The sequence below is a fragment of the Pangasianodon hypophthalmus genome, chromosome 20 (assembly GCF_027358585.1).
Source record: "Pangasianodon hypophthalmus isolate fPanHyp1 chromosome 20, fPanHyp1.pri, whole genome shotgun sequence".
NCBI classification, from domain to species: Eukaryota; Metazoa; Chordata; class Actinopteri; order Siluriformes; family Pangasiidae; genus Pangasianodon; species Pangasianodon hypophthalmus.
In genome coordinates, this window is record NC_069729.1 from 1814843 (window position 1) to 1886931 (window position 72089).

The window sequence follows — 72089 nt, forward strand, 5'->3', positions numbered from 1 at the left end:
ACGTCACGTGCTGATTTGACACCATCCCGAGTTCCCGAGTAGGAATTCTGAACTGAGGGGAGCTTATCTTTGTTTTTTCCTGGTCAGTGTCGGGAATTACGAGTTACAACCTCCAGTCGAATGTATTTTGTAAAAAAATAAATGCAGCTATGAGCCAGCGCTGGATTAAAACATTTTAAAATAATCCACACAGGTTGTATAAGAAGATTAAGAAGCAACATTCAAATGATTTAAATTGTTCCTCTGATAAAAAATGATTTATTGTACAAATAAATTTCACCATTTAAATAGTTTTTCAGCAGATTTCCTTTAGAAAGCAGTTTTAACCGCGTATCATAAAGCTCAGCATAAATATGTGATGTAGAGTTTCTGCTTCAAATGATAAGCATTAATGAGAATCAAATTAATTGTTAGGAATATTTGTGTTATTTAACAAATAATAGTTTACTTAGTTCAGACTTTAAACTGAGACACATGTGACAGAAGAGAAAGGAGAAAGGAGCTGTGTTTCCTCTGAGAGCTGCTGAGAGGAGAGTGTGTACATCACCTCTGTGTAAACCTCATCACCGTCTGCAGGGGAACAGTTTACACACACACACACACACACACATTCAGCCTGAACATTTAGTAAAAAATAAGATTTGTTAAAAACTGCCATCTGAGCATGCTGAGTGCACCAGTGGTGGTTTAATTACACACAGTACAGTTTTATTTATTGTTTAGATTTACTCTAATGTAATTATTCATTACGAATTATGATTAATTATATTATTACTAATCCATGAAGATGGTTAGGGCTCACCTGCAAAACTGTTGAGACGAAACGTCACAGAGCCAATCAACAGAGACATGACAGGATATGTTTTAGCATATTTTCATCATTTAATTTTATTGTTATAGCAGAAATCGTATACAGTACTTAAAAATTTTTTTTATTTCATGTCCTGAGAGCATGAGGTATAAATATCCACCACCATCACATCAACAGCTTCTCTGTAAGAATACAATGTTTTGTATTTTTTTATAGACCAGTACAGAAAGCTCTGGTGACACTCAGGTGACATTTTTCAGCAAGATGTTTATTTATAGATGAACATATTTAAAAAATATACAAAATCACAGACATACATACAATAACACTCATAATTTATACACTGTACAGCTCACAAAGAGGCAAAACTGGAGACTCCTTCCATAAATGTTACATAAATGCCTCGTTACAGAAGACTTCACCGTATCAACAAGTTTTTAAATCCCTGTGGTTACTGTAGACAGTGAACATCCTGGCCTACACTCGGGGCAGTAACAGCTCGATAGTGGTGGTGTTGGTGAATGATGCCACTTTTGCTTAATATAAACCTGATCTACTGTCAGAGCTGTTATAGAAAATTAACCAATACTTTCTAACCAATCAAACCGACAGTGTCTGGAGACCTATGGCTGGAGACATAGACGGTGAGTTCCAGATGTGTCACGTGCACGTCTAGCCTCTACCCCAGTGTCAGTCGAGTGCAGTGGACTCACCAAGGCAAACCTGTTTACTACGGCACCTTGACCACATGGGTCCTCCCTCACAAAGACGACACGTTCCAGAAGACCAGCTAGCTCAGTGTCAAGGGCCTGACCTGTGAAATCGAACGCGTCGACTTTGACGGGAAAATGAGAGCAACCCTGAGTATGTGGCGCTTTTGAAGAATCAGTTCATCCTGTGTATAAAATAGTTGCTGTTGTGGCATGTCTGTGTTTCAGAGGAGAAGCCTGTCCACGTCCTGCTGTCTGTTAATGTAACTGTGGTTGTTTGTTACTGGCTTTGTGTCACCAGTTGACGCAACATCTCAAGAGAAAACAAAATCTGAAACCCCCTGAAGATGCCATTAATGACAGCAGTGATGAGACTCAAACTCCACCGTCTGTAAGCTTAATGCAGATAAACGCAGAGTTGTAAGAGCTTCAGCACAGAGTGTGAGGAGAACACAAACACTTAGGACCCTGAAGACATCTTCCACATCTGGGTCAGCGCTGTTGGATTCTGGATTGTGATTGGTCAGAAGGTGTTGATTAATTTTCTATAAGCGCAGCTCTGATGGTAGTGCAGCTGCAAGTATAGTAACGAAGTACAATTTTGCACTCCTGATTGTTGATGTGGTGACGTTTTCTTTGACATTTTTATTTAATGTTTATGGAAGGAGTCTCCAGTGTCAGTGCTTTGTAACAATCAGCATCTAACACGCTTCGTTTTTTCCTTAAATTTGTCACCCGTGTGTGTGTGTGTGTGTGTGTGTGTGTGTGTGTGTGTGTGAGAGAGAGAGACAGTTTTGTCCACTAGAGGTCAGCACATGTTGCACTAAAAGAGACTCTATAGTGGCTCTGTTTTCTCGATGGCTCTCTCTATTCTTAAACTCAAGACCAGCTTTACCACTGAAGTTATGCTAGCTGACCAGCTAAACCAGCATAACTAGCTTAATCTACACTGATTGATTAAGTAAGCCCAGGTCTCACTGGGTCCACTGTATAAGCTTGTTACTCAGACCTCATTCAGTGAGTGAGATGTCAGTGCGCGTGTGTGTGTGTGTGTGTGTGTGGTTGGGGGTGGTCCACAGCACTTTCCCATGGGAACATGTGCTTTTAGGATTTGAAAGTAATTATAGAAAATAATAGTTTTCATTGTAGCTTTGTGTAAACAAAACGTAAATACTGTTTGTTTGACATCGTATAGTCTTCCATCTTATGGATTACTCATCTATGTTTACAGTATAAGCTGTGTTTTATACATTTTCAAATAAACATCCATGGGAGGGGGACAGTTTGATTTTCCTTACGTTCATAGATCACATACTGATTTCATTCCTCCAGTACGATGAGCCCTGCACATTTTAGTCTTCTAGCTGCTTTTAGAGTGGATGAAATAAAGATTTAACACTTCCTGGATCCTCCTTTTCCTGAGAGCACTACAAGAAGACAGTATATTTCACACACAACATCAAATCTGTTTACGGTTCACAGTTACTTGAAATGTGGGTGCTGCTGCATCACAGCTCCAGGGTTCCCAGTTTGGTCCTTATCATCTGAGCTGAGTTTCGCGTGTTCTCCCCGTATCTGTGTGGGTTTCCTCCGGGTTCTCAGGTTTCCTCCCACCTCCCAACGTGCTAAATATGCTAAATTACCCTATCGGGCCCTTACGACACGCACTTCCAGATTCTTGAACAGTTTTTATCCATATGCCAATATTTCTAATATTTCTCAGCACATAGGATTCAGGGTTGATTGTGCAATAACAAAGGACTTAATGTTTAATTTCTGCTTTAATCTCTGTACATTTCTGCTTACTGCTTTACCCTGACATTTGTTCATATTTGTTGGCATTGTTTGCTGTACATGCCTAGTTTTGCACTATTTGCTGTACATATTCCTTACTTATTGCACTGTTTTGATATGTGTGTGCACATGTTCACTTTTTGTACTGGGAGCCAAAACAAATTTTTGTTGTACATTGTACAATGACAATAAAGGCATTCTAATTCTAAATCAGGTGTGATTATGTGTGTGAGTGTGTTTCTAGACAGGATCCACTGCCCTGACCAGAAGAAATCATTTACTCAAGATGGATGAACTTGGATCCAGTTTGCAAAGCAGCATTAACATCATTTTCAATTAGGACCAAGTGTTTAAACCCTAACATCATTTTTTCACCTAGCTGCTGAGAACCTCACGCTTGCACGTAACGTGTTTAAACGATGAAGTGTCCTGTCCTCTTTTTGGTTTCCGCAGCTATAATCTCTGAACCAAAGATTAAAGCTGTGCTTTTTTCTGCTTGCAGGAATGGTTATGTAAGCTGTGGGGGGAAAGGAATCGAGGATAAACAGGCGAGTGATGCAACGCTGGTGCTGCATACCGGGAAACGTTTTGCGCAATGACTAACAGTTTGGAAGAACTTTGGCTTCAGGAAGCACTTCCGCATATAATATCACTTTATCAAAATGAATACAGAATGTATCTGATGAGCTGCGTGAAATCTCTGCAGAGAGAACTGTCACAGGTTTTTATGTCACCCTCGTCGACCTCTTACAGTTTGGGTGGCTGCATTAGTCATGTGTGCTTCCTCAGGGCTTTCTCTAAAATGCGACACTGGCGATGTGGCGTAATCATACGGCTGATGACTCAAACGTCGCACAGATCCCTGCATGAGTCATTCATGTCTTTGCTTTTTTTTTAGTTTACTTCACTGTTTTGTGTTAATAAGAGCTTCAAAAAAAGTACAAGTGGAGCAATCTAATATGAGTTCACGCTTAAAAAACTTAAGTGTTCTTTGTGTAACACTACAATAAAGTGTGTTCCTGTCAGAAAGGTCTCCAAGTAGAACTTTCTGGAAGCTAAAGATGCTTTACTAATCAGTGAACCCATAAAGAACCCTTGAAGAACCTTTTCTAAGAGTGTTAAATTAAATGAATGGTAATTATTTTCTTCTTAATACCTAGAATCTGACAGGCCTTTAACATTTAGCTGTCTTGGTGCTTGGAACACTCTTTAAGGGTTCTTCAGGGGTTCCCTTAATTTTCTAAAAGTGTCCAAATCAAATGAACCATCGTGACTTCAGTTGTCACGTCACCTTGTGGAACCCTGTAACCAAGTGTCAGAAGGGGTTCCATATAGAACTCTTTCAGGAGCCCAAGAACCCTTAATTATCCAGTGAACGCTTTAAGAACCTAACATTGTACCATGGAGCTAAATATTAAACATCTGACAGGTTCTAAGCACTAAGAAGAACCTAGTGAGCAATAATTTGGAGTTTGTACTACACACCTACTCAGAAAAAAACAACTAATTTAAATTAGCTGTTAGTTATTTAAAGGTTCATTAGATAGTTAAGGGTTCTTGGCTTCCTAAAAAAGGTTCTACATCAGAACTCTTTCTGATAGGACTTTGCTGTAGAGTTCTAGATAAAACATTTAAGGTTTTCACCAGACAAATGCTGAAGAGTTTTAAGTTTTTAAGTGTGCACTCATATTCGAATGCTCCATGTCTGTTGGAAACACTTATAATCATAACACATTCTGAAAAAATTGCAGATTCTGTTGTATGGTTCTACATAGAACCTTTAAAGGACAACTGAAGAATGCTTATATGTTTTAAAGTTTTTAAAAGAGTAGAAGGAGTTATTTTGGCTGAATGCTTCAGCTGTCCTGATTAACCTGGGTGCTGGTCTTCAACTTCGGCCAGGATTCAGAAATAAAGCGCTTTGGGTGTAGAGTTGGCACCAGGCAGTGGAACGTTCCTGTGTGTGTGTGGGTGTGTGTGTGTGTGTGTGAGAGAGAGAGAGATCATCGCTGCCTCAGTGTGTGTTAGTTCAGATTTGGGAACAGCACTATGCTTTACCTGTCTGCTCTTCTGAGCTTGTTGTAATTATCGCTGATTTTCCTTCACACAGATTAAATCTCTATTTTTATTTTCTAATTCATGCTGTGAATTCTTTTAAATTCTCTGTAATTCTCATCCTTCTTGTGTCTGTCTACTTTTATGTGTAGGTCACTGAATAAGAGTTTCAGACAGTGCGCCAGACGTGAGCATATATATAATACAGCACGTTTGGACAGGAACAAAGGAGTAAGACTCTCTGTGTGGTGCTGTTCCAGGAAAATAATCAGTGACAGGGTGGTGTGATGAAGCGGAGTTGTTGGTTATTTTCATGTAACATCATATCTTGAAATGCACCACAGCAATTTCTCAACGATTACAGTTTTAATTTATTAATGAACAACATGCCATACATTTGAATTCTTCTATAGTTACATGTAATGTTGTGGAAAGTCTGCAAACCAGGTTAGTTTCTGTTCTCGCTTACGTTATACGTCTTGTTTTTTCTCTCTCTTGAAGTTAAGACAGAAATGCAGCTTGTCATGATACTGAGGAACTGCAAAGAGTAAACTCCTCTGTCCTGTAGATGTCGTGAAGTTACAGCTTTACCTCTGACTGTTACAAAGCGCTGACACTGGAGACTCCTTCCATAAATGTTACAAAAACGTCACCATATCAATGATTATACTTTTTTTTTCACTATAGAAACAATAACTTATTAGAAGAAGCTGCTGTTATAGAATATTAATCAACACGTTCTGACCAATCAGAATCCAGAATTCAACAGCGCTGTGGTCTGATATAATACATAATATCAGATATAAAATATACAGGTTCACTCGGGTCATACCATTCCACTGGTCATACCACAAATAGACTCATCTGAACTTTATGAACTTTGCATAAACACTCAAATAATTTGTCGGTGATTTAGCGAGGTTTTCAGAGCCTTTTGGAACATGGATGGTTTCAGCGGTTTCTCGGTTTCTCTCTAAATAAACCTTTGGCTGTTTGTTCTCAGCCTGCGTCACGTCTCTGACCTGTACGCTACATTCAGCTTGTTCAGACTCAAAGACTAACCTTTTTTTCCTTCACTGGAACTAAAGCCACAAATGCACACATTTCCCAGATTTATATTACAATCTCTTCAGAAATAAAAAATCAAAGTGTTTTGTAATGGATTATTTCACTGGTACAGGACGCTGATGTGATGTGCATTAGCTGAAAAGGGAGACGGGCGTCTTTAAAACAGCACTCCTGGTTCTCTGAAGCTCTTGTTAGAGCATGCACAGAATATAATTTTTCAGCTTGACGTGTGATGTGCCAGACTGATGATGATGTGCGAAGCTCAGCAGCCCTCATCTGTCTTTTCAGAGCTGCTATTTTGGGTATTAAACCTAAAAATACCACAAGCTTTCCCGAAAACTGATGATTGCTCTGGGAAACCTTGTGCTTGTTACCTACAGAGCTCTTACTAATACCAAACTAAGCATTCCCACAGTATGTGTGTGTGTGTGCTTTTTCTCCACCACAAGCTGACCACACTCAAAATAACTCTCCACCAAACACAGAGTGCTATGTTAAAGACGCTGCACTAAAGATCCAATATTAAACTTTTATTATTTTAGCCAGTAACTCATTTACATATCACTTTACATAATCAGGTGAGGCTATGCTAATGAAATCTAACAGTATGTCAGGTCTGCGCTGTTTAAACCTTTTTTTCCTCAGGCGAGGCCAGGAAGTCCCGATGGCATGTGATTTTGGATTTTTATTGGCTCACATGAGCGAGGTTTATGAATTCAGAGGTCAGAGTTCACTTAGATAACAACAACATGCCTTGAAGCAAAAGTAACCGCTGCCAGAAGCACATGCCTCACATGTCCTTTCCCCTTCGGTGAGTTGACTTTTCTGTCAGGTGAATTGTATTTGTATTCGGTCTTGCTGCTTCTTTAAAACAGATGTAGTTTTCAGTCGTCTCCTGTTTCACTGTAGCAAGGGCTCAAAAATCTTAATTTCTGCGGCTAAGCGTAAATTGACATTAGCAAGCGACAAGTGAATCATGTCATTTGTAGTTTGTCTCTTGTGGATGTGTAGCAGCCTCTACTGTTCTTGTGGGCATGGCATGGCCTGTCCTGCATTTATTAGTTACAAACCAGCAGAGCTTATATATATATATATATATATATATATATATATATATATATATATATATATATATATATATATATATATATATGTGTGTGTGTATATGGAGAGAGAGAGAGAGAGCTTTTAGCGATAACATTGCTTGCTAGCGTGAAGGTAGGGTTAACCGTACATGTTGGCACTGTTGTCAGCGGTTACAGTTCTGTGTTCTGTGATTAGAAATTTATGTTTAAATCCCAGGACAGCTTCAGAGCCACTGTTGCAAAGTCCGTAAACTTTATCTCCTCTGTCTTTGCCTCATTTCTTTATCAAATCGGCAGTGTTTAATCAAACCATTCTCACCCGTTCCTCTAGAATCCTGTTCTTCAGCACAGCTCTGAACTTGCTCAACTCTCCTCACATCTATTCTGGGCTGTGTCAACATTCACAAGCCTCTCTATAGCTTCTCTCTACAGCGTCTGCCAGCTTTTCTCTCTCTTTCTCTCTCTTTCTTTCTCTTTCAAACCTTTCTATGGAACATCTTAAAGAATTCTGAATGTTCTCGTCCACATTTATTTTTTCGTTCACGGAGGCCTTGACAGTTCCTTTGAATTTGGAAGTTATGCAATTTTCATTTGCGTAACCAATCCCTTCGCACACACTCTCTGTCTCTGGAGCTTCCTCGGCGGGTGTAATCCCAGACAGTGGAGCACCTGGGCCGCTTGTGGAATTCCTCTCGCAGGGTGGAACAATGCTCAGAGACCCGTTGTTCAGGAAACACTGTGGAGTGCCCCGGGTGAGAGTTCGGAAATGGGCCAAGAAGTGTGTGTGTATGTGTGTTTGAGAGAGATGGAGAAAAAAAAAGATAGTGTATGTGTACAGCTGCATATATGAGTGTGAGAGATTGAGAAAGGAATTTTTGTGTATGTGTGTGTGTGAGTGTGTGTGTTTGTCGTCCTGACAGTTCCGGAGGGGTCTCTGAACCGAGGGTCGCTCTCTGAACTCTTTCTGTGAAAGTGTTTTCTGGTGCCGAATGTGTGGTGAAGAACAACAAACAGGAGCCGTGTGCTGTGACAGATGTCCCACGCTGATAAACCCATCAAAGATCTTCCTCACGTGCAGTTATGTAATATTTCCCACAACCGCACGTTCTCCTGCTACCTCTACTCATTTCCCCACAGTACTAACACCACTTACACCACAGCGCTACTGAGTTCTGCGTTCTGATTGGTCGGATTTTCTACAACAGCAGCTCTGACAGTAGTGCAGCTGCAAATCACAGGTTTGAAATACGTTTCTAAATCATTTCTATAGTAGCAGCTCATTCACGGGGACTTGTACAGGGACACTGCACATAAACGGATTAAACGTGTGTAATCGTTGATATGGTGAAGTTTTGTGTAAGAAGATGTTTATTTATCATTTATGGAAGGAGTCTCCAGTGTCACTGCTTCGTGTGAAGTAAAGCTATAACTTCAGGAGTTTACGCTTTGTAGTTTCTCTGTAACATGACAAGCTGTTTGCGTTTTTCTGTCTTATTAAGTTCAAGAGAGAAACGTGAGATAAACGATAATACTTAATAAATAAAACATTGTAATCGTTGGCAAGTTGTTGTGGTATAAGAGGAATAAAACACTTCAGGACGTGCTGTTATTGGAAAATAATTCAATTCAATTCAATTTTATTTGTATAGCGCTTTTAACAACGGACATTGTCACAAAGCAGCTTTACAGAAATAAATACATTCAGGATATAAATTTTAAGTGTATGAATTTATACCTAATGAGCGAGCCAGAGGCGACGGTGGTGAAGAAAAAACTCCCTGAGACGTCATGAGGAAGAAAACTTGAGAGGAACCAGACTCAAAAGGGAACCCATCCTTATAAATAATTCCCGTCTTTAACTGTGTACTACATGGTCAAAAAGTGCAACTGTGTAACCAGGAAATTCATTATAGTTTTTACATTAAGTCTGTTTGTTGAACTTATCCACTGTTCACTGATGGAGACTTGAGTGCAAAACTGTTCATGGGAATTGCAGTCCTAAAGCTATCATAGCAATTGTAGTCCAAACCCATCATAGCATAAGTGTTCATATCAATTGTGGTCCAAAGCCATCTTCATGGTTTTAAGTGGTACCACCCATTTAAGTGGTAATCTCAATGATCTTCAGGCTGTGGGGCCATGTGGGGCCGTCCACAGTGATTTCCAATGAGAACTCCAACCAGAAGATAGATAGATCAGGATAGCCAGGTCCGGAGGTCCGGGTCCGGAGAGCACAAGGGGTCAGGATCACTGAAAATAATCGAGTTTGGGGTTGTAACAGTAACACTACTCTACTGCTACATCACACCGTACTGACATTGATTATTTTCCTATAACAGAACGATTATTATTAATAATAATATTTAAAAAAACTGATGTGAGACACAAACACACACACCCACACACTATCCACTCAGGTAATTATATGTAACGTTCTTTTTTGTGGGAAAAAAAATCTGTGTTTGCGTCATACAGAACTATTATTGGCTCAGCATCAGCGCAATAAAGCCTCGACAGAAATCCGATCAGGCTTTCAGAAGGTTAACCATAATTGAATCTGATTGTTAGATGTTACTACAGGAAGCAGCAGAACATGTTAAATGGAGTTAATTGTCTGTGAGACGTCCTTTGTCTGCCACTGCTCATTAGTGGCTCTATGGGGAAAAAAAGCTGTTGTGGAAGGAGAAACATCAGAGTCAATCCTGACAGAGTGTTAAGGAGTCATGGAGTTGAGCGGCGCTGAGAACGTTCAGTACTTCACTTCTTCTGAACTACACCAATGTTGTGAGTTTTGATTCATTTGAAATAATATTGAGCAGGCTACGCACACCGTCTACCCAATATCCATTCTTTTATTTTAATTCAACAAATAATTTCTATTTATTTTGGTGTGGAATTCCCAAAGATCAGCTTTACTCCTTAATCCTGCAGTAATCGCTGCTCTTTTAACATTAATTACATTTGAAAAAAGGTTTAAGAGATAGCTAACATTATTAGCTAGCTAAAAATGTCTGCTCAAATTGAAGTGTTCTTAAACTTCATATATTAAATATTTAGAAAGTTGATTTAGTGAAGGTGTAAAAGAGACAGATTTATGTAAATGGAAGTAGTTATAATAATAAAGCACCAGCTTGCCTATAGGAGTCAGTTTATATATTCTATAGCTAATGTTATGGCTAGGTAGCTAAAAAGTAGGTCCACAGACACAATGCTAATAGCTAGCTAATGTCTTTCTATCAAGAGAATAATTCCTTTTAACAGTCAATAACAAAGCATAAAACAGAAATGAACAGAAAGTTTTTCTAACTTTTCTAACTATATTAGCTAGCTACTTCCTCTGCATATGTAATTTCTTTTCCTGTCCTCCAGTACACTCCAATAAAATGTAGGGATGTTTCAGCTAGCATGAAAGTTGGTAGAAACATTTTCATACCATCCCTACTTGAATCTATGCTTTTGAAATACATACTTATTTGTTTTAAGCGCTGAAAAAGTCTAGTTTGCTTAGCTAGCTGCATTTTAAAAAATATCAGTTTTGTTTCATCTAGCACATCCTCCATCATTTTTCCCTGTTTTAGATCACAATGCCTTCTGCTGATGATCCCTCCATCATCTAACAATTCAAAGATGGGGAAGTGAGGTGAGAAAGATGATGAGGGCAAGTTAAAAAGAGAACCGGAACCCAGGAGAACCTTCATACTGCTGTGGTTCTAGTCTTAGACCCAGCTATCATGAATTAGGAGATTGCCATCATAAGTCATCAAGTGCTGCCTTATCATCTCTGCAGCATTCAGTTCACTAGAAGAAAATGGTGGAATGAAGAGGAACGAGCTCTTCCTTCCTTCCCCACATGCCGCTGCAGCATCTGTCCAGACCCCAGAGCAGCCCTGAGTTAAACTTTCCCCCAGTGCCTGATTGGTGATGTGGCCTGCTGGGTTGGACGCAGCTGCAGAGAGACACCCGTGGGCCCTCGGGCGGGAGACGGAGGCCTGCTCTTTTAAAAAAACGCAGACTCCTCACGCGTACGACGGCATGCGATATCTCAAACATGCTTTGATGTCCGGTACATTCCGTGGGTGTCGTGTGTCGTGGTGCTCAGGCTGACAGGAAGATCAGTCATCATATATTTTGTATTACAGTAATGATAAAAGCAAAATACGAATCCTAGCGTGCGAGGACCAGGTGTGCTAGCGCAGGTGTTCGAACAGCAGAAATAATAAAAGAACAGTTCCGCCAGAAGTTTGCTTCTTTAATTTTCTATCAAGTACATTCCCTTATAGTCTTCTAGTTAGAAGTGTCTACTGCTGGTGTTCATCACTGGAAATATCTCCTGTGATAAACCAGTCCTGTTTGCCAGCTAGCGTTAGCAGTATAGCGCTTACATCAATCGTACTGGTAACGGAACTAGATCATTTTTTACCTTTAGAAAAATACAACTCTGGATAAGCATGTCTGTGTGGAATGCAGCGTAGTCAGTGTAACGAATTTTCACAAAATCGACCTCCTAAATGGAAAACTGTCAGGTCAGTGTTGACAATGTACAAATTTCGATTGTGTCTGTGTGTTCAGCTTTGCTACTTATGAACACACTGGAGCAGGAGTGTTGCTAGCCAACCTATTAGCTAACCTATCTTACTAGCGACATTCTCCTGTGCTGAGGTGGTCGTGTTGCTACTTTTTAAATCAAACCCATCAGTAGAGTTTACATACGCCTTGCAGAATCTGCAAAATATAGTCCACAAGATACATTAATAAACGAATTACACAAATGAACCAGTTCAGAAGTTTCCATACGCTTGATTCGTAATACTGTGTGCTGTTACCTGGATGATCAGCGACTGCTTTTATGTTTTGTGATTTTTTTTGTTTAAAGATCTTATTTTTTTCATTTAGTACTGCCCTTCAGAAGCTACATAAGACAGTTACATGTTTCCCAGAATACAAAATAATAACATTCTACACCAATCATCCTGTTCAAAAGTTTACACCCCCTGGCTCTTAATGTATCGTGTTGCCTTCTTGAGGATCAGTGAATGTTTGCACCTTTTGTAATAGTTGTGTTCAAGTCCCTCAGCTGTCCTCAGTGTGAAAAGATGGATCTCTAAATCATATAGCTGCTGTTGGAAAGGGGTCAAATATGCAGAAGATGCTGGAAAAGTAAAGAATGTGCAGGACCTGGAGGATTTTTCTGAAGAACAGTGGGCGGTTTAACTGCTCAGGACAAACAAGAGACTCATAAACAGCTATCACAAAACATAAAAACAGTCACTGATCATCCAGGTAACACACACAGCACTAAGAATCAAGCGTATGGAAACTTTTGAACTGGTTCATTTGTGTAAATTCAGTTATTATTGTGTCTTGTGGACTATATGTAAACATCTGCTATGTGATAATAGCTTATTCAGGGCAGAACTAAATAAAAACAAAATACAATTTTTATGATCCCTCTTATTTTTTTAAAAAATTATTAACATTTTGCAGATTCTGCAAGGCGTATGTAAACTTATGACCCCAACTCTAAATGCTATATTTTATTTTCTTGACGTATAAAACATATTCTGAATCTTTCAGGTTGTTTAGCAGCTTTTTATTTGCTAGCTTCCTTTGATTAGCTTTGATGAAACTACATTTGCCATGTAGTTATTAGTGTACCTTTAGCTAACTGCCTTAAATGAAACCTTTTTCAATAAAATGTAAGGTATTCCTTTGTTCATTCCTTAATTTGATCTCTTTAAATGCAACATAAATTGTGTTTTGAATATTAGAGTTCCTTTTTTTCAAAGGAGAAGCACCGTTCTTGTTTTGGAAATATAACTCAGAGACTGTAGGAAATACAAGTGACATACTTGTGCAATGCATTTTCCATCAGCGTTGGGTCACTGGGTTTTGTGATGAGGGAACGTTAACAGAAATAAATTCAATAACAATATGAGGTCTTGAACTTGAACTTGATCAACATGCTGAGACTAAGAGCTGCGATACTACATAGAAGAATATATAACAAGACAGATTACATATATATAAAACACATATATCACAAGACAGTGTACAATTTTAAGACAGAGTTAGTTGTCAAAGACAAAAAATCCCCATTGGAAAAAAATTCTTTGGTCGTGAGTTGAGATCGGCGGTCTCATAACGCGTAACGTGATGATTCAGTGTCGGGGCGATCAAAGACAGACGACAAACTTCTGTCAGTGTGAGAGATTGTTGATTACAGTTGATAAGAGCGTGAGTGCTCCTGCTATGACGCCCGTCTAAAAACCACCAACGGGATGACGTCAAACTCACGGGACTGCTTCAGATACGGTAGCGGCGATGAAGCAACGTAGACGTGATCATCTTATGTCTCAGTGTCGCTGATGTACCACAGTGTGTGTGTTCAGCGCACAGCAGAAGTGTGGACTCAACACCTGCGGTGCTGAAGTCTGGAAGAGTTAGAGCCAGAACTGTGTGAGACTGCACTGACTGCTCTAAAACTGAGCTCTGTATCCATGCGCGTGCACGGTGAGAGCAGGTGAGTGCGCGTGCACGCGCCAGAGACACGACACCCTGAGGTGGCGTGACGTCACGCCCTGCCTTCGTCACGAGGAGCGTCAAACGACCCAGAAACCAGTGTTGCCAGATTTATTTATTATTTTTTTTTTTTTACATCTTCAGTGAATTCAATCTGTTCATGCTGGCAGCTCTTTTCATTTTCATTCCCCCTCTCTCTTCTCTCGCGCGCGCTCTCTCTCTCCCTCAGGGTTGCCAGATTGCACAGAATTGAATTCACAGTACAATATTAAAACCCTCATATAAAACCATAACACAAATTATATAAAGAGCCAGATGGGAGATTTTTCTCCACTGTAGTAATTACAATTTTAACAGGATGTATATGTGCGCAATCTGGCAACAGTTACACAAGTGTAATTAAATGAAAAACATCATGAAGCATTACTGTTAAATCTCTTCCAATTTATCAGCACCTCAGACTCTAGGCTAATTAATTAACGACATGGAAGTGAAAATAATCAACAAAGCTATCTACAAGCGCAGTGTTATGATTTTCATATTTAAAAAATATCACAGTCGAGTGATAAACGCACCAATCTGGCAACTCTGGGGCAAGAGTTTCATAAAATAACACAGATTCAGTGTCTATTAATATAATATCACTGTTAATTAGATTGGAAGCTGATTTTTTTTTCCTCCATCGGCGCGTGCGTTGCGGTGAGATGCACGCGCATCACGGAGTGCCGGGTGAACGGACCGGAGTGGGCGGAGAAGAAAAACGGGGTCTCGTTACAGCCCACTTTAAAACCCTCCGCCACTTTGTGATCGGACAGTCTGACAGGAGGGGATTAGACCAGGACGGAGCGTTGCATCACCAGCTCTGCGTTTATTACCCACTGAGGAAGGCACGCGGGCAGCGGAGGAGAGAGCAGCGCGTGAGGATCTGTCTCAGCTCTTCGTTGTAACGGATCGCTCGGCTCGGTAAGAGTGAGCTGAACACTTTATTCCGGCATGGTGTCACTGATAGCTCAGTCACATGTCGTTTATTTTCCCTACCGAGTCTTCTGCGCACGAGTGTGACCTCGATTCTGCTCAGCAAGATTACCGACCTCCGTTATACCGACTGGTATATCCAGCATCAGATTCATGTGACAGAGTTCCAAATTATACCGACCACAATTTTTTTGAGTAGCCAGCAACCCCCGTTACAGGGCACTGTCCCCTTTTACAGGGCATTTTACCCCGTTACAGTTTACTGATCCCCGTTACAGGTCACTGACACCCGTTACAGGGTACACTCATTGTAGTGTATCATCTCCTGTTACAGTGTATCGACTCCTGTTATAGTGTATCATCTCCTTTTACAGTGAATCGTCTCCTGTTACAGTGAATCGACTCCTGTTACAGTGTATCGACTCCTTTTATAGTGTATCGTCTCCTTTTAGTGTATCGACTCCTGTTACAGTGTATCGACTCCTGTTACAGTGAATCGACTCCTTTTATAGTGTATCGACTCCTGTTACAGTGTATCGACTCCTTTTAGTGTATCGACTCCTGTTACAGTGAATTGACTCCTGTTACAGTGTATCGACTCCTGTTACAGTGAATCGACTCCTGTTACAGTGAATCGACTCCTTTTATAGTGTATCGACTCCTGTTACAGTGTATCGACTCCTGTTATAGTGTATCATCTCCTGTTACAGTGAATCGACTCCTGTTACAGTGAGTCGACTCCTGTTATAGTGTATCATCTCCTGTTACAGTGAATTGACTCCTGTTATAGTGTATCATCTCCTGTTACAGTGAATCGACTCCTGTTACAGTGAGTCGACTCCTGTTATAGTGTATCATCTCCTGTTACAGTGAATTGACTCCTGTTATAGTGTATCGACTCCTTTTATAGTGTATCGACTCCTGTTATAGTGTATTGACTCCTGTTACAGTGTATCGACTCCTGTTACAGTGAATTGACTCCTGTTACAGTGTATCGACTCCTGTTACAGTGAATTGACTCCTGTTACAGTGTATCGACTCCTTTTATAGTGTATCGACTACTTTTATAGTGTATCGACTCCTGTTACAGTGTATCGACTCCTTTTATAGTGTATCGCCTCCTTTTATAGTGTATCATCTCCTTTTATAGTGTATCGACTCCTGTTATAGTGTATCATCTCCTTTTACAGTGAATCGTCTCCTGTTACAGTGAATCGACTCCTGTTATAGTGTATCGACTCCTTTTATAGTGTATCGACTCCTGTTACAGTGTATCGACTCCTGTTACAGTGTATCAACTCCTTTTATAGTGTATCGTCTCCTTTTAGTGTATCGACTCCTGTTACAGTGAATCGACTCCTTTTATAGTGTATCGACTCCTGTTACAGTGTATCGACTCCTTTTAGTGTATCGACTCCTGTTACAGTGAATTGACTCCTGTTACAGTGTATCGACTCCTGTTACAGTGAATCGACTCCTGTTACAGTGAATCGACTCCTTTTATAGTGTATCGACTCCTGTTACAGTGTATCGACTCCTGTTATAGTGTATCATCTCCTGTTACAGTGAATCGACTCCTGTTACAGTGAGTCGACTCCTGTTATAGTGTATCATCTCCTGTTACAGTGAATTGACTCCTGTTACAGTGAATCGACTCCTGTTACAGTGAATCGACTCCTTTTATAGTGTATCGACTCCTGTTACAGTGTATCGACTCCTGTTATAGTGTATCATCTCCTGTTACAGTGAATCGACTCCTGTTACAGTGAGTCGACTCCTGTTATAGTGTATCATCTCCTTTTACAGTGTATCGACTCCTGTTACAGTGTATCGACTCCTGTTACAGTGTATCGACTCCTTTTATAGTGTATCGTCTCCTTTTAGTGTATTGACTCCTGTTATAGTGTATCGACTCCTGTTACAGTGTATCGACTCCTGTTACAGTGAATTGACTCCTGTTACAGTGTATCGACTCCTGTTACAGTGAATTGACTCCTGTTACAGTGTATCGACTCCTTTTATAGTGTATCGACTACTTTTATAGTGTATCGACTCCTGTTACAGTGTATCGACTCCTTTTATAGTGTATCGACTCCTGTTACAGTGTATCGACTCCTTTTATAGTGTATCGACTCCTTTTATAGTGTATCGTCTCCTTATAGTGTATTGACTCCTTTTATAGTGTATTGACTCCTGTTACAGTGTATCGACTCCTTTTATAGTGTATCGTCTCCTTTTAGTGTATCGACTCCTGTTACAATGAATCGACTCCTGTTACAGTGAATCGACTCCTTTTATAGTGTATCGACTCCTGTTACAGTGAATCGACTCCTTTTATAGTGTATCGACTCCTGTTACAGTGAATCGACTCCTGTTATAGTGTATCGACTCCTATTACAGTGAATCGACTCCTTTTATAGTGTATCGACTCCTGTTACAGTGAATCGACTCCTTTTATAGTGTATCGACTCCTTTTATAGTGTATCGTCTCCTTTTATAGTGTATCGACTCCTGTTACAGTGTATCGACTCCTTTTATAGTGTATCGCCTCCTTTTATAGTGTATCGACTCCTGTTACAATGAATCGACTCCTGTTACAGTGAATCGACTCCTTTTATAGTGTATCGACTCCTGTTACAGTGAATCGACTCCTTTTATAGTGTATCGACTCCTTTTATAGTGTATCGTCTCCTTTTATAGTGTATCGACTCCTGTTACAGTGTATCGACTCCTTTTATAGTGTATCGCCTCCTTTTATAGTGTATCGTCTCCTTTTATAGTGTATCATCTCCTTTTACAGTGAATCGACTCCTGTTACAGTGTATCGACTCCTTTTATAGTGTATCGTCTCCTTTTATAGTGTATCGACTCCTGTTACAGTGAATCGACTCCTGTTACAGTGAATCGACTCCTTTTATAGTGTATCGACTCCTGTTACAGTGAATCGACTCCTGTTATTGCCTACCAAAAGCGGTTTAAAGACTGTAAGGATGCAAGGATTAATTTAAGACTAAAAAATTCGAGATAAAACACCTTTATTTAGAAAGAATGTAGAGTACATAAATGTTTTGACCCCGATGTGATTTTGGTATAAAAGATCACAATGATCATTAACTTTATTAGACCTGACTGATATCGGAAGTCATATTTAATATAGCGTATATATCCACTTAATTGGTTACTTAATTTCCCGCCGATTTTCGAAGTCCAGCAGTTAACAAACTCGCCACACTCAATGTTGCATGTGACACTTAGGAGTAAAATTCAGCTTGTGCTTTAGCTTTATCCTGCACTGCTAATGAAATGAAGGGTGAGTGTTGTGAAATCATTTCATACCTGAACTAAGTTAAAGCAAAAAAAAGTTGTGGGTGTGTAAGGTGTGTTAGTTAGCTAAATGCTGCTAAGAGTAAATGATCTTACAGATCTATAACAGAAATGACTCAATTTAAAATGAGACTGCTGTAAATATGGCTCAATGGGAATCTGTTTCATACATTTTTATAAAAATATTCCTTCAAAAAAAGAAAACAAAAGGCATCATTTGTCTTATACTCCACTGAGATCTGTTCCTGTGACCTGTGACTGTTTTTCCTCACCTGGCTTGCAGGTGAGACACAGACACATGGCCTGGTTAAACAAAATGATGATTTAATGTTGTGTGAGTCACAGTTTTAGCTGATCTGCCGTTACCTGGCACTTAAATCAGTTGTCTCAGTGCACTTTTACTCCAATAGTGACACTTCGATTTTTGTCTCCACTCACAATAATAAACATGAAAATAAATACTTAATGATAGATGGTGCTGCTGGGTTTTCCCCTCTTAATCAAGTTTATTGCCTTTAAGACGGTCTGAGCTTCATTTTGCTGAATTGAATTTCACGACAGCATGTGAAAGTACATGCGGATTTATTGCGTGAAAGATTTCATGAGTGCGTATCATATTTGCTGCCTGAAGGTTATACCTTGTATGACAAAAAAAAAGAAATGAAAAGCAAACAATTGTTCCATGCATGGGTTTAGAATGATTGAAAGGGAAATTATGGTGTTGTTCCGTGTAGGAGAAAAAAGCTGTGCTTGGTTTGTTATTTTGGCAGAAAAAAAACGGGGAGTGACACTGGGATTTGGGTCGTCCTGGTTTTTGAAGATGTTTAAAATGAACAGGAATGCAGGGTGTTAGTGTGGGACGTGGGATATCAGAATATCTTCTTGATGGAAACTATTATAAAACTAGGAATTAAAAAGTATAACCACTGAACCCACTCATAATTACAGCTATTTCTTTAAAAAAAAAATGTCTGAACTGCTGCTGATGAATTTTCTCTCAGTTAAAGGTATTGCACACAAGATGTGTGAAAAATAGGTCTCTACTAATGGTTAAGAGTTGAATTAGATTTGAATTTTTTTTTTTATTCATTGAGTCTGCCCCTATTTCCACCTGTGTGCACAAAGCTCCGCCCCCAAAACTCATGGTGGTTCAACTAGAGCCATGTAATATGTAAAGTGTACTGATTTTTTAAAAATCCTTTCTACGTAATTTTCCACATTATTTGTACTAGTCAGAAATAAAAACATATTGCCTATTGCACCTTTAAGTTTATAACTGAATTCCTAAAATTAAAAGTCATTTAAAAATGTATCAACTACATGCAAGCTCTGAAAACTTAGAGCTGCTGCTATAGAAAATTAGAAAATCAACACCTTCTGACCAATCAGAATTAAGAATCAAGCAGCACTGTGGTCTAAATAATGATATAGACTCGTGTTTTGAGGCCTTAATGTAGTTCTGTAAGTTAATCAAGCCATGCGAATGAGCCCATATTCTCATTTTACAAAAGAAAAGACACGATATATATTCAGGATGTATGAAATGTGTATCAGCACCTTTTTTTAAAACTGTTTGTTCAGCAGAAAACAAGGACATAAACCTGACTTTCTCCAATTTACCTCAACATGATTGTGTTTTTCTTTCGAAAAAGGACTGACAAGCCCTTTTTTTTTTTTTTTGGAATAATCACGCAGAGAGACTTCATGCTGAATTAATATTTGGGTTTAGTTGGCGTCAGTAGGAGGAGGTTGTGTCCGCGTGACACGGGGTTATCATGACACAACTGAAAGGCCACTAGCCTGATGTCATGACTCTCCACATTTCATTCATCACGAGCCATTTTAAACATTCATATATCGAACTGTCTGTCGATCAGCTTTGCTTACCGCCATAGTGACGTGCTGTATTTACTCAAACGAGGAACAGAGGCATGCGCACCCCTGTGATACCAGGAGAAAAAAACAGGATTGATATAAGGCAAATAATATGGTGTATAATCAAAACCAGTAGCCAAGTTAGCTCCTATGAGGCGTACTGGAGGTGGGGATGAGTAGATGCAGATCTACTTTTAAAAAAGAAATAATTCATACAAAGTAGTTTCACATTTTACATTTCATTTAGAATTGCTCATTTTTCTGCATGTTTAAAATTATTATTTAATACATTTTGACACATTTGTGGAATATATTTGAATGTTTTTTTTTTTTACTTTAATTTGTGCTTTCATTTAATTGTACTTTCATTTAATTTATTTGTATATTTATTTTATTAATTTATGCAATAAAACTCATTTTACAACTATTGAAATTTTTACAAGCAATAAAACTTTTTTGGACTCCTCAAATTGTTAGCAAAACATGTGAGTGTGTGTCCACGGTGGTGTGTATTGCCCCAGTCAGGTTACTCAGGGTCATGAAGTGGGCAGTGGGTAATGCTTGGATGGAAATTTTGCCCACTCGAGGATTTTTATTTTGTCTTTTCATTCACACACTATAAATAGTCTCTAGTAGGAGTATGGATTCCTGCAGTCAGAGAGATCCAAAGCTATGGTTTAAAGGAAAGCTACACATCTTCTAGGTTTCAGGTGAGTTTGCCACTTTATGGCACTGTGGTGATGAATTGCACTTCTGGAAACCACTGGAGTAAGGGGAAAAAAATAAACGGGTAGATGGTTACAGATGGAAATGCACTTTAATCTGTATTTTGGAAAAAATCAATGGTGAGATAGCGTCCGATCATATGCCATGACTAAACACGGAGCCATGACGCTGTTACAGCCATACTTGTGACCAAAGTCTGTTTTGGAATCAAGACCAGCATGTTGGAAAGACCCATGAGTGTGTCACAAGTTAAGTCACTAGTCTAACGTGTGTGTGTGTGTTTTTTTAGCCTAGTGGCGGAAAATCTCACAGCCATGCATGCCGCAGTCTCATGAGCAAAGGGAAGCCGGTGTGTGTGTGTGTGTGTGTGTGTGTGTGTGTAGAGGTCACATTGGACGTACAGGTCTGTATTTGACAGAACTCTGCACACTCCTCAGCAGAATTAGGCCAAAGACACAGGTGTAGATGTGTGTTCTGGGATATTTATTGTGAAAGTGTAAAGTGTGTTTTTTTTTTTTCGTTGTTCAGCAAGCAGAACAGGAAATATAGGTTTCACTGTAACTAGATTAAGCTAAAAATGTTTTAATGTCATTATATTTAACCACAGATCAGGATCTCACATATTATGTGAAATAAATTTAATTATTATTAAACATGCAATATGAAATGCTGATACAAACCTGGAAGGCCAGGATGAACCAGTTTCAAGTCGGCAGGTTCAACGATCAGATTAAAAAACCCTTCTCCTTACTGACATTCTCAAGGTGTGTAGCTGTGTTTAAACTTAAACCACTTCACAGTGGTCTGATGCATTTCAGTGTTGTAACTGTAGCGTGCACTACTTGTTCCGAATCCCTCCACCTGCTGCACTACACGCATTGCCCAAGGTGTGATCTGGTTGTAGGTAATAATTAGTGTACACAGAAGACAAGCAATCTGCATAAAGTCTCCTGCTAGCACAACACACAGTTCCCTCACGGTTAAACATGAGGCGCTCCTTTTTCAATGAAGTATTCCTCAATGAAGGAGGCGTGGCCTATGGACCTGTCAGTCCCAATGAAGGAGGCGTGGCCTATGGACCTGTCAGTTCCAATGAAGGAGGCGTGGCCTATGGACCTGTCAGTCCCAATGAAGGAGGCGTGGCCTGTGTAACTGTAAGTCTCAGGGAAAGAGGCGTGGCCTTTGGATCTGTCAGTCCCAATGAAGGAGGCGTGGCCTGTGTAACTGTAAGTCTCAGGGAAGGAGGCGTGTCCTCAGGGTCTGTCAGTCCCAATGAAGGAGGCGTGGCCTGTGTAACTGTAAGTCTCAGGGAAGGAGGCGTGTCCTCAGGGTCTGTCAGTCCCAATGAAGGAGGCGTGACCTGTGTAACTGTTTTTTTTTTTTTTTTCATTTTGTTAGTCATCTTTCTGATTTCTCCTTTCCAAAAACATAAGAACAGCTATTCTGGATGTCACACAGCAAGAGCTGGCTCAATATCTTTATGCATTTTATGCATTTAATTAGGATTATAGAATTATTTCTGGAATTATATACAGAAAGCACTTTGGCAGTACATTATAGTGAGAACTTTAATTAATTAGAGACGCTTTAAATGAGTTGCTGTGTGATTAACATTTCGAAACTCAGTGGAACGGTGTTTCATCAAACATGATTGTTGAAGAGGGAAAGAATCCTTCTTATCACTTCTGCCTTACGACTTCTGTGAATTTTAATTGACTAATCTCTCCATGTCGCTGACTGCATCCCGGCCCGTGATTGGTTGAACAGGCAAAATTGGTTGTTGCCAGGATGCCCTGCTTTACCCGTGTGACTTTGTGAACACTGGGGCAGAGGACACGGGAGAGGTCGGCTCTTTGTTTATATCTCGTGATCAGAGTTGGCCGATGGTGGGAAGTGGCACGGAGTGGCGTTGAAGGGGTTCGAAAATGGCACAGAGGCGTTTGTTAGGCTGGAGAGTTTACACACACTGCTATTGTTCTCATCGAGCGTTCCAGCATCCGTAGGCTTTTCCTCCTTCATCATCAGCACGGCACCTGACCAGCGCCGCTCCTGACATCAATATCTGCCTTTATACTGGAACACAAGCCGAGGTCTCTCGCTCGCGTGGAGAGAGGAAAGATGAGCGGGGTTCTTCGGCCCTCTAAAGTCACGTCTTGGTTCTCTTTTTTTCCCCCAAACGCAGTGCTGATTTACAGAAGCATGTGAAGGCATGAGCGTTTCCTAATGTTCAGCGTAAAATGTTCTAATGTTCTGGCTTTAAGATCAGACTATTCTGAGTCTATACACTGTTACATCGCAGCTGTTGCATCACACGTGACCATCGATAGCCTTGAAGGTGACCACTGCCTGCGATTTCTCCTTCAACAGCTGATGCAATTTCCTCCAAGGTCATGTGGCTCTTTCTTCTAAATAATTTCTTGCTCAGTCATACTATTAAGAGTTCTATGATAATAATAATGCACCTGATTTCTTTATTTGTGATTTATTTATTTCTTAATTTATTATTTTTGTTGCTCCGATGTGCAATCTGTCATAGTATCACAACTTTATTCTCAAAACTATGTTACTACATTTTTCTCAAAATATTAAGACTCGAAGTTGTATTTTTACTTTTTACAGTCATAATGGCCTTTGGATCTGTCACTCCCAATGAAGGAGGCGTGGCCTGTGTAACTGTAAGTCTCAGGGAAGGAGGCGTGGCCTCAGGGTCTGTCAGTCCCAATGAAGGAGGCGTGGCCTGTGTAACTGTTTTTTTTAATTATTTTGTTAGTCATCTTTCTGATTTCTCCTTTCCAAAAACATAAGAACAACTATGCTGGATGTCACACAGCAAGAGCTGGCTCAATATCTTTGTGCATTTTATGCATTTAATTAGGATTATAGAATTATTTCTGGAATTATATACAGAAAGCAAGAATCCTCCTTATCACTTCTGCCTTACGACTTCTGTGAATTTTAATTGGCTAGTCTCTCCATGTCGCTGACTGCATCCCGGCCCGTAATATGCTAACATGCATCGACCAATGAAATGATCGGCATGTGGAGTACTCGGCCCTGACTTCAGCTTTTCTGCTGTAACTCAGAACTCAACGCTGACATGTTCAGCTCGCATCCATCCTTCACTGAGATCATTTACTCTCCGTTATTCCTTTCTACTGACCTTGATGTTTTAACCTGTACAAGGCTGGGGTTTGAAGAGGCATGGGCAGTGTGTGTGTGTGTGTGTGTGTGTTTGTGTGAATGCTGCTACCTGTGATGCTCATTGTTTGGCTGAGGAGACTGGGAGCGGGGTGCTATAAATAAATCCAATAACCCCTGACTGATTCCACACACCACTCCCTGAATGGTTATACAGTTGTGTGCAAAAGTATATGCACCCTTGCTTCAAAATGAGGATTCCAACATGACATTTAATTTTCTTTAAATAGATAACAAAGTGTATGAATATTTTTAACCAGTTTTTAATGTCAAAACACTTTAAGATAAATTTTACACAAACTTTACACAAACTTTTGGACTTAACAGAGCAATATGTAAGGTATAACACACTGTGAGACATGCTACTATAGAAAAGTAATCAGCTACGTGGTGGTGTGATGTAGCAGAGTTACTGTTACCACCCTGTAGTTGATTACTTTCCCATAACAGCTCCTTCCCAAGTGTTTTATTCCTCTTATACCAGAGCAATTTACCAACAATTACAATTTTTATTTATTTAAGAGCGACACATCATACAACCTTACAATATTACAGCTTTACCTCTGACTGTTACAAAGCGCTGACACTGGAGACTCCTTCAATAAGTTTTACATAAACATAAATCTCCTTACACAAAACTGCAATATATCAACAATAACACAAAGTTTTTGTCAAATAATAGCCCTTTTTAAAATCTGATTATTATTAGGATTATATTATTTGGCGTGCCAGGGAGAAGCTAGGCTAGGATATAAGTGTTCATATTATTACTACGTTATATCAGAGTCTTTTGTCCGATCCATGCATCAGTGCAACCTTCAGATTCTTATTTTTAGTTCTGCCAGCACAAACCTCGCCACTAATCCCCAGTGCTCAGTGCTGCAGGAACACGACGGCTGCACGCTGCTCTCTTTTTTGGACCCGGTGTGCTGCTTCGTTCAGCATTTACGGATTGGACAGGCGAGCATCCGACGTCTTTATCTGGATAAACCCTTCTCTTTCACGTGTACTAGAAGAACAGATGGAGGCCCGCGGTGTCCTTGCAGTTTTCCGGTACGTGATGTATAGATCGTCTCTGCACGTCATCGTCATGTGACCGAGTCTCATGCACTGGGGCTATTTTTAGAAGCAGTGAACGTGTTGGACATGCTGATGTGTGAATTGTTCTTTACCTCTCCTCCAAACCTCTCTGCTTTCAGTGTGTGTGTGTGAGTGTGTGTGTGAGTGTTTGTGTGTGGGATAAATATGATCTCTTGGAAAGATATCACTGCTTGTTCAGGGTTTTTCCTCAACAGAGAATTCGCATTGTGTGATATACGAACAAATTTAGTCGTAAAATGTTTGCAGGAGCATTTACACAAGAAATGTGGTGTTCATGAAAGTTGGCACATCGAAAGTTTCCTACGTTACGCTCCTGAATTCGTGTGAATTATCGTATAAGAAGCCTGACCAACCTGAACCTCGACTGTTCGGCTTCGAATCATATAATCGTCGAAGCTTTACTGTAATTATACATATATGGATTACGCTGTAACGTTTAAATCACTTATTTATTTCAGTTACACACCAGTTTAAGAATAATGCCTTAAAGAAAACAAAACAAATACATAACTTAAGACATATACGACTAGATGTTACGATTAGGACAAAAGTAATGGCACCCTATAAAAGGAGGAGTTAGTGTGTGTCTATGGTAGCTGAAGCGCTGCAGTGGCTGAGCTACATTACTGGAAGATTTAGCACACGCCGTGCTTATGAAGCGCTCTTTCACCATTTAGCTGCCATTTTCTCACTTTCAGCTCTCTGTGAGCTTTGCCTTTTATGAAGTTTTTATGGAGTAGGTATGACAAAATGTAAATCAGCTGTGCCGTGAATGCTAATGCTTACTAATTTTACATGAAGATACACACGAGTACGAAAAATTAGCGAAACATTTGCACATCTGGTGAGAGATGATGGTTTTGTCATATTGCACACCCCTAAGGGAAAAGGGAATATTCTTCCTCCTTTCAGCAACGCTACATGGCGCAGTGAATAGGAGTAGCACGAACAATACAGGATATAACTGAATTCTCAGCTATATTCCAGTCTGCCACCTTGACCTCCTTATTAACCTGGAGGAAAAAAGTCTGATGCTGATTGGACGCTGATTAGGAAAAGTCCTCAAACCCGATCAGACAAATCTAAAAGACTGAACAGAAATCTCTGGCATGTGATCATAGCTTATAAATTCCATACTTGCTCCTCAAGATTTCAAGCTCCTAACTGTGGGATAGAAGATTTGCACAAACAAAGAACAATCAATCCACACACACACACACACACACAAACACATGTATGCAGACAGAAATACGCTGCTTATCACACACCTGGCATAATCAAGCTGAACCCAGTCAGGTGTGAAATCGTTTTAATGAGCTGTGTGCTTTAAATGTTTCAGAAGCAGGAGGCAGATTAATATGGATTATAAATCACTCTGGAGTGTAAATTTACTGCTGTATATTCTCTCTGCCTAAACAGAATATATTATCTGGTTTTATCTTGTTTTTTTTGTGGATGTTTGTACTGCTTCTAAAAAGCGACCTCAAACAACCCTGCCGGTGTAGTGTAGTTTAGTTTTTGTCCACGTAGTGTTGCTCTGCTCTCTACTGAAGGCTTTGTTGTATCCATCAGACCCACAGTTTTTTTTCTGAAATGTTAGTCCAGTGTCCCAAAGGATAATTAACACAGATTCAGAGCTTCATCTTCAACACATTTGACTGAAGTATTGATGAAAGTTTTCTACAAAATTTTCATAAACATTCTCTGACAAACTGCCCTCAGACTTCCACTGTAATTGTGTGAGTAAACAGGGTTTTTTTGTTCTCTCTCTCTATATATATCTATCTATCTATCTATCTATATCTATCTATCTATCTATCTATATATATATATATATATATATATATATATATATATATATATACTGTATATGTATATGTATATATATGTACATGCGACTGATTTGACTGATGTGGGTTTCCACATACGTACATGCGACTGATTCTGAACCAATCGATGCATGAAACTGAAATGATTGACAGTTCTCAGCTTGAAAGATGAGTTGACACGGCACTGTCGCTTTCTGTCACAGCAAATGGAGATTTTTTTTTTTTAGTTCATTAATATGCATGTTTGTACAGAATCTTACTTAACTATCAGTAAGTAAGCATGTATTTAACATCAGCTAACTATATTTATTAGGGACGCCATGGAAAAATTTCATTGTAAAATAAAAGATTGCAATCTTTTCAGCTGAAAGAGAAACAGGCTGAAATTTTCACTTACAAAAAAACATTAGGCTTCCAGAGAAGTCTCACATTTAAAACCTGGTTTGTTCGCTTTGGTCTGCAGTCAGTTCTTGGTTTCATGTGGGACATCAGACATGCGGTTTGTAAAATGATTACGTAGAAAATGTACTGTGTTATGTTTCTTACTGTTCACTGCGTTTCCTCTCTCCCGCCTTCTGCTGTATTATACAACTTATTTTCGTGTGGTTTTATTTGATTTTTTTTTCCAGTTTCCAGTTAATATAATAAATCTTAAGAATTTGACATAATTTGACTGTTTTTTTTTTTTTTTTTTTGTGAGGGACAAATTCTCAAAAAACTGGTAAGTGGGACTCCTGGGGAAAAAAGTTTGAAGAAGTTTTGAAAAAGTTTGATGTCTGGATTAGATGATGGCTGAAATGTTATCTGAGGTGGTGGTGAGGAATTAAACATGATCTGCTACATCAGCGAAGTTATCAGTGCAGGATGATGAGTATGGCTGCACCGAGTCGTCCCCTTTCCACGGCTCATGTTATATCCCTGTGCGCATCTCTCGTCTTTTATAATATCATACTCTTCAGATAAACGACATTAATCACCCATTCTTAAGCCTCGTTAATTACGCTTCTGGGAAAAAAACCAACACAGTACTGTGTGCCACCATGCAGATTTTACTCCCTAGCTGATGAATTTATAACTTGTCCACTGCTCATATAGGAGCGAGTATGTGGGGAGAGGTTGGTATTCACGACTGTAGCTGAGAAGGTGACCTGAATATAAGTGTGTGTGTGTGCGTGTGTGTATGTGAAATACTAACAGAAAGGAAGAAGACAAGCGAGGAAAAGGGAACGGAAAGGGATGAGAGAGGAGAGGAGACGAGATGACACACACAGCACAGTAGGAGTGAAGGGAAAGAGGGAATGGTTTAATTAGTGCTGTGAGGAAGATTTGCATGTGATTCCACCGTAAACACACACACACACACACACACACACACACACACACACACACATACACACACACACACACAGCTGGCCTGGCTTGATCACAGTCGGAAGATAGGTTGTTGTCAAAAAAGGGCAGGACATGCATTTATACACACACACACACACACACACACACACACACACATCTGCGTGATAAAAAGGGCACTGCTGTATCTCAGTGACCTCCAGCTGCAGCTGAATTCACGTCACTGCTGGTGTGCAGCTGAATCTCTCTCACAGTCTATTTCTGCCTCTTACTGTCTTTCTTTCTCACTTTCTCTTCCTGTGTGTGTGTGTGTGTGTGTGTGTGTGTGTCAGTGCTGTTAAGGATTACTAAGTGACTGGGATTTGATATTTGGGGATTATGAGAAAGGCTTTTGAACACACAAGCCAAAAAATAAATTAATTAATTAAAAAAACCCATTAAACTTTCTTTATAGAGCGTTTTTTTTTTTACATGTGGTAGCTCAAAGTGCCATATAATTATATATTAAAGTTACATAATAAATTAAATTGTAATGTATTAGAATGCACAGGATAAAATATAAGTTGAAGTGAAAATATAAGTACAAAAAAAAAGTAAAAATAAAATAAAAGTTCAAATACCAAAACAGAGGAAGTACTTTCAATTACATGGCAAATTAAAAATACATTTTCAAATACTTTTTCTGAGGGTCTCAGGAGCAATATATGTGTGTGTGTGTGTGTGTGTGTGTGTCTATATGAAGTAAATAGTTAATTTAAATATATACTGTTACATTTAGCATAGACTTTCTAAAAAGTCTACTCTGTGACCCGTATCTGTCTCTCTTGCCCTCGTTTTCTTGACGCGTCCCGCCTGAACACAGCGCTGGTGGCAGTTACACCGCTCCTAATAGCCGTTCATTCTGAATTCAAACACAGGCTTTTTTTAATCGACGCCCACCGTGTGATTACGGCACTGAGCTAAATTAGCATCCTGTCCTGAGATTTTAGCTCCAACTGCCCTGTCAGGAGCAAAGCTCAGATTAACCACTCGTCCCCACATCCGGCCTGGTTTACGGTGGGATCCGGTCGCTGACGTCACTGTGGGGGCGAGTGTGAGAATGTGTGTGTTTATCTGTGTGTTAAAGCAGATGTAGTGACACAGATGAACAACATGTAAGGAATAAAACACTCCATGTGGTGCTGTTATAGGAAAATAATCAACAACGGGGTGGAGTGATGAAGCAGAGTTACTGTTTCCACCCAGAAGTTGATTATTTTCCAATAACAGCACCACACAGAGTGTTTTATTCCTCTTATACCACAGCAGCTTGCCACTGATTACATTTTTTGTTTATTAAAAACCAATACATCACACTTTTTCGTTTAAAATACAAAGATACAAGTCTCTTTGTGTGGTCATCATGTTTCAGGGGGTGTGTTATATAAAACGGTTTAATCCACTTTGGATTAAACAAAAATGTGCATGCACACCGTTCTTTTAGCACAAACACAAATATTTTCCTGACTTTTTTAAAACACAAGCTGAAAAAGCCTGAATAAGTTTTGTCTTTCGTGGCTTACTAGACTATTCTGGCCAAAAGTCGTATGTGATTTTAAAAAAAAGCACACAATTAATCAATCTTCATCCAGTTTTCTTTTTATAGACAGGTCAACTAATCAAACTTTAGCTATTTTCTCTGAATTTCCACAGAAATGTATATTGCGATCTTTATCATGATAATGGTATTATATCATCATCTTGCCCAGCTCTATTAATAACCTAAGATTGAGTTAATTGGGGGAAATATTTTAGGAAAATAGTGTCATTACCCAGCATTCCTGCTTGCGTGTTTTTATAGTTACAACATGTCCATTTCCTGCCAAATCAGAAAAGCTTCCAGAGAATGTTTTTCACACCCAGCTGATGGATGTCACGTGTCAAGGTCTGAAGCATCGGTTTGTTAAGAGCCTCGTCTCAGTGCTCCAGCCGTGACCTCATTGGCTGTCTACACTCGTTCTCATTGCCCCATCACTGAGAAATTCATCCAGTGGGTGAAGGACAGCATGAGAGTGCAGGCCTGAATGAGTTTTGGCACCTCGTCCGTCTCATTCCAGCGCCGTCCAAAAACGTGACAGACGCTGCCTGATTTTTATCCTTTTTACAGTCTGTACAATTAGGTCCGTGATGAATTACCTTTTCAGCCCTTGCAGTGCCCCTATAGCTGAGGAAGCCTCGGAGCTGTAGCGATGCCTGGCACAATCAGCTCACTGTTCGCCCGGGCTGTTCCCAGGAAACCGCACAACACGCAGCATTGTGTGCATCTCGCTTTGCTGGCTGACCACGTTGCCCGGCTTTAGCCAGAGCGGCACGGCGCCTAATGAGAGCCGGATCGCATGGAGCAACCTACTGAGACTGGAGCGCTGTGCAGACCTCCTACGCATTCACCTAGGATGGAGAGGGCAAAACTCATATATAAATAGAGTCAAATAATGATGAGTGAAAGGAAAGGAAGGAAAAGCAGGAGAGAGGGGAGATTTGAGGGGGCGGGGGGCGCTTGTTGAGGGGCACTCGTCGATGCCAGCTAATAGCTCTGAGCATGGAGAGAGCACGCCTGTTATGTTAAGCTTCTCCCTAATTAAAGAAAAGAGGAAGAGAAAAAAAACGGGTTAGAACTGGATCTGAGCTGGTCCTGGCTGGTTCTCCTCAGCACGCCTTCTCTGTTTACGCTGGTGGGAATATGGAGCTCTGGCACTTTATACTGGGGTCAAGAGTACCGGGGATTTGGGGGGGTTGGGGACGGTGGAGGGGGTTAACAGGAAATGCACGCCACTTTCACACACGGCGTCTTTCACAGCCGCTCGGACCTCCAGCAGGTTCCTCCTTAGACATCCGCAGGGGTCCGAGATGCAGGAGACAGGAAAATACAAAAACCAGCCATAGAGACAGCAGGAAGAAAAACAACCGATCAGACAGGCTTTCAAATCCACAGCTTAGAGCTCTGAGATCAGGGTTAAACTTCTTTAACATGCCGCGCAGTCATTTACTCCGTCTCAGGGTGAACAGGTTCTTCTGCACTGAGCAGAAATAGAAACATCTTACTGCAGATTAGTGTATTTAAATATCGTCATTTCAATTGTTTTGCAATAAAACCCATTTTTAAAGACAGGCTGCTGTGTTAAATTCCTCATTTCTGTCTGCTGATCCCTAAAATCAGGCCTAGTAACGAAATAAAAAAAAATTACAGATGACTGTCCATTCCTTGACCTTCGATTAAATAAAATTTGTCACTACACTTCAGTTTGTTTTTTGATGCATTTTAACCCTTTTATGAACTAAAATATGATGATGTTGACATGAAGGAAGCTAGCAATGTCTATATTTTTGTCTGGAGTTTGAGGGTCTGAGGGTAAAATACCACTTTATGTATGAATTTTTTTCTCGTATTTTCTTCGTAATTTAGTCTTGGCAAATTCTTACGAAAAAGTTAGGTCTCCCATCATATGGCACCTACCCGGTTATATCACATGCTTCCTCTGAGACGTTGCATCTTCTCGAACTGCGGCTCGTGATACGTCACATGGTGGCGTAACACACTCTGAACAGAAATTATGTTTTTACATTTCAGCGTTCCACATGTCCCTCTTTAATAACTTTCTTATATATGATATAACTCTGCTTATAGGAAGCTTAAGTTATAAATTAAACCAAATACTGCATTTAAAAAGAAAAAAATTCTTTCTATACTTTCTATATTTTCTTTATAGAAATATCTATAAAGATTATATATATTATATCATTAACCAATTAAACACTTGTGTATGTTCCCTGTAACATTTCTAATCCCTGATTTAGAGTGATGTAAATCTCCTGAGGCATGAAATAAAGAAACGTCACGTCCAGCGTTCGTGTCACACTCAGTGACAGATTTGCTCGAGGTCATTATCTGAAACCGCTTGTCTCAGAGTTGTGATTTTTTTTAATGATGTATATCCACTCTTCCCTGCAGAGATCTCAGACGAGCTGGGAATCATTGGGGGAATCGCTGCTGAAGGCCGTCTGTAGCTTCTGGAATAAATCCCCATTGTCCAAGTCATGGATCCGGCGCCGGCCGAGATGAACGCACTTCCTAATGGGAAAGGGCATGAAGAAGGAGCCGAGACGACGGCCACGCCTACCTCGATCAAATCCCAATCAGACGACACGGCTCAGTGAGTGAACGCGATCATACACTGTGTGTGTACAGATGGAGGAAGTCTTCGCTCCTGTCTTTGCTAATGCTGAGCTTTTCAGAAATTACTTTTACTGTATATACAATATAAAAAATGTTTAATATTCCTTTATTAGCCATATGAGCCACTTTTTAGTATGCGATATCAGAATCCTACAGATAATGTAGGTCTGTCTGAATTTAGCACACCACATTTCCTCAGAGTAATATAACTTTTTGTTAAATATTTCACACCAATCCTTATTTGTGTGGAAGAGTTTCAGAGAGGTATAAGTAGTACAGTTTATTAATTAGCTCTTGGAGCTGTGTTTAATTTACGTGCAGGACTTTCTGACATCTCGCCGTCTTAATACACCCATGACAAAGGCCACTTTTTTAACAAGTTGGCAGAATAAAGAACTTTTAGACATTATTCAAGGTATGAAATCCAAACAAACAAAGCAGGAAGAAGAAGAGTTAGCATCTGTTATAGTTATAACACTTTCGGGTGACGTGTCGTTTTCTGGATGCGTGTGAACGGAAGCTGTGTGTTTGTGGTGTCTTACAGCCGGCCGTACCTTCTGCAGCCGTGCCGTCTGAATGAGGTGAAACCCAATATGCATCTTGCAGATAGTCATCAACGTCTTATCGCACGTCATGGATCGGAGAAAAATCACTCGCTAAGCACAAGCGTCATGCATTTTGTTAATGGGTCAAAACAAGTGCATGTGCGTGAGAGTTTGTGTGTGTGTGTGTGTGTGTGTGTGTGAGCAGGACGAGTGTGTATGTATGATTGCTACATTGCTAAATGTTCAAAGCAGCTGTAAGTCCTTGTCCAAACACTACTCCTAACCCTTGGCCCCATCCCAGCATGCACAGGTTTACACGGACTGAAGAAAACAACAAAAAAAAAAAAAACGTGTTTTACGCACATACACTGGATTTCCATGTTCTAGAAAAACATGATGTGTTGTTTTATTTGCTAAGGGTTTCTGTGCATGTGTGTGTATTTTTCCTTTTCTGTGCTATCATGGATGCTGAATCTTCATTCAATGCTCTGCCTTGTAGGGAACTCGTGCCTAATAGTACAGAAAACTCCAGGTATGTACCGCTAAGGAGATTAGCTTTGTGTTTGTTCTCTTCTTGCAGTGTAGTGTGTAATTTCTTCAGTCAAAAGCCACTTATTATTCAGTCTGTAAACATGAACGTAGTGTTGTGACCTGTCTAATTCTAGGGGTCTGTGATTGTCAGTTTCTCATACACATTTATATCTATTAGGGAAGTGCACATATTAGATGAGCCGGTTGTCTGTATAAGGCAGCAGTAACACTCAAATAATTCCACTGTTTCATTATTTGTTAGCCATAACATCCTGACTGAGAAGGAGAGGGCAGTATTAATGATACAGAGATCTGAACTGTCAGGAGTTAGAGATTACTGGGGAAAAAAAAGGTTAGGTTTTTACTCTCAGGTGAGTAGTCAGATATAAAGCTTGTGGAACAGAAGATAGAGATAACGCATTTCTTACAACTTAATTAAAAAAATATTAAACTACAGTGGACGCAAATCAGGCAGATTAAGTATGACATCACTTTGGGCCTGATGAATTTAACTGCAGTGGAAAAATGACTCTTGATTGTATTAAAGGTCTATCTATCTATCTATCTATCTATCTATCTATCTATTTACGTATTTATTTATTTATTTATTTCCATGAAGACAGTATTGCAATACCTGATATCTATTCCAATATTTAGCTCTTATAAAAAAATTCAGTAGCGCTACATGAAAATGGCTTTCTGCAGTATTTTGATACAAATGTTAATAGCCTGTTGTGATGTAATTCATACACACACACACACACACACACAATATATATATATATAGATACACATTGATATTATATAGTAAATGTGGGCCATGAGGTGATTAATTGTTGTGTGTGCTTTCAGTCACAGCAGAGCTACAAGAGACACTGAAGGCACCACGGCCGAGAGTTCAGAGTTCCTCTCTAACGGCGACGATAAGAAACCGCCGCGATTCACAGACGTAAGTTTCTTTATTGCTTTAGTTTAGCTCAATTTCAGCCACCTGTCACTAAGATTTAATCATGTTCATATTTACTAACACATCTTATACCACAGCGCTGTTGAATTCTGGATTCTGATTGGTCAGATGGTGTTGATTAATTTTCTATAAGAGCAGCTGTAAAATCACAGGTTTATATTAATGCACTCCTTCTAATACATTATTGTTTCTATAGTAACAACTCATTCACAGGGACTCATATGGCAGATGCTCCACATACGGTGAAATTTTGTGTAAGGAGATGTTTATTTAATATTTATGGAAGGAGTCTCCAGTGTCAGCGCTTTGTAACGGTCAGAGATAAAACTGTAAGGAGTCTTCTTAACATTAAGAAAGAGAAAAAAAGAGAACTGCTATAATGTAGGTGAGAAGAGGAACTAACTTGTCTTATGGACATTCCACAACATTAAATGTAACTATAAGGAGATAAAAAAAACTATGTCATATCATTCTTTAATTAACTTAAAATGGTAATCATTGGCAAAATGCTGTGGTATAAGAGAAATAAAACATTTGGGACGTGCTGTTGTAGGCAACTGATCAATTTTGCTGTGGTCACAGTAACTTCGCTTCATCACACCACCTTGTTGTTGATTATTTTCCCATAACCACACAACACGATGTGTGCTCTATATAGAGTATATTTGTGAGTGCTTTTTTTGTTTGTTCTTGTTTTGTTGTTATTTTTTTGATCAGTTTGAAGGAAAGACTTCGTTTGGGATGTCAGTCTTCAACCTGGGAAACGCCATCATGGGGAGTGGAATTCTGGGATTGGCGTACGCCATGGCGAACACCGGCATCGTCATGTTTCTGTGAGTTACTGCTCAGTGGGTGAGCTGTGGAATCTATATGTACGGATGTTTGGATGATGAATGAAAAGAAAAACAACTCATCCATCACACAGATTAGGTCACAGCAATTTACCAGGCGCTTATGGATACGCTCTCATGCGCAACTCTAATATCTTAAACCTTCACACACAGCTTTAGATAATGATACATAATATACTTAGCATTTATTATCTCTCCAGAGCATTTAACGCTGCACAGCACAGTGATTTCGTTTTAAACCGTGTGAGACTGGATCACTTTGTTTAATATTTGTTCTAGCAAGTGAATAGTAGAGTGCTTGCATAAATATTTTAATAACTCTGTCACTGTGCTGGTAAAACAAAGCAATTACATGTTACTGCAGGCTGATGAAGCGGTCTCGGTGTCATGCTGGGGGCACGCTTTAAAGGAGCAGTTCTCTCTGTGTGTGTGTGTGTGTGTGTGTGTGTGTGTGTGTAATATAATCTGCTGTGTTATTATAATGTCACGAGAAAATGCTCGATGCATAGCAGAGGGATTATGATGAAGAGGTTATATAATTGCAAACACTCATACAGCTGGTCCTGAGTCACATCGCTTAGCTACAGCCTTATTTAAAGGTTTTTAGTGACTTAAAAGCTTAACAATGTCACTAACAGTGATTATATTAGAATAGTATGTATTTTTAAGGTATTGTCTTTATATAAAAATCACTAAAAATCGAGCTCCAAGTGGCCATAATGGCCTCATCAGGATATGAACAAATTTGTTTGCAAACCGTTCGCAGGAGCGTTTACACAGGAAGTTTGATGTTCATGAAAATCCATTTAGGAAAAAAATGTTTCTGTAAATTTACGTATAAGGAGACTCACTAATGTGAAACTCGGGTGCTTCAAATCATATAATTGTCGATGAGTTACTGCGATTTTATATACTCCTTACAGTTTAAATCTCTTATTGATATCAATTATGTATCGATCATTTTGTGTCTGTTTTTCATCTATGAAGGATTTTTCTTTGGACAATAAAATACATCCTGAAACTTTAAAGTTAAACCAGTACAAGCTTCTACAACTATTATATTTTTACACTCACACATCTTGATTTTGTAATCGTGTAGCTCTTGGCCTTTACTGGGCAGAACGAGCAGGAGTTGTTCCACATCTTTTCTAGAAGAAGCTGCCTGTTCAGAAACTTTTAGAGGTTTCGGGAGAAAATGTACAGCTGCTATCAGTTGTCTGAATAAATGATTAACTTTTAGGTTCGTCCTGATGCAATCTCCTTGCTCTCCTAGTTTCACAGATATTGGCCAAAACCCCAATCAGTTAAAAACCCGGGACAGTTTTTATGAGTGAAGGCTCATAAATAAGGTACATCTACATTTACCTTTTACCCAAAGTGACTCACAGTCTCTAATTTTTTGGAGCAGGCTCAGGGTAGCGTGAGAACATGTGACCTCCTGCAAAAACCCCACACTTTTTTTAATACGTCCAGTGTCTTGGCTTTGGCCCCATCGCTTGTTTGTCATGAAGGTAGCGTAGCCGCCGGAGCCGGGTTCAGTTCTCCTGCCTGCGAGTAGGCCATAAGCCCCTGCTAATGCTGTTTTTATTAGGAATACACATGGATTGTGGGATTTAATTTTCCAGCTGACCTTTAGCATTCGGTGTTCCACAAGCTGGCCGTCTGGGAGACGTGTATCCGTGCCAGCTAGCGTAATCTAGAAGGTATCACCATGCTAATTCTTCAGGTTAAAGGTGTTGTGTGTGATTTGCTCTAAACGGTGACAGACGGCATGTTTGCTTCCCTCAAATTCATTAAGAAATCTCTAACTCGCAAGGTCGTGTAATCGGAGCAGCTTTTGATATGATTTTAAGTTTGCAAAAACAAATTATAAAAAGATTTAATTAGAGACCAAGTGGCATTTGAAGGTTTTTTTAAGGGTAAACATTTCCCTAATTGTGAAGAAACTCACTTTCAGAGTCACAGCATAATACTATAACACTTCCCCCACTCGAGTGATAATCTCCCACTTAACACTGCAATGAAAGAAAGAGCATGCTGATGTACATGCTTTTTTAAAAGAAGTGAAAAAAATCCAAGGCTCAAGTTTAATTCCGTGTAAGAAATCTTGATGGAAAGTAGAAAAAGCATTCTGCAGTATAAATTTACAATAATACACTTTGAAGGTCTTGATTTTAAAAAAAAAGCGATACAGAACATGAATAATGAGATGATCGAGCCCTATTTAGACGGCCGTAGGGTAAATTTTTTAATTATTCATTGCGATTTTATTTCTGTGGTGATTTAACACTTGTCACAAGGCAGCTTTAGAGAAATCTGGATATAGAACACTGAGTCACATATCAATCAGCTTCATTCACTCGATTTGTAGATATATTAAATACAGCGTATGAGCAAGAGTTTAATTTCGTGACCTCCATGCAGGAAGGCTGATTGAGTGATGCTACTCGCACAGATGGAAACTTCACGCTGTGTCTTTAAGCAGTAAAAGCCGGGAGATCTTCCTTGGCATTTAGGAGTGTTGAATTATGCAGAACGAGGGTGGGGGTCTGGTCACGGAGAGAAGATATGAAACCATGGACTGGAAAGATGCATTTTTAAAGCTGATGGTATTTTAGTGTTTTGGTAAGCGACCTGTGAGAATTAATAGCAGCATTAGTGATATTTAGTTTTGTAGAGAATAAGAAAGCGAGGCTGAGGTGGTGCTGTTGCTCACCTCGTCGTGATTCACCTCGTGTGCTTTAGCTTGGCGTGTCACGCTGAATCATAGCAGCGCGTCCCCTGAGGCGACAGGGTCCTACATACCGCGCTGTCTGAGCCTCACGACTCTCACAATTACACAACACGACTCATGATCCTTACAAGCAACGACTTAGTGCAGCACAGTGTAATAAAGAAAAGCCGTGTGACCCGGTCCTTCTGTCACTGTGGAATACTGTGATCCAGAGGCTGAGCTTTTACTTCAGGTCTCGTCTTAGATTTACTCCACTGCTGGTATAAAAAAATTACAATGTCTGCCACATTTTATCACCGTTTAACATATTATTATGATATTGGATGTATAAATACTCTGGATATCTGCATCTGTTTATTGGAGAGCATTTTGAAGGAAAATGAATTGTGGTGGACCACCATGACATCTTATACCCACGTGACATCACACAGCCAGTCATGTGTCTCCATACTGAAGAAAAGTCTCTTTTCCAGCAGGATATAATGTCAAAATCTTTACACACACATCAGTGTGTTTGGGATATATACTGGCCATTTTATAATATATAAAAGATAACATAATCTTTCCTAAAATTATTGAGATGATGGCCTCTGACAGTGGTAATAATTACATTACTCCACCTCTTCATGTAAATAAATCCCATCCAAACAGCGCTAAAGCTAGTATGGAGGTGATGCGAGGAATGAGGTGAAGTTTTATGTTTTAGTTGCGAGGTGGGGTTTCCATGGATCGGACTTGTTTGTCCAGCACATCCCACAAATTCTGGATTGGATTGAGATCTGGGGAGTTTGAAGGCCAAGTCAACACCTTGAACTCTGTCATGTTCCTCAAATCATTCCTGAACAGTTTTTGCAGTGTGGCAGGGAGCATTATCCTGCTGAAAGAGGCCACTGCCATTAGGGAATAGCGTTGCCATGAAGGGGTGTACTTAGTCTGTAACGATGTTTAGGTAGGTGGTACGTGTCAAAGTAACATCCACATGAATGTCATTGCCATTAATAACACAAAACAGCACAAATGATAAAATTATGAAATTTATGTGATTTTAAGGTTCCTCCTCTACAGCAACTGAGACTCTGATGCCTAGAAAGTCAAGAAAGACTTGCAGGTACATAATGTTTTTAAGATGTAGCGCCGATTCAGACCCAATCGTGTGGTTAAGGTTAGTGGTAGTGTATTATTATAGTAGTATAATTATTATAGTAGTGGCTAATAGATAATAAGGTGCTAACTTGCCACCAGTAGCTTTTCTTCCTGATTAGCAAGGCAGGAAACAGTCCCCAAAAAGCGTTCACTTAGCCTGGGCTGGCCTGTCTGACTCCTGCACTCTCAGACTGAAAATCTCATTCACAAAAAGAAGAAGAAGAAAAGACAGAGAGCAGAGTTGAATTGGGGGTGAAGACGTGCTTGGCAGAAAGCTTGTCGGCCCGACTCCTGCCAAAGTCATCAAGACTCTCTGTAACTGTACAGAAAGACCAAGAGAATAAGAGAGAGAGAGAGAGAGAGAGAGAGAGAGAGAGAGAGAGAGAGAGAGAAGTCTTATTTGTAAGCAGGAGGAGAAAACAGTGTGCTTCAGCCTTCCAGTTAGAGCGGCTTGTCCAGATGTGGGCAGCTGGAGGCTGGAGACTGGTGTGATATTTTTAGGATACATACTTGTCATCGTATAAACACTTTCAGCCTGTCTGATTTTCTTTTTATAGAAACTTGTTAAAATGTGGAAAAAGGCTTCCAGTTATTTTTGTCATTAGCTGCTAAACCTCAATCAGATATAAGAAGAATAAAAAAAAATTATGTCTAGAAGCTCGTCTCTTGTCTGACGTATTAATCACTGTGTCACTGAAGGTGCCGGGTCTTAAATCTTATATGTTTTTATCTTATAAATATGATCTAATTGTATACTCAAGCCCTGATTTACAAAAGTTGCATGTCTGATAAAACGTGCAAGCTGGTCTACTAAAAGAGGATTGTGTTTTTTCACATGAATAAATTAACACGTGTTGGCCAGTTCTGCTTGTTTTCTTTAATGAATATGCAGTTTGGGATTTTTCTATCCAAAAGTGTAACATAAAGGACGGAGTTGATGCAAATCAATTAATTATCAATTAATAGGTTAGCAATCGCAGTGTGAGTCACTTAAGTAACAAAGATTGTGCGTGTAAATTAATACCACCACAGGACATGTATTAAATTTTGTACAAACCTGGTTCAGCCATTTGATAACAATTGTTTTGAGTAAAGTTTTATTAAAGTTTGTCTCTGTGTCTGAAAATGATGATAGTTTCTCATAATTATGAATTTATTTTACAGTAAAGTTGGTTTTGTGTTATATATGATGCAATTCTAATTTATGTCACACTTTTAAGGGTTTCATTTTACCTTCATACTTTTCCAGGAGTTTGCTTTGAGATCAGGAGTTTGCTTTGAGATCAGGAGTTTGCTTTGAGATGGCTATTGAGAAAAAAAAAAATTTAAATATCGTTTCCGCCCCTTACTTTAGATACGGGCTACACGCCCACTAATCGGGTGCCACATTATTTGGGATTATTAGCACCTGAGGGGCTTAAAGTGTGTTTATTCGTGTTAACCAGGCAGCGGTCAGGATAAAGGTAGACGCAAATAGAAGAGACCAGGAGCAAAGACAAGATTAGGAAGTGCACGGCTTGGTAATGCATACAATCATGCAATACTTTGGAAACAGACAGGGCATAAATACACACGCTAGTCAGGGCTAACAAACAGGCGAGACTCATTAACTACCACAGCAACAGGGAGACCAGAACAGAAAACACTGACCTGTTAGATCACTGTTTTCTCTCTGCAGAGATTGTGTCATGTTTTATCTAAGAACTATTAGGCACTATGTTTTGTCACATGGTTTTGTTTAGAGGAGCTGTAACCACGCCTCTTTCGACTAAAACATGTCGTAAATTCATTTGTTAGCAAAACCTCAGCGAAACTAAATACTGTGGTTTGTAGAGTAGACTACTGTGTCAGGAACATTGTTTTTTTAAGTCGGGGTCAGAGTTCACGCCACACATTCATGCATAGATTATTTAAAAACATATCCAGATTCTTTAGATGTTTTTCATTACTTAAAATTGCATGTCAATTGAATTTTTATATGATATGAATATCACTTATATTTAAAAAAAAAATAGTAAATGGATGGGCCGTGTGTAGGAATACCATGCATAAAAAAAGATAAAATATATCTGAAATAATAATAAAAAAATCTTTCAGTGTGTTAATTAAACAAAAATCTGTTAAGATTCAAGTCTAAAATATTTAACATTGATGATCAAAATTATAAAAAAATTTTTTTTTACTTTTTTAAAAACAGAATATAGCAATATTCTTGATGTAACAACTTTATACAGTTCAGGAGTGATGCATGATGCAGCTGAATTAAAAATCTATTTTTAAATAAATCTAATTTTAATTAAAAAACTAAACTAAAATGGAGTCTGACACACACACACACACACACACACACACACAAAAAATCAAGTCTTGAGACTGATTTACGTTAGATTACAAATGATCTGAAGATGACTCATCTTATATTTTCCTTAAAACATTCTCCATATTGAAACGATTCTCCATAAATCTTGACGCTATACATGAAAGGTTTTTCTCTGGAGATGAACATCCTGTGCTTGGATCTGACGACCTCAGCTGCGTACCGGAGCTACAACAGCACAGATAATGAGATAATAACCCTTTAACGTAGTGCTTTTGTTGTATTACTGCTCTCTGTTGGGTTTCTCTCAATAATCCTTAGTGAGTGTAAGTGATTAAACACAACGTACACTCTGATTATTAAACTCCAGACGTTAGAGTGTAACAGAAACAGTAATGACGCTGTGAACTGCGAGCTCCAGCGCGATTAAATCAGCTCCCGACGATGAGAGCGAGATCGTTACATCCTAATGAGCTTTTCCTCTTCTGTAGAGTGGCTAAAGGAATACATGATTTTATCTGATTATTGTTTTTCGTTTAGCGAGCAACGGTTATGATAGAGATGGCACCGATCTGATACACAGGATCAGTATCAGGCTGATATCTGCAACAAATGGTGGATCGAATATCGGAGAAAATAAATGAATAAATATGATCTGATCCTGTAAAAAGAGAAAAAATTGGAATAAGGTTTGAACAGCTAAACAGGAAAGGTAAAGGATAACACGTGCTTCCTTCGAGACATGTGAAGCCAGCCAACCGTGTCTTTTTTCGAACTTCTGTAACACACTCAGAGGAAGCGCTATCAGCCCTCTTTCACATACACAAGCTCACAAAAGCCCACGATTGGCTAGTGTGGCTGTGATTGACAGGGGAAAGAGAGTATGCCCCTCCCACACAGAGAACACGGTCAGTTTTGCTCCCTTGGACTTCTGGTTACAGATGGCTGTGGCAGTGTCACGATTCGAACTTGCGATCGCATGACAATAGAGAGACTTTTTCTGTCTGAAACTTTTTTTTTAAAGACTCTTGTATTTTTGTTAGGATTGATTTGTATTATATTTATTATATTTATTATATTTGCAGTGTGACTGATTTTTGTGTGAAAGCTGCGGTTTTGCGTAAGCCGTGTTTTTATTAGTAATGTGTTTTTTTCTTGTATTTCAATTTAAAAAATCATTTTAACACTTAGTTTAACACTCTAGTTTATAATATTAATCAAACTTATGAGCTTGTTAACGGCGTGTGTGTCTCAGGTTCCTCCTGACGGCTGTGGCGTGTCTCTCGGCCTACTCCATCCACCTGCTGCTCAAGGCCTCGGGCGTCGTCGGTGAGTCCCATGTCTGATCTCAGACCAGTTTGTGTATATATTGCCAAAAATGATATCACGATCTAAAGCAATCCGGCTCGAATATAAGCCGATTCATTCATTATTAACAGTGTTATCATTTTAGAGCGCACCATGTCCATTACGATAATGACTTACGTGAAAGTGGTTAGTGTTAAATGAGCTGAATGTGCAGGACTGAAGAATGGGAATCGGTTTGTACACACTGCAATCAGACATTACAGTGCGAGCAGAACGGACAGCTCTCTCTCTCTCACAATCCCGAACAATCCCAGGGATGGAGTTTACTCAGCCAGCGCATGAATGCTGGGGCTGGAGCTAAAAATAGCTGCCATGCTTCACTGACTGTGGCTGTCTCACCTCACACTGACATCATCGTCTGGGCTAAAGCAGGAGGGTTCACGGAAAAAATAAAAGCATTCAAAAAAAAAATCCACAATTTTGTGTAAGGGCTTTTTATTAGCGTGTGTTTTGATTTATTAGTTGATTTCTATGCATCCATAAATGGGCTTGAATGAGTGCTTCGAGTACTTGCTTTGTCCTCATTCAGTGTGCACGTATGTGTGTGTGTGTGTGTGTGTGTATGTGTGTGTGTGTGTGTGTCTTGCCTGCAGGTATCCGTGCATATGAGCAGCTGGGTTTTCGAGCGTTCGGTACGCCAGGCAAAATGGCCGCCGGCATCGCGATCACGCTGCAGAATATCGGAGGTGAAACCACAATGTCATACGGTCACAGCAATCATGTACATGATACAGCACACACACACACACACACACTCACACACACATATACTTTCTAAGAGAAAATTAAGGCAGAAGATAAATAGCCCATGTCCATTTAGACTGAAATCAAACCTCGAGTGTTTCTCTTTCCATTTTCCTTCTTCTTTTCTTTCCTCTTTCTATAAACACTGACTTATTTGTGAATGGGTACAGTGTGAGCATCACCTGAGCTACGTTTTTTCCATGTCAACAAAAAAAAGTGCTCCAACCAGGGATTTTTCTGAAAAAAAAAGATAGCATCCAAAGAGAAGTGAAATGATTAGGAAGCCACATCCATGATTAAACAAACGAGCGATCCTGACATGACACATTTCACTTGCGGTATATATTTTCCACATGGGCTTTGCGTGCGCATGGTCAAAGCTGTGTCAGACCTTCATTTTGCTTCGATAAATCACGCATTTTTGCATTAAAAATTTCGTACGCACACATACAATTTGTGCGCATACCTCTGCTGTTGCTAAAGGAGCGCCCTGCTTTATTTCTTATCAAAGGATTAAACTTGTCCCTGCAGCAAAACACCATCCTATATCACAACAGCTAAGGATGCTTATTCTCTGTTTATATTTATTTTCCTACAATTGTCCTTTTTTTAGGAATTTTATCAGTCGAATTTTGAAGTCCACAATGAGATAAAAAGCCTGGCCGCTGTCTGGGAGGGATTCACACACGTTTATACAGGATAAATATAGAAATGTGATTCCCTTGATTTTAGTGACATTTACTTCCAGGATAATAATCACAACCCCCTGTGGTAGGGGTGTGTATGCCAGATTAAAGTGTGTGTGTGTGTATGTGTATATGTGAGACGGTGTTTGATTTGTCTCTCATGATTGTCTTCTCTCTCTCTCTCTCTCAGCCATGTCCAGCTATTTGTATATAGTGAAGTATGAATTTCCTCTGGTGATTCAGGCCTTTCTCAGGGTGGACACACCATCTGAGTAAGTGTGTGTGTGTGTGTGTGTGTGTGTGTGTGTGTGTGTGTGAATGTGTGTGTGTGTGTCAGTCTGTGACAATGAAACTTAGAGTACAACTTTCAATTTCCAGAAGCTGCATTGCTGCATCTGGACAGCATTGTAACCATAACATCATTTTTCTGTTTATAATAAAATATAAAACATTTGAAATTATTATTAAGCCCAATGACCGAGTCAAATCTGTTCAGTCTGAGAGAGTCTCAGTATTTACAATCCGGCGGCGCCGATCCAGAGAGGGCGGTTCTGTGGTTATGACTGGCTCCCAGAACAGGACGGAAGAATGCATTTCTCTTATGAAGTATGACTGGAGTGACCTGACATTTGATCTTTTCACACACACACACACACACACACACGCTCTCTCCTGCACTCCTGCACTTGCATCTGCCTCAACTACCATTCCTGACAATTTCCACCTTTTTTGTGGAAACACTAAACAAAATGCGGAATGGTTGGCAGGTCTGGAATAATATAATATGATATAATAGGTGATAAACATCACTGGATATCATGGCAATGTAATATTGTGTATGTAGGGACGATAATATTTTTATATTGCTTAAGCCTAGTACATGACAATTTCCACGAAGACGTCCGCTCCTCAAAGTCGTCCACCTTTGAGCGAATCGTTCTGGGCATGCTTCTCTTGTGAAGATCAATCACAGGTCACGTAGTGTGATCGTCCGCAGCATCAGTCCAGCTGCCGTGTGCATGACATGACGTGAGAAGCCTGTGTATGACGTCCGTTTTATCCCTGAGCGCAGGATCGACTCGAGAATCCTGGAGCTGTGACGCTTAACCAGTCAGATTAATTAGTCCAACCCGCACGAATCATTCCCTCTGTGTAACTTTACTTACTGATTCACCTGTGTGTGTGTGTGTGTGTGAGTGTGTGTGTGTGTGTGCGAGCTTTCTCCCAGACTCCCTGAGGCTTTGTGAGTCAGACACAGCAGGCCAAAAGAAACAATCTGTCTCACAAATGCAGAGTGTGTGTGTAAGATTGTGTGCGTGTGTTTGTCTGTTGAAGGTCAGATAGCGGGTAGGCACAGCTTGGTGTGTGTGTGTGTGTGTGTGTGTGTGTGTGTGTTTGTGTGTTTGTGTGCGTGTGTGCGTGTGTGAGTGAGTGAGTGAGAGCGGCAGGCAGATGGCAGATGCACCGAGACACTCGGAAGGGCATCTCAGACGAAACGTCATGGAAACGACCTGTGAATGTCTGCAGTCTCTTTGCATATTCACTCCAGGACCAATGAGGAGCCTCGCGGAAGAGGAGAGGGTTATGAAGGATGCAGACGGTTTCCATAGCGATCGTTTACTCTTAAATCCTCCGTCAACATGAGATCAAATGTCTAAAAAAAAGTATTTGTGATGCTTCTGTCAGACTTTATTGATAGTAACGAAACCGATCCGAACTGAGGGGGCGTGTCAGATCTCAGAATGACTGATAATGAAAATGAAAAAAAAACTGAAGTACTTGTTACTTTGTGCTGCGTTTATTATTCAGATTGTGAAATAAAATGGTGCAAATGCAGGAATGTCATTTCCACAAATGAAGAAAATGTTTCAACTTTTAAATGAAGAGACCAAAAAATTTCTTTATTTTGTAGTTAATAGAAGCTACAGCAAAAAGTCGAAGTGTGTGTGTGTGTGTGTGTGTGTGTGTGTGTGTGTGTGTGTGTCTCACCATCTGACTCATCCACCTGCACACTTGAGACTGGAAGAGTCGCAGAACATAACACTTTTCCTCTCACTTACACACGCATACACACACATACACACGACACCCTGCTGCTCGGTCTAGACGCTTAATTATAAAGCATCATTTTCACTTCTTTCTCACCAAACCCAAGTCCGCCTCCTCCTCCTCTCCTCACACACACACACACACACACACACACTCCTCCTCCTCTCCTCGCACACACACTCCTCCTCATGATGATGGAGTCTCTCTGTGTGTTGTTGCTTTCAGAGCATCTCAGCCTGACACTCGTTTCCTGTTGCAGGTCGTGATGTGGCAGGTCACCGTGTTTCCTTTGGCCTGCTGTGATGGGAGAGCTGAGTGAGGCTGACCGAGGGCAAATAATCAGCTTAAGGGCTTTAGAGAAGGGGAAGAGAGACAGTGGGGGGGCGGGGTTCTGTTCTGAAAGAGGACTGTGAGATTCGGGTCGGACCGCTGAGGTCTGTGTAGAAGCCATTTCACTTTCCCATCGAAAGCTCCAGGATGACAGAATTAAAGCACTCGACCCAACTGAGACTGACAGACACAAAGGCCACGCCTCCTTTGCTGTGACTGACAGACACAAAGGCCACGCCTCCTTCACTGTGACTGACAGACACAAAGGCCACGCCTCCTTCGCTGTGACTAACAGATACAGAGGCCACGCCTCCTTCACTGTGACTAACAGATACAGAGGCCACGCCTCCTTCACTGTGACTGACATACAGAGGCCACGCCTCCTTCACTGTGACTAACAGATACAGAGGCCACGCCCCCTTCACTGTGACTGACATACAGAGGCCACACCTCCTTCACTGTGACTGACACACAGAGGCCACGCCCCCTTCACTGTGACTGACATACAGAGGCCACGCCTCCTTCATTGTTACTGACAGACACAAAGGCCACGCCTCCTTCACTGTGACTGACATACAGAGGCCACGCCTCCTTCACTGTGACTGACACACAGAGGCCACGCCTCCTTCACTGTGACTGACACACAGAGGCCACGCCTCCCTCACTGTGACTAATACATATCCACTCTTTCACACACTGTCCTGAACAATCGCTGTGTTTGCAACTTTTTGAGGAATTACACGGTTCTGTGATGATCCTTAACGAGAGCTGCAGAGTTCCTGTTTGAGTTTTCGCTGTGCAGAGGCTGTGAACATTAACACAACTGCACTAATGATCAAATATTTCATCATGCAACAAAATGACAGTGGCACGGCAAACATGGAGCAAGACCGAAGCTGTTTATGAACACTTTGTCTTCGTTGCACAAATATGATGCGATTTTATTTTTCATTCTGTAAACTCCCACAAGGTTTATAATCTCCACTGGCGTAAAAACAAAAGAGTCACGCTGACTTTTAACAGTTCTGATACAAATCATTATTTAGAAATCAGTTGTTAGCTGTTCATTCAGTGCACATTTGACTAATCAGCTCCGTTCTAATAGACCTTCATCCACAGAAAAAAAAAAAAGCTCTCATACAGGAACTCCACTCGGGCCTGCTTCAGAGCTCCAGGGTTCTTAAAAAGGTTCCTGTGTAATATTGAGATTGTGATATTTATAACTTGATGTTTTTGTTTCCTTTCCTTTCTCTCACTCTTAACACTTCTCCTCATTGTCACATTGCTTTATTTATCCCTCCTGCATTCTCTCTCTCTCTCTCTCTCTCTCTCTCTCTCTCTCAGGGAATGGTATCTGAACGGTAATTACCTGGTGGTGATCGTGTCCGTCTGCGTCATTCTACCTCTGGCTCTGATGAAGCAGCTGGGTGAGTCGCGATCCTCATTTTTAAACATTTGAAAATTCATTCTATTGAATTGTAAAATACAAGCAGGACAAAAGTGGAGCTTTAATATTCAGTAGGTGTTCAGTACCTCTTCTGTACATATTAATATGCATTGGAATGATGTTATGAATGTTTCTCATCCTGTGTGTGTGTGTGTGTGTGTGTGTGTTTCAGGCTATCTGGGCTACACCAGTGGGTTTTCTCTCAGCTGCATGGTCTTCTTCCTTATCGCAGTATGTCCTTCATCCCACTCTCTCTCTCTCTCTCTCACACACACACACACACACACTCACACACACACAAACGAGCACAGCCCGAGGGTTCCCACGTGTGTGTAAAATGATTCAGAATGAAATGCTTTTCCCTGAGCAGTGTGCTGACAGTGTGAGAGTTAAACATCTGATTAGTTCAGCTTTCAGAATCTTTCCACTCAGCCTGACAATTAAATATTTTCATCACCTCCTAGTGTGTGTGTGTGTGTGCGTGTGTGTGTGTGTGTGTGTACGTGTTAGCATGACTCATTTTGTGTGCGTATGTGCACACTTATGTGTGTGCATGTGTCACATTTGCTGTTCTCTCACTCCCTGACTCACTCTGTGTGTGTGTGTGTGTGTGTGTGTGTGCACGTATGTTTGCATTTATATGAAGTTGTGTTGATGTGAATATGCATCTCACTCTCCTCTTCTCTTCTCTCCTCTCTTCCTACTAGAGAAAATACCAACCTACACACTTGCTATCAGCTAAAACATATAACAAAATAAATAATTTGTTCTATAATGAATAATTTATTGATGCAACACTTCTGCAAAAACATTTGTTAATACGCTTTTGTTTACATTAAATCATTTCATTCAATCATTTCTTAAATAAAGTTTATGTCTGCATGGCCGTCTCCTTCTCCTGAAAAACGACATGCACTCCTGAGCAAGAATAATGGGCCAAGCCCTAAATGGCTATCTCCTGGTTATCTAATGTAGGTTTTGTGTCTAGAAGATGTGTTAGAAAGCCATTGCTGTCTCAGAAAAACATCAAAGACAGAATGAAGTTTTGGTTCAGCAGAGTTGTGTGGAGTGATGCACCACAATCTGAGCTGCATGGTGGTGCTCCAGAGAGGTGTCTTCTGAAGATCTGGTGAGAAATACAAGAGTGAAAGCACCTCTTGCACACTGAAGCATGGAGGAAGAGGTGTCATGGTGTGGGACCTTTTCAGCTGCTGCTCCTGGTGAGCTGCTTCACTGTGAAAAGTCAGTTAATGCTTTGGAATACAGGAGAAGATCGCAGGAAAGCTTGCTTCCAACAACTGAAAAGTTGTTTTCTAAAGAGGAACAATCAGATGCTTTTGGATGTCCTGCTCACACTGCAAACACCACCAAAAAGTGGCTTGAGAACGGGTCCATCAGGCTCATGGTTTGGCCTGGTCAGAGTCAGATGTGAACTTTATAAAGAATATTTGGTCTCACATTAAACACAAACTAACTTGTAAACATTTTTCGACAACATTGACTCTTCTTTCTGTAAAAAGCTGTTTGCAAGTTTACACACAAGGCTTTTAAAGAACATTTAAAGAAAGCAAAGGGAAAATCTATCCCGTACTCAGGTACTTTATCTATTTGTTTAATTCTTGCTAAATTCCTGACCAATGGTTTGTTATTAGGCCCATTAAAAGTTTAATATTTTACCATTTTGGGCTTGGCCCATTTCTTTGTCCAGGAGTGTATGCTGATTTTCTCCTACGTTTAATGCCACACTGACGTTTGCAAAACACTTCTGTGCACTACATAAACCAAAAGGATGACTTTCAGTAACAGAAGAATAAGTAGTTGGTAGAACTTCTGGATAGATGGATAGATGAATAAAATAAAGTCACACACCATTCCTCTCGCAGGTGATTTATAAGAAGTTCCACGTGTCGTGTCCCTTCACCGACTTCTCCTCCTCCAATCGGACGGCGGGGTTAAACAGCAGCGGCGTGGTGGTGGAGCACAGCGGGGTCACCATGACTCCTGAGGACGATCCCTCCTGCACCCCTCGCATGTTCAACCTCAACATACAGGTCTCTCTCTCACACACACACACACACACACACACACACACACACACACAGGGTCCTATAAGGCTTCTATGTATAGTTAAAGATTTTTTCTTGTCAAATTTCAACAAAACCACACATGGAGGACAAAGTGCTAGTGAAAAATGAGCTTGTTAGTGAGAGATTATGAGGACTTCATGACAATTTACGACATGTTGATTGGAAAATATTTAGTTGCCAATATTCCAGTGTTGCAATGGAACTGAAAATAACTACGTGTGTATTTTTGGGATGTTCACCGCCTGTGTAGAGTCAAGTCGCACGAGCAGCTCAAATTCGGTTGATTTTCTGCCTCCAACGCTACAATGAAGAAAAACAACGTCCTCATTGCCAGAGTTACACTAAACCCTATTCCATCTGCATTACTGAGAAGAACACATCTGATCTAGAGAGCGAGCTAGGCTTGTTATTTATCCAAAACGAGGTAGAACTGGTAAGAGTGTTGTTATGGTTACAGTGTGTACATCGCATGAGCTGTTTTTTTTTTTATATCAACACAAAAGGGACTCCGGCCAACGATTATTCTATTAAAAAAAGTGTTTCTGAAAGGATAAGGGACCCTTGTGGGATTCTGTATAGAGCTGAGTGTTCTGTACCACTGGAAGTATTTTTGTTGTCTAACAAAGCAGAGTTTTTGGGAACTTTACCATCCTGTGGTTTTAAAGCTCACTGTTAAACAGTGAAGCTATATTATACAGAGAAGCTAAAGAGTAAAGAGCTGACATTTACATCCTTCTCCTATTCATTCATCTGTTCCTTCTGTCTCTCTTAGAAACAAGAAACCAAGAAACATCTTTCTCCGTCTGTCGCTTTCTCCGAGTTCACAGAGTTCAGCCAGAGTTCAAAGCTTAATTATTAAATCTTATTTATCCTTTAGACTTGCACTGAGTATCACACAGAACTACACGGGCATCACACATGCATGTTCTTCTGTTACTGGTGTATCTGAGTGTGTGTGTGTGTGTGTGTGTGTGTGTGTGTGTGTGTGCTTCCACATGCCAGTATTAGCATCCCAATAGGATGTTCTGTGAGAATCCGTAGCCCAGGGCACAGGACTGGCATCCCAAATCAGCCCACAATTAATCGCCTGAACAATTATCCCTCTGTGAAGTGCCTCGTCTGTAACGCTCTATAAAGTGGTGGGCTGTTAGTTAAGGAGTTTGTAGTGGAAGCCTTGGTAACCATGGTGACGTGTCATTCTTTTTCGTGTGTGTGTGTGTTTTCCAGACAGCCTACACCATTCCCATCCTGGCGTTTGCGTTCGTGTGCCACCCGGAGGTGCTGCCGATTTACACCGAACTGCGCAAGTAGGTGCCTGAGGAGCTCTCAGATCCGAGATCAGTCCATGAGAATGTCGCTGTGCTGATCTGAGCTGAGCTCCATGAGAATGTGATGATGTGAATGCCTGAGCATCGTGCGTCCCGCTGACCTCATTTCAGTCACCATGCGTCATGCAGCGAGTGTGTCCTGACTCGTCTAAAAACACAGAATCACGTGAATTTCCTGCAAGCTGCAGTGGATCAGAGCACACAGACACAGGACCTGAAAAAAGAACAAAAACAAAATTATGGCTGTGCGATAAAAATGATAACCATAATTATTTCACTCTTTGTAAACTATTCTGTTAGTTATTATGTAAGGTATAAACTGATAAAGCATACAGCGTGTCATTCTTTAATAAAATGAAAAATTGTAACTGCAAATTGCTGTCATATAAGAGCAATAAAACACTTCAGGATGTGCTGTTAGAGGAAAATAATCACACTTCAGAGCGGTAATGCCGCTTCATTCCACTCTTAGACCACAGCAATTCGCCAACATTGCAATTTTTTAATTTTATTAAGGAGCAACACGTTAAACTTTTTATCCGTTTATAGTTACATTTAATGTTGCGGAGCGTCCATGAAACAAGTTAGTTCCTGTTCTCGCGTATGTTATAGCAGCTATAAACAGTTGTTCCTTCACCAGCCGATCTCTTTTCATTCTTTTGAAGTTAATAAGACAAAAAAAACAGTTATGTTACAGAGAAACCTCAAAGAAACCTCAAAAACAAGCGTAAACTCCTCTGTCCTGAAGAAGTTTTTAAACAATTCTACCACGGCTTGTTAAAAAGCACTGACACTAGAGCCTCCTTCCGTAAGAAAACATCTAAATAAACGACTCCTTAACGTCACACGTCTTTTTAATCTGTTTATGTGGAGTGTCTGCCGTACAAGTCCCTGTGAATGAGCTGTTATTATGACATATAAACCTGAGCTACTGTCAGAGCTGCTGTCATAGAAACTTAATCAACACCTTCTGACCAATCAGAATGATTCTCATTTAACAGTGGAGGAGCTGCGTTTTATTTACCGTAGATCACGTGAGCAGCTGATGATCAGTCACCGTAGATCAAGGCCTAAGGAATTACTCGACATTTTGTAAGAGAGAGAGAGTGTGTGTGTGTGTGTGTGTGTGTGTGTGTGTGTCACATCCAGTTATTCTCTGATTTCAGCCCCACCAAGAAAAAGATGCAGCATGTGTCCAACATCTCCATCGCTGTCATGTACGTCATGTATTTCCTGGCTGCGCTGTTCGGATATCTGACCTTCTACGGTGAGGAACACACGCACCAGCTATGTCATATCATATCCCCTTTTCTTTTCTTTCTTTCCTTTCTTTAAAAGTGGAGAATGCTTAATGTGACATGGCAAAGGTTAAAGAATGGCATGAGATTGTTGATTTTGCATGGGGTTGCTGCTGACTTTTCCTCTTAAATCTCTACACACCAGGAGGAACAATTCAGACCAAAATTAAAAAAAAACAAAACAAATAAGCCAATTTTTTTCTCCTTTATTCTAAAAATAGTCATTTAATGGAGGAGGAAACTTTGCTGTCGGAAGTTTGCTTCTTTCTGGCTTAGAACATTATTTTTTTTTTCATGTTCTACATATTTTCAGGTTATTTGTACTAGTAATAATAAAAAAACATCTGTTGCACCTTTAATTAATTAAGATATCATGAGAATTACATTTAAGGCCAGTGACACTAAACTATGTTCTGAGGAAGATGGAGCTGCCACTGTTTTTGTCCATTTTTAGACATAACAGTGTGTCTTACAGTTTCAGAGAGTTTGTTTGAAACATTGAAGGACTCCACAAAGACACTGCTGTGTGATTTGCACACATTAAACTGGTGGCTAAGCTTCACTGGACTGCTAGCTAAATTAGCCTTGAATATTCAGTGAAAAATTTGCCGTAAGAAGCAAAACTATGGGCAACAAAAGTGTTTTGACTGATTGACTGCATCACATTAAACACTTTGGCTAAACAATACAGCGAATTAGTTTGTGATATTTACTTTTTTAACACATTAATTATGGTTATATTGAAATATTTGTGATGTGTTTAGTGATTGTTGTGCTAATTTTTGTTATTGCTGTTAGAGCTTAGAGGTTATGAGTCACGATGACGTCACATTGTTATAGCGAGCGCATTATAATGGAGTTTAATAGCAGAAAACTGTAAAATATCTCAAACATAAGTGATAATGCTCAGGTTTCGCTGTTAGCTCCTAAAAACTAGAGCTTCTATTCTTTTTCAGCGGCGTTCAAAGTGATATTAATGAGAAATCTAGTGTAGAAGTAGTGGAGACGCTGGAGCAAAACACAGGACTTGAAGTCCCAGAATGCAATGCAGCTACACAACGTATTGAGACTCAGCTCAGCTAGTTAGTGATGTACGAGATGACGAGCGATGGCGATGGCGATGACGGTGGTGTTAGTGTGAAAGATGAAGCTTCAGAAGCTGATCTGTTTGAGCAGATTGTACAGATGAGGAGGTGAGAGAGCAGGAAAGAGTAAATCACTAAAGCGCCGCTGCATCGCTCACTGTCAGCAGGTAGTCGAACGGCATTGTGGGTAATGTAGGTTAACCAAAGTGAATACTGAGGAAGATGTCTGTCAGTGAAAAAAAGTTAAAAATAAAGAAAGTCAGCTCAGTATTTCAATATAAAATAAATCCTGGATGCCATTAAAGATCATCTTAATTATAAGGATTAATATGAAAGTAGTTCATAGTGGATTTTTCCTTTAAGGATGAATTAATTTGTCTGATGTCTGAGTAATATTGTTGTTTTAAATTGGGTAACGTGGTATCACTGCTCCATCTAGTGGTCAGAAGAGAACAGGACACCATTTATTTCTCCACACTCTGTGGAGGAAACATAGCAGATATTGCTTTATGCACATTCTGTGACCATTGTGTGTGTGTGTGTGTGTGTGTGTGTGTGTAGATAAGGTGGAGGCTGAGCTGTTGCACACCTACAGCAAGATCGACCCGTACGACACACTGATCCTGTGTGTGCGCGTGGCCGTACTGACCGCTGTCACACTCACCGTACCCATTGTACTGTTCCCCGTGAGTCAGCAATCACACACACACACACACACACACACACACACCCACACACACACAGAGACAGAGAGAGAGAGAGAGAGAGAGAGAGACTCTTCTTGAATCCTGCACCATAAGGAAGGCATAACCACTTCATAAACATGTCATTGAAGAATCATATGCTGTCATGACAGTAGTGTAACAATGTCATGCTAATGTTTACACTAGATGTTATTTTCTGCTAGTTAGTGTATATGATAAACGCTACAACAAGCACTTTATTTCAACTGTCATAACACGAGACGACAGACACACCTCATGTCATGGGCTATAATGTCTAGTGGTATGTTACGGATAAGTATAAATAAGTATAGAACTGTTCATGACATTATTCATAACCATTTTAAAACAATTTATTTAAATGCATGTCGTATGAAGTGTTATAACAGTTTATATCCAGTGATTTACTACGGGTCTGTTCATGATACTTGTTATGACGCATACTTAATGATTACTGTTATAACAGGTGATGACATAACATTAAGTCATTATGACTTGTCATGATGTCATGAGAAATTATTATGTGGCATAAGACCAGAGCATTTATAACGTGTACGCTGTTGTGTGTTATGAAACTTGTCATGAAGTAATTGTGAGAACTTCAGGATCTGGAACATGACACTATTATGTCGTTGGACAGCGTATAACATCTTCCAAAACGCGTTTATGATGGGGTTATGTCAGCCTTGTGATGCAGGGTGTTAATCTGTGTGTGTGTGTGTGTGTGTGTGTGTTTTGTGCAGGTGAGGCGAGCCATCCAGCAGCTCTTCTTCCCCAACAAGACGTTCTGGTGGCCGAGACACATCGCCATCGCCATCCTCCTCCTCACCACCATCAACCTGCTCGTCATCTTCGCCCCCAACATCCTCGGCATCTTCGGGGTCATAGGTCAGTCAGGCCACTTAAACCGAGACACAGCTACAGGGTGTTTTACACGGCATGGTGCGTTCTAGTAAAAATGTGTATGCCAACGTGTGTGTGTGTGTGTGTGTGTGTGTGTGTGTTTGCTCCGTACAGGTGCTACATCTGCTCCGTGTCTCATCTTCATCTTCCCAGCTGTGTTCTACATCCGCATCGTTCCCAAAGAGGAGGAGCCTGTGCGCTCAGTGCCCAAAATCCTGGTGAGAATCCACGAACACAGTTGTTAATCAAACACATTTGGAGTAAAAAATATATACTGTAAATTATAATTAGTGCTAAACCTTTCCTGTAACTTTAAGCAATGCTTCATAGTCTCAGACTACTCTCTCTATCTTTCTCTCTCTCTCTCTCTCTCTCTCTTTCTATCTTTCTCTCTCTCAGGCTGCCTGTTTCGCTGGTCTGGGTGTCCTGTTTATGATAATGAGCCTGAGCTTCATCATCATCGATTGGACGTCAGGGAGCAGCAAATCGAATGGTGGTCATTAGGCCACGCCCACATGTGTTTTTTTTTCCTTTTTTTTTTTTTTACATGTCTTCTGTGTGTGTGTGTGTGTGTGTGTGTGTGTGTGTCTGGTGTAATCCTCTGCCAGGGCCTGTAGTGTGTGTGTGTGTGTGTGTGTGTGTGTGTGTGTGTGGGTGATCTCTCAGTGAAACGTCAGCATCAGTACAGCAAGTATTACTTACCAAATTTTTGTGCGTTTGTATATGTGTCTGTCTGTCAGGCAAAATAACCCTGGATGATGACGATGATGATGATGACGATGATGATGATGATGATGATGATGATGATGATGATAATGATGACTCAGTAGTGAGAGCAGTGATATGTGGACTCACACACTTCCTGCTAGATAATATTCTTGCATTTTTCTCCCCTCAAACTGACCCTTAACACAAATTTAAACTAAACCAGTCCAGTTTGCTACATTGGCCTGATTGTGACCTCTGCCCTTTGACCTTTGACCCCAGGTACAGAAAGACCTGGGGCCACCAAAGCAGGGTACTTATTCAAGTTGATAAGGATTACCCCGATGGGAGAGCTGTGTGTTTTCGATAGTGTAGGTGCTTGTCCCTTTCGATGACTTTCTCTCTCTCTCTCTTTCTCTCTCTCTCTCTCTGTCTCTCTCTCTCTCTCTCTCTTTCTTTCTCTGTCTCTCTCTCTCTCTTGATGTGGCAATAATCTCTGCAACAACCGAGAAACACTGGAGTGAGAGGTCGTTGCCATGACAGCGCCATATACATATATATATATATATAAGTAGAGCACATTAACCCTGTGACACAATATGCAAACTGTAAATAACCTGCATCAGCAATTTTTTTTATATGTATGGATTTATGTATATATCACAGAGTATATGGATAAATATACAGCTATATGTGATAGGGATGTGTTTGATATCTGCCCAAGAGCACATCGTTCCTGTAATTTAATCGCTCTAGATTATTAAAAAAAAAGGCACATGAAAAACTGAGGAAGAACGATCTACTGCAGAGCACAAACAGAAAACACAGATTTTTTTTTTCTTTGACCCTAAGACTGAATGTAAAGTTGGGAAAGGAGTGTATACAGAAAGTACAAAGTAAATATAAAGAGCAAATAAAAAAAAAAAAAAGTTTAACATGCTAAACTGACAGGGTTTTCTCCTCCAGTGAAGACACGACAGGACTGTGTGAGAGGTGTAGGAGAGAGAGAGAGAGAGAGAGAGAGAGAGAGGATAGGTATACAGTAGAAAAACATTCCAGGATGGATGAGTCGAGAGCTATAACCTCGCTGCTGCAACCTTTTGCTCGCTCTTTCTATATCGATTCCGTGTGTCGTTGTCACATGCTCATGCTCATGAACTCACGGAGTCGTGGAGATTTTCGCTCTGTCAATCACGCAGACTTGAAGTGATACAACTCCTAAAAAAAAACGCATCACAGCGCAAAGATCACACTGTGGTGTCTTATACCACAGTGCTGTTGAATTCTGGATTGTGATTGGTCAGCAGGTGTTGATTACTTTTCTATAACAGCAGCTCTGACACTTCACTAATAATAACCGGATTGCAAAACGTGTAATTGTTGATATGGTGAAGTTAACATTTAAATGTAAATTTAACATTTATGGAAGGAGTCTCCAGTGTCAGCGCTCTGTAACAGTCAGAGGTAAAGCCGTAACTTTATGTTTTTTGTCTTAATAACTTAGAGAGAGAAAAATTAGAGGCTGATGAGGGAACGACTTTTTATAGCTGCTGTAACATTTACTCTAAATGGATAAAAAGTATGACGTTCTTTTATAAATGAAAAATTGTAGTCGTTGGAAAGTTGCTGTGGTGTAAGAGGAATAAAACACTTTTGTACATGCTGTTATAGGAAAAGAATCAACTTCAGGGTAGTAACAGTAACTCCGCTTCTTTACTCCACCTGGTCGTTGATTATTTTGCTATAACAGCATGACACGGAGTGTTTTATTTCTTACGTAACATGTAAGAGCCTGTCAGATTCAACAGACCACTTAATCTTGGTTTTGGGGGCGGGGCATGTAGAGATGGGAGTGTTTCTAATTTGCATATTCAGAGAATCTGGATTGATTGCTGAAAGGGGAAAAGTTCGGCGCATTTTTTCGGTGTAATGACATTTTATGGGGTTTTCAATCAGGCTTTGGGTGCTACTATGACATCTTAATATTTCTGAAAACAGACAGGACATGATTTTACAATAACTGTCATACACTTAGGAGCATAATCCGTATTCACTTCTCTTCTGGTTCGAAATCTTCAGGTCGCAGCAACATAAAGAACCAGATGGTGTTTAACAATAAGGCAAATAGTTTGCTTCAGATAAATCGTTCTAATCCTGATCAAGTCACGGGAATAATTCTGGGAATGAATTTCAGAATTAAAGCGAGTTATTTAATCATGAGCATGATCGTTGGATAACGACTGAACACAGTAGCTTTAGCACTTTCTGCTACAAAGCACAATTTAGAGCCATTAAAACACTTAACCTACTATGGAGACCAACTATATGATTAAAAATCTATAATATATTTTATAGGCAGAGTTCTACAGCCTTTGTACTACTAAATGTTTGTAAGAAAGGTGTGTGTGTGTGTGTGTGTGTGTGAGTTTAACCTCTTGGATATATAATCTATATGCTCTATAGAGTGCTGAAGGTGTAGTATAACACTCAATACATATGAGACGTGTGTGTATTTACACCCGTGGTACTTTTTCACTAGTCGCTGTAGTCGTGTTCGGTGATTAGACAGATCATTAGATGGATCGAAGTCTTAAACGTGTCTTTGTGTCCCGTGTCAGTGGTTTAAATATCCAAGCTGCTGGTGTGTGTGAGGTGAACATACAGTCACACACTGCAAAAGCAAGAGGAAATGTCTTGAATATGGACAAATGTATGTAATATTTCATATGATCATATTATTATTAATCAAATATTAGACTATTAACCCTATTTCTAGACATTTTTTTTTATTTCAAGCTTTAATCTGTTGTTCTTAATCTATTGGCAGATAATTTTGATTATAAATGCTCGAAATAAAAAAAGATCTGCCAATAGAACAAGACTATTTCACTTTTGAAACGAGAAAAAATATCTGGAAATACTATAGAAAGGGTTTTTTTGTAATCCCATAATAAGAAATGCTAGATACCTCTGACTATATTCAAGCTATTTTTCACTTTATTTTGCAGTGCCATTATATTAATAATAAAAATTCCAGCATTATGCGCTTAAAACCTGTGTAGTAGCACATTTTTAATCCCAGTGTAAAGTCTTGTATTTAAGAAGCACAGAAAAGTAAATAAAATATGAAATAAAGTACAAATGAATATGTTTATAGATCAGCTCTTGCATCTGCAAATGATTATTATACACATTTATTCAGGGCTTGAGGCAAAATCATCCCAGAGAGCAGTTTTATTTCTTTATGAATATATTTTTGATTAACTCTAATATTCATGTGCCTGTATATTTTCATATCAGGATCGTTGTTGTTTTAACTGCAAGTGTGACAGTATAATATATAACCTCAGTACAGGCTCAGTTATGAAAGATTTATTAGATGATGTTGAGCTGATGTTTTATTAGGACATTTATGAACAGGTTTAGGTCATGTGTTTAAAAAATGGAGTGACTAAAAGTGTTTTTATTTTCTAGCAGTGTATTTGTGTGTAGTAAATGTGTCGACTTAATCTCTGTATTCTTGACTTAATGAAGCGTGTGTGTGTGTGTGTGTGTGTGTGTGTGTGTGTGTGTATACGAGTTCATGACTGACATGTTGGCATTTATATATGATGAAAATAATGATGACAATAATGATAAACCCTTTATATCCCTCGTGTAGTTTGTACACTGTAAATAGGCAGAGGTTTAGTCTGATGATTAAAACAAGCTATAATAATTTTTAAAAGTGCTTTTTTTTTTTAAGTAATAAAAAGCCAGTTAAATGTCTTTTATTTTTCTTTATTCCTCATATATTGAGTACATGGCTGGCGGGTATTGTACTGTAAACGATGTTGAAATAAATAAAAATAAAGAATGAAAGCTTCCTCCTCCAGTGCTTTTATTTCTCTCACCTTTTTTTTTTGTTATGACAAATTCTGTCATAAACAACTAAAGTGCTGAATATAAGCAGGTGCCCATTTTATATCATTTTCATATCATAATTTACTGCATTTCATGACGTCACTGATTCACGGAGGTGTTTTTCCAGGATTCGGCCACAAGGGGGCGGCAGAGAAACGCACATTTTACATCTTCTGGCTTAACTTCAGTCCAGTTGTGGCAAGAGTTAGCATTAGAGAACAAGAAAGAAACAAAATATCAAAAACAGCATGGGCAATCAATCAATCAATCAATCAATCAATCAGTCAGTCAATCAATCAATCAGTCAATCAGTCAATCAATCAATCAATCAATCAATCAATCAATCAGGATGTAAAGACATGAATATTTAAATTTGAACTACGAATAAATTATTATTCATATTTTCTTTCCAACTCAGAGGTAGATCCAGATTACACTTGATAAAAATGTAAATTTATGAATTATTTAAATTATTACAAACTGAAGCAGTGAGGAATACTGCTGAGGTACACACACACACACACACACACACACACTTATTTATTCATCTCAGTTCATAAACCATATTACAGTGTGTCCAGCTTGGGTAAGAAAAACTTGTCAGGATGATTATTTTCACATTTAACAATAAGAACATGTGGCAGAATTAATAGACTGCTCAGGTTTTCAACCTACAGTATAACTTCATGTAATAATAATAATAATAATAATAATAAATTTAAAATGCAGCTCAGTTGCTTTACAGATATAAAGAGAAAAAAGTGGGTCAAAAATAAAGTCATAAAATAGGCAAATAATAATGATGAAAAAATAGTAGCAGTGTCAGAAAGAAGAAAATAGTAATAAATAACTATATTATTAATAATTATTATTAATATTATATTGTTAGTACTAGAATATATTAAAATAATATATTATATGCAACAATCATATATTAATAACATTATTATTAATATATATGGTATATATTAATAACATTATTATTGATATATGGTGCGTAAAAATAGAATAAAAATACTATAAAAGTAAAATAAAACAATATTTCGTTGTTTAAAGTAAATTAATTTAAATGTTAAAAGAGTCTATTCACGTGAATTCCGGTTGTTATCGTGTTTTAAAAATGGCGCCCGTTAAGAAGACTACACCTCCCATGATGCCAGGCGGCGCGGAGGGGAGGGGCGTGTTGGGCGGGGCTGTGTATTTGAGGCGGGGGCGGGGCGATGGGGCGAGGGGCGGGGCGTGCGGCGTGACTGTGGTGGCAGTAGGGAAGTTGGGAGCAGCTCGGCTCGGGTGTGGCGGTTTGATAGAAGGCTTTGAAACAAATCAGAGCGGCGCGCGACGGCTAACTGACCAACGTAAATAACGGCTTTTTCTGTTTTAACGGTTTTCTTTTCCACCTGAAACCGAGCGAGAGGAAGAAAACACCGAGCGGCGCTCACACGGGGCTTCTGCTTGTTTTTATAATATTTCAGCTTCTCGCTGGAGAAAGTTGCGTGAAAAAATCCGTCCGAACTTTTTTCCTCTCTCTCTCTCTCTCTCTCTCTCTCTCTCTCTCTTTGTAATGCTGGAGTGTTTCCCACCCGCGTCATGTCCGACCTCTCAGCTCGGGTCTTGTGTTTAGTTTGGGATCCTTAAACAAACAAACAAACAAACAAAACAAACACAAAAGAAACCTGCTGTTTTGTTTTGATTTGACGTCGCGCGAGCTCAGGTCTCGTCAGTGAAGAGCTAGAGCTAGCTAACTGTTTTTCTCGGAAGAGGGAAGTGCGGTAGAGTCTGGGAGCAGGAGCAGGAGCAGCAGTGAGTGGAAGGTGGTGGTGAAGGTGGTGTTGGTGGTGTTGTGTGTTAAAGCTGTGGAAAGAGTCGCTGAGCCTCTCCGATGGGCTGCACGGTGAGTCAGGAGGATAAGGCGGCGAGGGAGCACTCCCGGGACATAGACCGGACCCTGCGCGAGGACGGAGAGAAAGCAGCCAAGGAGGTCAAACTGCTTCTGCTCGGTGAGTCATCTACATACACACACACTACATACACACACACACTCTACATACACACACACTACATACACACACTCTACACACACACACACACACTCTACATACACACACACACACACACTCTACACACACACACACACTCTACATACACACACACACACACACTCTACACACACACACACACTCTACATACACACACACACACACTCTACACACACATACACACACACTCTACATACACACACACTCTACATACACACACACTCTACACACACTACATACACACTCCACACACACACACACTACATACACACACACTCTACATACACACACACACACTACATATACACACACACTCTACATACACACACACACACTACATACACACACACACACTACATACACATACACACACACACTACATACACACACACTACATACACACACTACATACACACTCCACACACACACACACACTACATACACACACACACACACTACATACACACACACTACATACACACACTACATACACACTCCACACACACACACACTACATACACACACACACACACTACATACACACACTACATACACACTCCACACACACTACATATACACACACACTACATACACACACACTCTACACACACACTACATACACACACACTCTACACACACTACATACACTCTCCATACACTCCACACACACACTACATACACTCTACATACACACACACACTACACACACACACACACTCTACACACACACACACACTCTACATACACACACACACACACTCTACACACACACACACACTCTACATACACACACACATACACACACACACACACTCTACATACACACACACTCTACATACACACACACTCTACATACACACACACTCTACACACACTACATACACACTCCACACACACACACACACTACATACACACACACTCTACATACACACACACACACTACATACACACACACACACTACATACACACACACTCTACATACACACACACACACTACATACACACACACACACACTACATACACACACACACACACACTACATACACACACACTACATACACACACTACATACACACTCCACACACACACACACTACATACACACACACACACACTACATACACACACTACATACACACTCCACACACACTACATATACACACACACTACATATACACACACACTACATACACACACTCTACACACACACTACATACACACACACTCTACACACACTACATACACTCTCCATACACTCCACACACACACTACATACACTCTACATACACACACACACTACACACACACACACACTACATACACACACACTCTACAAACACATTACATACACACACACACACACACTACATACACACTCTCCATACACTCTACACACACCCTACATACACACACACTCTACATACACTACATACACACACTCTACATACACACACACACATTACATACACACTCTCCATACACACTCTACACACACACACATACTCTACGTACACACACACACACACACACACACACACACTCCACACTCTCCACACACACACTCTACACACACTCTACACACACTCTCCATACACTCTCCATACACTCTACACACACACACACACACACTCTACACACACATTCCATACACACTCTACACACACACACACACACTCCACACACACACATACTCTACATACACACACACACACTCCACACTCTCTCCACACACACTCTCCACACTCTCCAGACCTTCATCTCCTCTTCCACCTCACTCAGCCTGGAGCTTCATCATTACACTGCAAACCCTCTGAGACAGAATCTGGGAGAAGATCTCTCGGTGCTCTGAGATGTTTGAGGAAATCATCTGACTGATGTTCTGATGAGTCAGGAGGTGTTTTCTGCAGCTTTGGGACGTGGCGTTATGGCTGTCTGGAGTGCATTATTCAGCAACAAAAGGTTTTGGTCAGGGGTGTCCGATCTTATCCGGAAAGGGCTGGTGTGTGTGTGTGTGTGTGTGTGTGTGTGTGTGTGCACGCAGGTTTTCATTCCACACCTGAGTCCACCTGTTTAATCAGTTGAGCTTGGCTTTCAGGAGACTCAGGTGTGGCTTCTGCTTGGCTGGAATGAAGACCCGCACACACACACCGGCGCTTTCCGGATAAGACTGATCACCCCTGGATTTGGAGCTACATGAGCTACGTTTCAGTCTGTTCTGTTACCTGAAAGAGGAAAAAAAAGGATTTCCAATTTCAAGTTCTTCACTATGACCTATATGTAACTTCTTAAAGAAAAAAAAATCCACCCTGAGCAACTTGCGTATCAGTTTTGATTATTAACACGTGATCCTCGAGATTTAATTCGTAAACGTCTTGTTTTCACATGAAATTGCAACGGCCCACAATGCCGCTTGCTCATCTCTACCTGAAGAGGCTGATGCAGCGGCGCTTTAGTCCTTTTAGTCCTTCTAGTCTGTCGGTGTCTCTCACCTCCTCCTCCTCTCACCACGAACGTTCAGACTCGTAGAATTATTATTATTATTATTATTATTATTATTATAATTTTTTGTCTCCCATTAAACGATATCGTAACTGCGCTAGCAATAACGAAAACAATAAAATGATAAAAAAAAATACGGAACCAGCTAACACAGGATTCTCTAAATACGTTTCTGGTTGGAGGTGAACTTTGACCCTGAGACACTTTTCACGTCGGTACGTCACGTCGTAACGCCTGTGAAGTGTTTTCTGTGTAATCGTGTAGCGTTTTCATTCGCCGAGACTCCGAGTCTTTGTGCTTTGAGTTTTTGTTGTGTTATTATTGGCATTGTTACTGTTCGTTACGCATCAAACCTCTATACAGGATCGACAGGAACATTTTCCTCTTTACACCACAGACGCTTGTGCGTGTGTAATAACACGTACTGACACGTTAAGAAGCCCCGAAGTGTCGATTATGAGGAAGATCTGCGCTCTGTTTCCCGTTCTCGTCCCCGCCCCCACCCCAGCGTTGCGACACAGCCGCACGATTGGCTCTTGTGCCTCCTCTGAGCTGGATGTTGACAGCGTGTCCTGGCCCCTGTAGCACGTCCCGCTCTCTCTGCACTTTGCTCCCCGTCACGCTGTTTGTACAGAACCACAGGATCGTGTGTGTTTTTGTGGAGCGAGTGTGTTTCAGCAGGCATTTGGCCGTCATCCCGGGTCAGGAGGAAAGAGAAAATCTGGCAGAGTCACGCCGTGTCGTCGCGTTTCAGCACACGGAGTCACATTTCCCTTTCTGAAAATGTGAAAATGATTTCTTCAAGTACGCGGCACGTTCCTGGATCGACGTTCCTTCTCTCTTACACGTCATCTTTTTAATAATCCGTCGAAAATGTTGAAGGAATTGTTCCATATTCGGTCACATGCCGCGAGTTTGGTGCTAAACCCCGCCCATTATTCTGATGTCAGTGCTAGCTAGCTAACATTTAAAAAATTCTCTCTCTATCCTCAGCATTAAAACGTTGCGTAGTGCTACATCTCAGTTCATGAGAGTTACGAGTTTTTTTTTTTAATGTAGGTAGATCTTTTTTTGTCTTTTTAATTTAAGTAAGTAATAGTTTTCCTGTTTTCATAATAACTCCATTAGCTCTATAACGATGTTTTCTTCCGAACTGGGTGAAGTTTAGCCGTCTTTCACCTCTAGTTGCGCGGCGAAGCCAGAAATCCACAAAAACACATCATTTGACTGAAACACTCTGATAATTGTAATTAAAAATCAGTCGCTTGTCATGATTCTGTAAAAAAAAAAAAAAAAAACACGAATATTGCCGCACGTTTAGTACCGAATTCAGAAGATCGTTCAGTAGTTAACGGAATCACGTTTTACTTTCCTTTCACCTTAAACAGGCGAATGGAAACTTCATTTTCTTCTTTGTTGTTTTGCAAAACACTTCACACGTCAAGCAGACCAACGTCAAGCAGAAGCGGTTTTCCCCCTCGCAGGACGCTGTTTATCCCCCAAACACGGCCAGTTCAGGTTTCACATGAGTTAGCGGTGTGGTTTAACCCGAGCCTGCTCCTGCGGGGCAGATCCTCATCTCCACAGGGGCGGTTAATGAAGGTGTTGTGTAATAACAGAGCTCCTAAGCGCTCATCAGCTGCAGCGTTTGACTCAGCGTCTGACGAGGATGTAGCGTAACACGCGGCCAGACGAGCTAGCTCATCGCATGCACTAAATGACGCGTGTGTGTGTGTGTGTGCCTTCTGTAGTCATTCGTTTTGTAATCGCTCTGCACCACTGGGAGATTTTATCACGGCTGACAGCCGTGGTGTCGCAATAACGTCACATCGGCAACGAGTCGCACAGGGGCGTAGAAACATACAGAAAAATCACGCTTTCATGAGTTTCTCAGAAACATACAGAAAAATCACGCTTTCATGAGTTTCTCAGAAACATACAGAAAAATCACGCTTTCACGAGTTTCTCAAACTGCTACGAACAGAAACGTATTAGAAGCGTTGTGTACGTGCGCACATACGATTTTGCCTTGTACGCGAACTGAACAAAATCACTCACTTGTTTGACGTATGTTAAATGTTTTTGGTGATTTTGGTGTTAGACTCCGACTTTTGGACCGAACATCACGCGATGTGATGTTTAAACATTGTTACATCGGACCTCGCTTCCTGCCTCCGGTACGAACAAATTGATTCGTAAATAGTTTACGAGCGTTTACACAGAAAACGTGGTGTTTGTGTTCATGACAAATCTTAATTCATATCCTTATTTTCGCTCCTGAGTTTGTGAGAATTTGCGTATAAGGAGACTCACTAATGTGAACCTGAACTGATTAGATTCGAATCTTTTCATCGCCACTAAGCTGCTGCGATTTTGTACACGGATTACTGTAATTACAGTCGTTTCATCTTAATGAACTGAAAGAAAACACGATTGACGACGTAAGACTAGATGTTCAGTTATGACAACAGTAACAGCGTCCTATAAAAAGAGGAAGCGTTAGTGTGTGTGTGTGCGGTAGCTGACTCACTGCAGTGGCTGAGCTGCGTTACTGGAAGATTTAGCGCACGCCGTGCTTATGAGGAGCTTTTTCACCCTTTAGTCACCATTTTGTCCTTTTCAACTCTCTGTGAGCTTTGACTTTTATGGAGTTTGGTAATTTACGACAGATTGGCATGTATGAACACGTGTACACGAGTATGAAGCAAATCAGCGTCACAGAAACTTTTGGAAACCTTGCCGGAGTTTTTAGTGCAGTTTGGCCTACAAAAAAAAAAAAACATTTACACGTTCTACTTTATTAAAATTATGTTTAACAGAGAGAGATGTACAGGAACGGTGTTTATTATGAAGCAGCATCGTAGATATTGTTACTCTTGCTACATTAAGTTATTAAATCGGTCACTTCCTGCCTGTGAGGAGCCTCGAAGGATCTGAAACAGTGGAAACCTGGCACTCATCTGCTACTCGCACGAACGTTTCCTCCCTGAAGCCTGAAATCAGAGCGAGCCTGAGGACGGCACGTGTCTCAATCCAGCGTGTGTGTGTGTGTGTGTGTGTGTGTGTGTGTGTGTGTGTGTGTGTGTGTGTGTGTGTGTGTGTGTGTGTGTGAGTGAGCGTTGACCTGGAGTAACAGCTCTGTCCGCCATGTTTTATGTGAAACGGATCCAAATTCTTCTGGAAAAGGCCAACATGCTTCTGAAACATGCTGCTTCCTCCCAGACGGTTCACACTGAATATCATGTGATGTGATGATGTGACTACGTTCAGTAAGTTGGAAGCTGAATCACTTCTAATGACGGTGCAAATCTCTCTCTCTCCTCTCTCTCACTCTCTCTCTCTCTCTCTCTCTCGATTAAGCAGTTCATTAGCGGCGTTCTCCTCAGATTTGCGGACTTTGATCAGGGTTTAATCCGACACAGCCGGAGCGAATTCCAGCGCTGCCTGTGTTTATTTTCTTTCTTCTGGCATTTTTCTAACCTCCTCCTACTATGTTTTTCTTTTTTTTTTTTTTTCCGTCTTCTTCTTCTTCTTTTTCCCTGACTGTAGCCTGAGAGTCGGTTCAGTTCGTGTACAAGCCCCGACGTCTCTCACACTCCGCCTTATCTCAACACGGACTGCTTTTCGATCGCAGAACTGATATGGCGATCTGCCTGGCCATTTTTTTATTCCAGTTATAAGAGATTGAAGAGGGTCTATTGGCAGCATGGTGGCTGATAGCAGTGTTTTCCCTGGAATTACTGATATCACCCGCTTACACTGTAGCCCCGCCCACCTCAAAGACGGCTCACTGATCTCTCAGCAGTAGCGACCAATCAGGTTCTTTCTGTAGCAGGTGACGGCGCGTAGATACGTCTACTACAATAGCTAGTTATTGTTTTATCCTGTACTATACTGTAGCGCTGTTGAGTTCTGGACTGTGATTGGTTGTCAGATGTTGATTAATTTTCTAGAACAGCAGCTCTGACAGTAGTGCAGCTGCACATCACAGGTTTATATTAATGCTCTCGTTCTAATGCGTTATCGTTTCTGGAGTAACAGCTCATTCAAATAATTACCTTCAGTGGTAACGGAAACTCATCACACCACCCTGGCGCTGATTCATTTCTTATCTTCATCATCATCATAATAATAATAATAATAATAATAATAATAATAATCTTTGACACCACATGTAGAAATAGGGCGAGGAACATTTGCCCGAAGCTACTGGATTCCTGAAGACGTGAGTAGAGCAGATGCTGCTTCCTCAGAAGGACACACACACACACACACACACACACACACACACACACACACACAGATGCCTCTCAGTCAGTCTGAAGCCTGCTCACATCAACATCTGAAGTGATGAGTATCGCTGGCAGGAATTATTATTAACAGTTATCAATCTTTCCCAGAAATTGTTTTTCTCAGCAGTGGGACACTCATCAGAATTCCGTGTGTGTGTGTGTGTGTGTGTGTGTGTGTGTGTGTGTGTGTGTGTGTGCGCGTACGCGCACGCGCTGTGGGATTAACACCACCACTGTCTCTGTCTCTGGTTCATATCTGTGCAGCACTTCTCTCATCATTCCTGTCAGATGCCGAGGACTCGCACTTCATTTCCTCACACATCTTACACACACCTGTCAGACACAGCTTAAATTACACACACACACACACGTGCACGTGATTTCACACACTTTACTCTGCCATACGTCTTCTGAACAAACAGGTTTTATCCTACTGTAAATGTTCGCTCTGATGTCTGGGTTGAGATTTGACGTGACACAGGGAAATAACACAACAAAACCATTTCATTATCCGAAAGTCAATCTAAAACCAGTTCTGCGATGCCAGTGTCGCCGCGAAAACGTGGCCATGCAGGTACGGGCTTGTGCTGATTTTACATTTCAGGTAGAAAAATAAACTTTCCTGCAGCTCTTGTATGGTAAACAGAATTACGGAATCGTTTTGCCTACGAAAAACCTCGTGAAAACTGACACTTAGCTTCGACATAGCAGAAATAGACAATAAAAACATCATACATGTTAAATATCGCGATCAGCACTTACTGTTCTGTTCTTATCTCTTAAAGGTGCAACAGGTAATTTAAAAAAAAATCTTACTAGTACAAGTAGTGTGGGAAAAATTGTAAAAAAAAAAAAAAAAAAAAAAAAAAGGTTTAAAAAAAGCCTCACATTGAAATCTGTTTTTCATCATAAATGCTTGCTGCAGTTTTCGTTCTTCAGTAGTTTTATAGTTAAGTTTTAATGCTGTGGAACATCCATGAAAGTTTTCACTTACGTTATAGCAGCTATAAACAGTCGTTCCCTCGTGAGCCTCTCTCTTTTTTCCCTCTCTCTTTACCTCTGACTGTTACAAAGTGCTGACACTGGAGACTCCTTCCATAAAAGTTTAATAAACACATTTATCCTTACAGAAAATTTCACAATTTAAAAAGAAAATTTGTTTATTATTAGCGGCGCGCAGCCGTACGCGTCCCTGTGAACGAATTGTTGCTATAGCAACGATAACAATCCAGCATTCTGCGCCGCGCTCGTCTCATCCTTAATCACGCGACTTTAAATCATTTTGAAGTCGAGTTATATTAAATTTTTATTATTATTATTTTTTTTATCTATTATTTTAAAGTCTGCAAGGAAAGCACTTTTTGATCTAGTCGACCTGACGACAGTCCTGATCGCAATTCCTGCGTTCAGACTTCAGGCAGAAGAGCGGACAGGGATCAGATAACGTGGAGGGAATGTTCGGGGAATGTGAAACTTCCCCTGCGAGCCTCGGGGCGATCCGAGCGCTGCTAGTTAACCTATACATCTCCCGATTGGTGACGTGAAACAGGTCTGAACCTGCTGCTGAACTGGTTTTTCCAGGAGTGTGTACTGAAGTAACACTATACGTTACAGTCTTCACTTCGGGCAAGGTCAAAACACGCACACACACACACACACACACACACACACACACACACACACACACACAAGCGCACACAGACACACACACAAAACCTTGACAGGTTGATTTTCGAGCTAAAGGTTGCGTTTTTCATAGTGTTAAAAGTTTACTTATTAAATGTTGGTGAACAACACGTGGAGCGTTAAGACAAACCGTTAACGCCACACGCCGATGACGCGTTTGTGTAGTGCGATCTGACGATAGGAAATGAATCAGTCTGGTATGTGTCAATATGAAACATCATCTCGATTCCTACGATTATATATCCGACACGTCGACATGTGCCAATATTTACGAGATTGAGTCAGATCACAACCTTAAAAGTGCAACATGAATTAGAATCGGGTTTTTTTTTTGTTTTTCCCCCCCGGACACTCGTCAAGCGCTTGAACACTCCGAGTGAAACAGAGATGAGAAGTGGAAATATGATGCACTTGATAAACAGACAGAAATAGAAATAAACAAAAATAAAGGTATTTATTTGACTCACACTCGTACATTTATAGCACAATTAATATTAATCTAAAAATGAGGGACTTTCCCAGAAACATTTTTCCCCAGAGCCATCTCTCTCTCTCTCTCTCTCTCTCTCTCTCTCTCTCTCTCGCTCTCTCTCGCTCTCTCTCGCTCTCTCTCTCTCTCTATCTCGCTCGCTCGCTGTCTCAGCAGTTATTTTGGGGAGATTTGTAGTACCTAAGGTGGAGATTGGTTTCGATCAGAACATGTTCCTCTGTGTGTCTGTGTGTGTGTCTGTGTGTGTGTCTGTGTGTGTGTGTGTGTGTGTGTGTGTGTGTGTGTGTGTGTGTGTGTGTGTGTGTGGTGTCCTGGAGTGAGATTGCTTTGACCTTGTTGTTGTTGAACTGTTGATTTGAGTGCTGCACAGATTTGAACCAGAGAGAGAGAGAGATGGTGCTAATCCCACACACACACACACACACACACACACACACACACACACACGCGCGCTGTGATTGGTAGTTTTTGTAGTGTGACTGGTGTTTCTTACAGCATCACTGAGCTTAACCACAGAGAAGAAGCTCTTTCTCTCTCTCTGTGTGTCTCTCTCTCTCTCTCTCTCTCTCTCTTTATTAAAGCACTGATTACACACTCCTCTAACCACTGTGAGTGACACACCGTCATCTCTCACCACACACACACACACACACACACACACACACACACACACATCACTAAACATCACATCCTCCATCCCAAGCCGAC

At 40.3% G+C, this 72089-nt stretch overlaps 2 protein-coding genes and 1 long non-coding RNA gene across 4 annotated transcripts in view; all 3 read left to right on the plus strand.

The window, feature by feature from the left end:
* Positions 1-7888: 7888 nt before the first annotated feature.
* Positions 7889-9081, plus strand: LOC128317112 (uncharacterized). Its single transcript, XR_008300619.1, has 2 exons — positions 7889-8275; positions 8444-9081. It is a non-coding gene; the product is annotated as an uncharacterized LOC128317112 (long non-coding RNA).
* Positions 9082-14827: 5746 nt separating this feature from the next.
* Positions 14828-60334, plus strand: slc38a3a (solute carrier family 38 member 3a). Of its 2 annotated transcripts, XM_026935298.3 has the most exons (17): positions 14828-15005; positions 32409-32610; positions 33678-33710; positions 34562-34658; positions 35394-35509; positions 42977-43050; positions 43683-43775; positions 44710-44791; positions 48243-48325; positions 48518-48576; positions 50229-50396; positions 51660-51739; positions 52927-53027; positions 54705-54829; positions 55609-55753; positions 55883-55986; positions 56168-60334. In XM_026935298.3, exons 2-17 carry the CDS (start codon positions 32495-32497, stop codon positions 56270-56272), a joined length of 1581 nt encoding a protein of 526 aa, XP_026791099.2. In that variant the 5' UTR covers positions 14828-15005; positions 32409-32494; the 3' UTR covers positions 56273-60334. The 2 variants fall into 2 exon arrangements, with proteins under 2 accessions (XP_026791099.2, XP_026791101.2); XM_026935300.3 differs by lacking the exon at positions 33678-33710 and having other exon boundaries at positions 14830-15005.
* Positions 60335-61622: 1288 nt separating this feature from the next.
* The window catches only part of gnai2a (guanine nucleotide binding protein (G protein), alpha inhibiting activity polypeptide 2a), a 51314-nt gene continuing 40847 nt past the window's right edge, over positions 61623-72089 (plus strand). Inside the window, exon 1 of the mRNA XM_034313997.2 lies at positions 61623-62373. Within this exon, the coding sequence (XP_034169888.1) occupies positions 62256-62373 (118 nt within the window). The 5' untranslated portion in view covers positions 61623-62255. The remainder of the gene's footprint in view (positions 62374-72089) is intronic.

Bases quoted from the DNA above. Each gene is read 5' to 3' on its own strand.
- slc38a3a (XM_026935298.3), top strand. From the start codon at position 32,495: ATGGATCCGGCGCCGGCCGAGATGAACGCACTTCCTAATGGGAAAGGG. The intron at 48,577-50,228 runs GTATGTCCTTCA...TTCCTCTCGCAG, and splicing joins TGGTCTTCTTCCTTATCGCA to GTGATTTATAAGAAGTTCCA. The intron at 53,028-54,704 runs GTGAGGAACACA...GTGTGTGTGTAG, and splicing joins CGGATATCTGACCTTCTACG to ATAAGGTGGAGGCTGAGCTG.